The 72089-nt window shown below is 32.1% G+C and overlaps 7 protein-coding genes across 9 annotated transcripts; 2 read left to right on the forward strand and 5 right to left on the reverse strand.

Annotated features, from left to right (window-relative positions):
- The first annotated feature begins 14561 nt into the window (after positions 1-14561).
- On the forward strand, positions 14562-20814 carry LOC137811116 (protein NUCLEAR FUSION DEFECTIVE 4-like). Its single transcript, XM_068612715.1, has 3 exons — positions 14562-15229; positions 18540-19480; positions 19935-20814. The coding sequence occupies exons 1-3, from the start codon at positions 14915-14917 to the stop codon at positions 20416-20418; spliced, it is 1740 nt and encodes a 579-aa protein (XP_068468816.1). The 5' UTR covers positions 14562-14914; the 3' UTR covers positions 20419-20814.
- A 7-nt stretch (positions 20815-20821) lies between these two features.
- Positions 20822-22680, reverse strand: LOC137811118 (uncharacterized). Its single transcript, XM_068612716.1, has one exon. The coding sequence runs from the start codon at positions 22371-22373 to the stop codon at positions 20910-20912; it is 1464 nt and encodes a 487-aa protein (XP_068468817.1). The 5' UTR covers positions 22374-22680; the 3' UTR covers positions 20822-20909.
- A 798-nt stretch (positions 22681-23478) lies between these two features.
- LOC137811119 (probable serine/threonine-protein kinase PBL15) lies at positions 23479-27635 on the reverse strand. Its single transcript, XM_068612717.1, has 5 exons — positions 27095-27635; positions 25269-25404; positions 24751-24884; positions 24516-24639; positions 23479-24087 (listed from the first exon to the last, which is right to left on the reverse strand). The coding sequence occupies exons 1-5, from the start codon at positions 27509-27511 to the stop codon at positions 23639-23641; spliced, it is 1260 nt and encodes a 419-aa protein (XP_068468818.1). The 5' UTR covers positions 27512-27635; the 3' UTR covers positions 23479-23638.
- A 16438-nt stretch (positions 27636-44073) lies between these two features.
- LOC137809669 (uncharacterized) lies at positions 44074-44741 on the reverse strand. Its single transcript, XM_068610769.1, has one exon. The coding sequence runs from the start codon at positions 44602-44604 to the stop codon at positions 44302-44304; it is 303 nt and encodes a 100-aa protein (XP_068466870.1). The 5' UTR covers positions 44605-44741; the 3' UTR covers positions 44074-44301.
- Positions 44742-49654: 4913 nt separating this feature from the next.
- On the forward strand, positions 49655-50737 carry LOC137811122 (uncharacterized). Its single transcript, XM_068612722.1, has one exon. The coding sequence runs from the start codon at positions 49769-49771 to the stop codon at positions 50468-50470; it is 702 nt and encodes a 233-aa protein (XP_068468823.1). The 5' UTR covers positions 49655-49768; the 3' UTR covers positions 50471-50737.
- Positions 50738-51488: 751 nt separating this feature from the next.
- On the reverse strand, positions 51489-56421 carry LOC137811121 (SH3 domain-containing protein 1-like). 3 transcript variants are annotated; one of them, XM_068612719.1, is made up of 11 exons: positions 56180-56421; positions 55986-56074; positions 55530-55643; positions 55369-55438; positions 55139-55287; positions 54570-54671; positions 54291-54491; positions 53580-53642; positions 53273-53416; positions 52673-52747; positions 51489-52013 (listed from the first exon to the last, which is right to left on the reverse strand). In XM_068612719.1, the coding sequence occupies exons 2-11, from the start codon at positions 56043-56045 to the stop codon at positions 51903-51905; spliced, it is 1089 nt and encodes a 362-aa protein (XP_068468820.1). In that variant the 5' UTR covers positions 56046-56074; positions 56180-56421; the 3' UTR covers positions 51489-51902. The 3 variants fall into 3 exon arrangements, with proteins under 3 accessions (XP_068468820.1, XP_068468821.1, XP_068468822.1); XM_068612720.1 differs by having other exon boundaries at positions 55986-56077; positions 56180-56395; XM_068612721.1 differs by having other exon boundaries at positions 55986-56053; positions 56180-56348.
- A 1809-nt stretch (positions 56422-58230) lies between these two features.
- LOC137811120 (LRR receptor-like serine/threonine-protein kinase FEI 1) lies at positions 58231-67732 on the reverse strand. Its single transcript, XM_068612718.1, has 14 exons — positions 67365-67732; positions 66549-66764; positions 65965-66100; positions 65281-65352; positions 65111-65182; positions 64602-64673; positions 64276-64347; positions 64097-64168; positions 63103-63197; positions 62198-62365; positions 61759-62091; positions 60276-60521; positions 59507-59640; positions 58231-58918 (listed from the first exon to the last, which is right to left on the reverse strand). The coding sequence occupies exons 2-14, from the start codon at positions 66643-66645 to the stop codon at positions 58700-58702; spliced, it is 1788 nt and encodes a 595-aa protein (XP_068468819.1). The 5' UTR covers positions 66646-66764; positions 67365-67732; the 3' UTR covers positions 58231-58699.
- Positions 67733-72089: the final 4357 nt, after the last annotated feature.

The raw sequence follows: 72089 nt of genomic DNA on the forward strand, positions 1-72089 counted from the left end.
TTAAAAATTAAATAAAATAAATAAATTCAAAATTACTGTATCTTTATTCAGAATTACAATGATATATTTATATAATAAATTATATTTAAATTATTTGAAAATATTAAAACTTAAATTCAAAACTACTGTATTTTTATTATCTACAGTGCTGATTAAAATATTGATTAATCTTAATAAATATAATTATATATAAATTATTTGAAAATATTAAAAATTCAATAAAAAAATTAAATTCAAATTAATATTGTATTGTATGTAAATTATATGAAAGACCTTTATCTCTAACAATAAGTAGTAGGTATGCATTTTAATGGCAAAGAAAAAAATTTAAGAATTTTAACATTGGAATATGAAGGGATTTATTGAATGGACAATTGGGCAGTGTGAAAATTAAAACTAAGGATAGTCACTTACCTCTCTTCACCAGGTTGTCTTTTTTCTTCCTTTTCTTTCTTTCTTCTTCCTTTCTTCTTCTCCAATGTTCACCACTTTACGCCTTCCACTTGAGTTCACCAATGCTCTGTTACTGGTTCTAACTCATATTTATAAAGTTTATTTTTTAAATTATAATTTTTTTAAGAAAAAAATATATTATTTATTCTTAATTTTCTTTTTTAGTTAAGATTTTCTGTGAAATAAGGGTTTTATTTGATATTTTAGTTAAGATTTTATGTGAAATAAAGGTTTTATTTGAAATTTTAGTTAAAATTTTCTGTGAAATAAGGATTTTATTTGAGATTTTAGTTAAGATTTTATGTGAAAAAAGGGTTTTATTTGAGATTTTAGCTAAGATTTTCTGTGAAATAAAGATTTTATTTGAGATTTTAGTTAAGATTTTCTGTGAAATTAGGGTTTAAAGAGTGCAAGTGTCCGTCCGTCGTCCGTCCGTCCGTCCGTCGTGTCTCAGGAGTGGACCGCACGCCATCCGCCGTGTCGAAGGAGTGGGCCGCGTCTCCTCCGACGTGTCCGGGAAGAGGGCCGTATCCGGCCCAGGCAGGTGCGTCTGACACCGCGTCGTGCACGCACCCGTCGCGCACCCGTGTCGGCGACGTGTCGGAAGCGGTAACGGCGTGATTTTTGCCGTATCCGAGCTTCACAGACCCTCACACTCTTAGGTATTTCATATTAGATTGATAACCTTTCCACAACTCATAAGGTGCTTTGCCAGTTTTTCTATGTGGTATCCTATTTTGCAAAAGACACGCGGTAACCAGAGATTTGCCTAAAATGATAAATCAAATTCAAACAGTGTGCAATTCTTGCACGAAAAAAAACGGTGAAGTAGCATCAGATTTGGAAAATTTATCATAATTGATTGATGCACTCTTTTAGCATGATTCCAGTGCCAAAAGTTAGTTAAGATCTCAAGTTGTCTGTGGTTTAAAATTCAAATTCAAATTTGAAAGATTCAGTTCAGCATAATTTTTTTAAGTCACACATTTGATACGTCAAAATTCCAGTAGTATTGTTTTGGTTTTATTAATCCAATTCTAGTGTCATTCATTAGGTTCAATTTGTGTGTTATCCTTTTGTTGTGTACCTTATTTTGTTTGCTTGTCATTTTTTGTTCATTTACTTTTTCAAGTTGTCATATATCAACTCCCTTTGTTGTATGCCAATTTCAAAATTGATTTTTGGTTGCTTTAACTTTTGTTGACCTCATTTCTTGGTGGATAAGTAATTCAAAGGTGCATTGTTAAGTTTGGGGCTAATATCTTTGGTGAGAGCTTTATCACTTAGTAGGTGCTGATTTGATTTTTTAAAGTTGAATATCCTTGAGAGGTTGAGCAAGAGGACAACAACAAGTGAGCTAGCTTAAACACTTACACAAAGAATGAGTGCCAAAAAGAAAAGAAGGGTTGCATAGAATAGGAATTTTTAAATTTTATCAATTCAATTTTCTTTGTATTTTCTGAGTTGTAATTTGCAAAACCTTTGAATAATTAGTGGATTAATTGCGCATTAGACGGTGAGTGTGTCTTCAATGGTTCTAAGTACCTAGAAGCCTCACCTTAGGATACGTCTAGTTTAAAGCTTTCTAGATAGTAATTTTTCAATTGTGTATTTTCTTGTTTAGCATTGTTTAATTGCTTTGCATTTTGTTTTTCTTGCATAAAATTGTGTTTTCATTCTTGATTGTGCTCTAAGTGAATTACTTAGAGAAAGGTTTTGTGAAAGTTTTGAAGGATAGAATCTGGCTTGGTACTTAAGTAATCCAAGTGATTCACCTCCCTTTTCTGGGAATCTACCTACACTACTTCACTTATCTTTCTTTTGGTAAATTGCTTTTAACACATAACTTTAACGATGTCTTCTTATTCTCATCATTCTAGTGAAAGTGATAGAGAGTCTATTAAATCTCTTTTGAAACAACTAGCACCAGACTTTCAATCATTTTCATATAGACAATTGCAATATGAGACCCAAATCAAAGAGAGGGTTGAACATTTTGCTTTGATGAAAGAAGAGTTGATAGTGGTTAAAGAAAGGGATGAATACAACAAATTGAAAAAATTTCTCATTCATCTAGCTCTGGAGGAGATGATTCTTTTGGGGAACAAAATCTTAGAATTAATGACTATTATCAACCACCCCCTAGGAGAGCTAGAAGAGTAAGACAAGAAAGCACTAAGGAGGTTAGGGTAGATCTACCTTATTTCCATGGGAAAGAAAATGTAGAAGCTTATCTATATTGGGAAATGAAGGTAGAACAATTGTTTTCTTGTCATAGAGTAAGTGAGGAATGAAAGGTACCTTTAGCCCCCCTAAGCTTTCAAGGTAATGTTATGTATTGGTGGACTGCCCTTGAGCAAGATAGGCGCCTTCATAAGGACCCTCCCATAGAGTATTGGAATGATCTTAGAGGAGCCTTAAGACGCTGTCATATTCCCTCATATTATAATAGGGAGTTAATGGACAAGCTCCAAAGACTTCAACAAAACATTATGAGCGTAGAGGAATATAGGCAGAAAATGGAATTATATTTGATGAGAGCCTCAATTAGGGAGTCTGAGTCCACTACCATAGCAAGGTTTTTAAGAGGACTCAATCTTGAGATTAGAGATAGAGTTGAACTTTTACCTTATAGAGACATGAATGATTTAATTCAACTTTGTATCAAAGTTGAACAACAAAATTTAAGGAAAACTTCAAGTCGTAGGGAAGGTTCATATTCTAACTCTTATCCCAAAAGAGAGTATAAAAGGGAGGAAACCACAAAGGAAAAATCTAAGGAAACTCCCAAAAATATAGATAAAGATATGATAACCCCACAACCTCGTAGCCGAGATACCAAATGTTTTAAATGCTTTGGAAGAGGTCATATAGCTGCCCAATGCCCAAATAGGAGAACCATACTCTTAAGAGGGAAGGATGAATATAGTAGCCAAAGTGATGAAGCTAGTGGGGAGAAGAAAAAGAAAATAGTGAAGGGGAATATCCATGTGAGGGTGAGTTAATGATGATCCGTAGAACCCTCAACAATCAACCTAGTATGAATCAAGAGTCACAAAGTGATATGATTCCAATAGCAAAATATAGATGATTCTTTGACATTTTATGGAATCAACTTGAGTTGGAGAATGAAGAGGCACTTTTATAGAAATGGATCAATGTTCTATGTTTCAAGAACTCACCAAAACTTGCGCCAAACACCAAAACTCACATGGAAGTCCCATTTCTTGTCAATTGAATCGATTAAAAGATGCAAGAGTGCAAATGAACCGATTAAATTCCATAACAATTGAAATGCACCGAACAAATTAATAGAAAATGAAGAAGAACCGATTAAATCCAGCAAGGAAGAAGATGAACCGAACAAAACATGATTTAAAGCTAAAGTACCGAAAAGAATTGCAAGAAAGGAACCTAAGACATGTTTAGAAGTTCATATGTTCACGGAAATGGAAGGAATAGATGGAGAAGAAAGATGACTTATGTAGTTGTAGTTCTTGGTTGATGAACACGCCACTTGAAGTGTGAAAGCTCCAAGATAAGTGTGAATTGCCGCCACTTGAGGGAACCAAGGCTCTCAAGATGAGACTAGGAAGAGGAGAAGGCAAGTTCTCACTACACTCAATCACCAATTTGGGAGAGTTTTGATACTACAAATTCCAATTCTGAATTTCAAAGGACCCAAGCCCTCCTTTTATAGGAGCAAGGGCCGGTCATGAGCTTAACAAAGCTTGTACTACAAGCTACCCAAGAGTCTCCTAAGCTAACGCCTATAGTGACTTATGAAGAGTCACCTTCTAGAAAATTCTAAACTAAAGCCTAAAGATGCTTTACAAAAGAGGTATCTAATGTTTCCCTCTAAGCACCTTTCTAAAAACCATGTATTAAACATTCTACTTTTTATACAAAAGACACTATAAAAAGAGAAAACAATCTACCACTACTTCCTAATTCCTTAAACTTGCTCCTTGTAAGCCTTTGAGGTAAGCTAGTGTCTCCTTGAGCTTCTTCAACTTCGGCCTCTACCTCCTCTTGTCCTTGATCTTCGGCCTCTATTTCTTCTTGATCTTGATCTCCATCACAAAGGGGGAACATTTTACACACAAGGTGTAAAGTTTTTGAAAATGTGTGTTCTCTCATTGTGGATAGTGGTTCTTGTTGCAACTGTTGTAACGCTAGGATGGTTGAGAAGTTGAATCTACAATTAATACCTCATCCTAAACCTTATAAACTTCAGTGGATCAATGAAGATGGGGAATTAACTGTAGATCAACAAGTGAAAGTCGAGTTTTCTGTGGGAAACTATAAAGATAAAGTTTTATGTGATGTAGTTCCCATGGAAGCTTGTCATATTTTGTTGGGTAGACCTTGGCAATTTGAGAAGAAAACTAAGCACAATGGTCTTACCAATGAGATTACTTTCACTCACAAAGAAAAGAAGTTTGTACTTTATCCCTTATCATCTTCACAAGTGATAAATGACCAAGTGCAAATGAGAAAAAAAAAAGGAAGAGAAAAAAAAAGTTAGAAAACCAAGAAAAAGCCCTTAGGGAAAAAGAGGCGTGGGAGAAGAGTGTTCCTTCCCACAAGGTTATTCCGAAAGAAGAAGAAACATTTGAAAACCAATTAAAAAATAATTATTTCTGAACAACCTTCAAGCCTCCTGTTGTGTAAAGGAATACTTACATGCACTGCCACACTTACTGCAACTTGTGTTGTACCTCCTCAAGTAAAAGAACTTTTAAATGAATTTGATGGCATATTCTCTAGGGAAGGCCCTAGTGGACTTCCTCCTTTTAGAGGAATTGAACATTAAATAGATTTAGTTCCGAGAGCTAGTCTACCCAATAGACCAGCTTATAGAACTAATCCTGAGGAAACTAAGGAGATAGAATCACAAGTACATGATTTGTTGGATAAGTGTTTGGTTCAAAAGAGCCCGAGTCCTTGTGTTGTACCTGTCTTGTTGGTGTCCAAAAAAGATGGCAAATGGAGAATGTGTTGTGATTGTAGAGTCATCAATAACATCACCATCAAGTATAGACATCAAATTCCAAGACTAGATAACATGCTTGATGAATTGCATGGGTCCACCATATTTTCTAAAATTGATCTTAAAAGTGGATAACACCAAATTAGAATTAAAGAAGGTGATGAGTGGAAAATCGCTTTTAAAACCAAATTTGGACTATATGAGTGGTTAGTAATGCCTTTTGGACTTACTAATGCACCTAACACTTTCATGAGGCTAATGAATCATGTTTTAAGGGATTGTATAGGAAAATATGTAGTATTTTATTTTGATGATATATTAGTATATAGCCAAAGCCTAGAATCTCACCTTAAGTCACCTTAAAAAAGTTCTCCTAGTGCTTAGGAATAATAGTTTGTTTGCTAATAGAGATAAATGTACTTTTTGTGTTGATAGTGTAGTATTTTTAGGATTTATAGTTAACAAAAATGGGGTACATGTTGACCCTGGAAAAATCAAAGCCATCCAAGAATAGCCAATTCCACAAAGTGTGGGACAGGTTAGGAGCTTTCATGGATTAGCAAGCTTTTATAGGAGATTTATGCCTAACTTCTCAAGTCTAGCTTCACCACTCAATGAGTTAGTGAAGAAAGACACTCCATTTTGTTGGACCAAGAAGCAAGATCAAGCCGTCAAAAGGCTAAAAGCTCAACTCACTAATGCACCCATTCTAGCTTTACCAAATTTTGCAAAAACTTTTGAGCTAGAGTGTGATGCATCGGGAGTAGTTATAGGAGGAGTTTTGTTGCAAGGTGGACACCCAATTGCTTATTTTAGTGAAAAACTTCATGGTGCCACCCTCAACTACCCAACCTATGATAAAGAGCTCTATGCACTTTTGAGGGCCTTAAAGACGTCGGAGCACTATCTAGTTTCTAAAAAATTTGTCATTCATAATGATCACGAGTCTTTAATGTATTTGAAAGGTCAACATAAGTTGAATAAACATCATGAAAAATGGATGGAATTTCTTGAACAATTCCTTTATGTTATCAAATACAAGAAGGGCAGTACAAACATTGTGGTTGATGCTCTCTTAAGGTGACATGCCCTATTTTCAAAACTTGGAGTCCAAATTCTTAGATTTGAAAACATAATTGAACTTTACAAAGAACATCATGATTTTGCATCCATCTTTGCTAAATTTGAACATAGAGCACAAGAAGGGTTTTGATGTGTCTGAGGGGTATCTTTTTAAAGTAGGAAAACTATGCTACCCTAAGGAACACATAGAAAACTTCTTGTAAAAGAATCTCATGAAGGAGGTCTCATGGGCCATTTTGGAGTTGACAAAACTCTAGAGTTTTTAAAAGGAAAATTCTTTTAGCCACATATGAGAAAAGACGTTCAGAGACATTGTTTTAGATGTATATCATGTTTAAAAGCTAAATCTAAAACAATGCCTCATGGACTATATACTCCTTTACCTTTTGCAAGTGCTCCGTGAGAAGACATTAGCATGCATTTTATTCTAGGACTTCCTAGGACGACAAGAGGTTTTGATTTCATTTTTGTGGTTGTGGATCGGTTTAGCAAAATGAAACATTTTATTCCATGCCACAAAGTGGATGATGCAAATAATATCTCTAGACTCTTCTTTAGAGATGTGGTAAGACTTCATGGTCTACCTAGAAGCATAGTGTCTGATAGAGATCCAAAATTTATAAGTCATTTTTGGAAAACCCTTTGGGCAAGACTTGGAACCAAATTGAATTTTTCAACTTCTTGTCATCCTCAAACGGATGAAACCGAAGTTGTAAATTGATCTCTTGGTACTATGCTTAGGGCAGTCATGAAAGACAACCAAAGATCTTGGGATGAGTATCTTCCCCATATTGAGTTTGCATACTATAAAGTAGTCCATAAAACTACTAATATTTCTCCATTTGAGGCTGTTTATGGATTTAATCCTCTTACTCCTTTAGACTTGTTGCCACTTCCTAATCCACAAGAATTTGTGCATAAGGAAGGAGTAACAAAAGCTGAATTTGTTAAGAAAATGCATGAGAGAATTAAAGAACAAATACAACAGCAAACAGAGAAATATATAAAACATAACAATAAGGGGAAGAGAGAGATAGTCTTTGAAGAAGGAGATTTAGTTTGGCTCATCTTAGGAAAGATAGATTTCCAACTAAGAGGAAGTCCAAACTTACACTACAAGAAAATCATGAAATAGAAACCAATTTTTAGAGACCAAAATAATTAGTTGTAATAGTAATTAAATTAGAGACCATTTTAGAAACTAAAAAAATGGTTTCCAAATTAGTTTCTATTACTGGTAAATAGTTTCTAAATTGGTATCTAATTAGCAACCAAGGTTTTAACTACCAAAAATTGGTAGTTAAAACCTTGGTTGCTAATTAGATACCAATTTAGAAACTATTTAACAATAATAGAAACTAATTTAGAAACCGATTTTTTTTAGTTTAAAAAATGATCTCTAATTTAGTTACTATTACAACTAATTACTTTGGTCTCTAAAAATTGGTTTCTATTTCATGATTTTCTTGTAGTGTTAGTCTCTGAGATGATGGACCCTTCCAAGTCCTAAAAACAATCAACAACAATGCAGACATTCTTGATTTACCTAAAGAATATGGAGTTCATAATACTTTTAATGTTTTGGACCTAATGCCTTTTGCAGGAAGTAATGAAGAAGAAAAAGTAGAAGCATGAGATTTGAGGACAAATCCTTTTCAAGAGGGAGGGGATGATGGAAGAGGCCCAATGGCAAGCCCAAGTGAGCCCAACAAAGAGAAGATTCGGGCCTACCACTAGAGCCATGACCAAGAAGAATCAAGAAGATTGGAATACTACTACTGATGGCAGGGAAACCTTCTTGTACATGTTTAAAATGTCATAACTATAGTGTATAGTAGAATTTATTTTCGTGTTAAAATTAGATTAGGAATTTTACTTGTAATTTTCTAAGAGATAATTTTGGCACCTAATTATGAGACGGCCCATGGAGGAGGGAATAAGAAACGCTAATCACACCTCCCATGTGCTCATTTGAATGTAGCTTTCATTTCATTTGTATTTGGCTCTTCAAATTCTAAGTCTTTCATTGCTATAAAAGGAGGTGCTTGGCTCATGAAATAGCAAGATTATTCTAGAGCAAATTGCTGCCAAAATTGTGCCAATTTTGCTCATTGTCTCCTACCTCTCTAGGATAGACATTTTAATCTTCATTCTTCACCATTGCCAAGTGAGATGGCCTCACCACTCACTCTCCACGCCTAACATGCACCTTCAAGGAGTCCACAACTCTACGTGAGTTCCTTGTTCATTATCATCCATTGAAGCTTCTGCCACTCCTCCAAGAAATTACAATTCGGATGAAGGCACTCTTCCATCAGATAGAGGTATCTTTTGTAGTAAATCAGGCTTTAAAACACAAACATTTTTTTCCCAAGGTGTGAGTGATCACTGTTTGTAAGGACTTATCCACGGTGTATTGCACTAGTCCCCCCAGGATACAACACAAACATCACTTTAGCTAAATACCCTCACACTCTTAGGTATTTCATATTAGGTTGATAACCTTTCCACAACTCATAGGGTGTTTTACCAGTTTTCCTATGTGGTATCCTATTTTGCAAAAGACACGCAGTAACTAGAGATTCACCCCATAGATTATCAGGAGCATTAGAACTAATAAGCATGACATTCATTATTTCTTTAAGTGTCCTATTTTTCCTTTCAACTACTCCATTAGATTTAGGTGAATGCGGTGGGGTTACTTCATGAATAATACCTTCTTTAACACAATAATCATTAAATTAAACATATTCACCACCTTTATCTGACCTAATTATTTTAATTTTCTTATTTAATTGATTTTCTACTTCCGCTTTATAAGTTAAGAACATGTCAAAAGCTTCATCCTTATGTTTAATTAAATACACTTTGGTGTATCTAGAAAAATCATAAATTATTATTATATTTCTTTTTGTGATCATATTTTTTCTCGTACCTTTTTGGAGCTGGTTTGTCTTCTACCACGTTTGCTTTAGCAGACAAAGTTTTGGCCTTTGCAGCAGCGCACTCCTTCCTGTTTGTGTCTTCAATGATGATGTGGGTGATCAGATCCGATAGTGACATATGTTTGTGCTTCAGTTGTTATTTGTAATCCGTCCAAGATTGTGGAAGCTTTTCGATCAAGAGTTCTGACATGAATTCATCCGGCAAGGCTATGCTTTCAGCTTTGATATCTTTAAGCAGCTTGTGATGTTTATCTGGATTTTGATGTCTTTGCCTTCGATAATCTCCCAACGGTAGTAGTTTCCAATCACGAACCTTTGTCTAACGATGTCTTCGACAGTGTATTTGAGGATAAGAGAATCCCAAATATCTTTTTCTTCCTTGTAAGAAGCATAGACATCGAACAGGTCGTTGGATAACACACTGAGTAAGGTGTGACGACATACCTTGTTTGCATGGATCCAATCATCAACTTGTTTCGCAGTTGTGCTTGAGTCGGGTTTAGAAGTTGTAAGTGCAAAAGCAACTCCGTACATGTCTAATAGGGTGGACACGCGTTCTTGCCAACGTCAGAAATTCTGACCGGTGAAGACTTCAATTTGTTAGACGTTCGGAAATGGTTTCTCAAAAATGGTTTCCATTGCAAAAACAAAATTTGATGTTTCTGGAGCAACGTTGTTGTTGTTGTCCATATTTTCAGCCATAAGTCCTTACGATTGTAGTAAATCAGACTTTAAAACACAAACCTTTTTGCTTTTCCGAGACATGAGTCATCACTGTCCGCAAGGACTTATCTGCGGTGTATTGCGCAAGTCCCTTAGAATACAACAGGAACTTCTCGAAGATTTTCGATGATCAGAACTAGCAAGTTACTCTTAATAGAGTAAGAACCCAATGAACCCAAAAAAATAATTATAATAAAATAAAATAATGAATGAAAAGAGAGAAAGAGGAAAAGGTGAAAATGGAGAAGAAAGGTGCACGGTGGTGGGTTGAGGAAGATGAAGAAGGTAAGTGAGAGACGTATCTTCTAAAGCAAATGGATCTGGTATTTATAGATGGAGAAGCCACAACTACCGCAGTTTCAAGCCCTAGTTGAGCGGCACCATTCCATGGTCATGGCCGCCGAAAACGAAGCAACCGCCGATGATGGAGGAAGACCCGCGTGAATGGAGGAGCCAACCACCCAAAACTCTTGCAACGTTCTCTGAACCGCTCGAGAAAGAAGGGAAGTTGAGCGTAAATCTCTTCCATTTCTCTTTCATTTTCGCGGATGTGGTTTTAAGGTTTGTTCTCGTCGGCTCGAAGTCGGTCGGATTATGGATGAGCTCTTCTCGGATTCCCTTCTGGTGCTCGGTCAGCCAACTGGATGAGGTGTTAGTAATTGCCTCCAGGCTTTAGCAAACTGATCTTCTGGGGACGAGGGGGGTTCCACTTGCGATTACACTCCGACGCCCAAGTCAGTGAGAGCCCAAAATATAGTGTATATGGTAAAATATATTGCAAAGATGCAAGTTTAGATACTCCCCTATGGATGGTTGTCTATTTATAAGCCTTCATGGGCTTGGATTTTTGACTCGGGTTCCTCTAGACATCAATGTGTCATATTATGATAACTTTACATGAAATTTGAATATCAGTTAATATAATCGAAGCATTTATGTAATATAATAAAAGATATTAGACAAATAAATTAGGACATTTATGTGATATAATTAGAGAATATTTATAGCGTAATCATAGATATTGTGTTAACATTTATAATGTAATCAGGAATACTGCGTTTAGCATTTATACCGTGATTTGAACGAACTCTAATGAGCCTCTCGATTGATATGGAGACCCGAGTAACTTGTCTTAATTCCTAATTCCTAGCCATTTATAGGACGGTTAAGGATTCACAGCCCTTTTGCAATATCTTTATAGGAACGTTTGAGGTTTGATTTACAACACCATATCTCCCAGGTCAAGATCAGAAACTTTAATTTTGATGTCGTACGTAGTACCTCAAATATTTGACATTCCAACTAACTTTTCCATGATCTGGAAATCGTCCTTCTTGAGGTGACCAAATAAATGCTCAATAAATTCTTAAACAGTTTGATGAATTTAGTTTTCTTACGGGAGCTTGATCAAATAAAGATTGTGCTAATGAATATGAAAATCTTGTCAAATTTCTCAAATTCATAATTATTCTCTACAGAGGAATCTTTAAAGTAAAGTTGTCATCCCTAATATTTTTTTATCGTTAAATAAAATAGCTCAAATGAATCTCTAAAAAAATTAAACGAGTTTATCCTAACTTTTAACGAACTCCTCTTTGTGATCCTTATTCTCTGTCTGTCTCTTTTTTTACTCACATAAAATCTCATGTAAATATATAATTTTTCTCTCTGATTTTTCACCTCTCCAAATGTAGTTTCTCATTTTGAGTGTTCATCAAACATTATCTAAACGATAAACAAGGCACCCAAATTTTAAGCTTCACTCTAAACACATTCATAATTCAAACATTTCAGTTTCATCTTTTGCTGTGGTTTGTGTTCCACATGTGCTGTAATTAGTCTTACGCAAATCTTTCTTTCTCATTTTGGATGGTGGGATCGGCACGTTCCATCTCATACATTTTTTGTTAAATTTCTCTTTATATTAGTTTTTTCGATCTCATGCCTCCCTCTCTTCAGAAAGCTACACTGCTGAAAAATCCAAACAAATTCATGACTCGTCTCATAGTTAAAAACGTTTATATATATTTTCCTCTCATAACTCAGATAAACTCCAAAATAGATAATATTTCATACAATATCTAATTTAATCAATATAAATATTAATTATTTTTTATTTTTTAAAATTCATTTTTATTTAATAATTTCATCATAGTAATGATAAAACATCCAAAATATAAGTCATTTTAATGTACTTCACTTAATGAAAATGATTAGCTCAATTACGATTACAATATGAAAATTATAGAAAGGAAAAAAGGAAAAAAAAATAAGTTTATATTTTTCAAAAAGTTAAAATAAGCTTTTTTTTCATTTGTAAATTTATACATTGTTTTTAATTTAATATTTTGCAAAAGTTAAAATATTATATAATTTAGTCAATATAGCAACTAATTATTTTTTGTCTTTAAAATTAATTTTTATTTAATATTTTTTTTATAGTGTAAGAATGCATATGACATGTAACATGACGGGATAATATGATAAACCAAAAATTATATGATTCTAAATAAATTGCATCGATTAAAATGAAGGAAAAATTCAAGAACAAACAAAAAGAGGCATGAAACAATAAAACAATAAGAATCTTAAGTTGAAATTTTTTGTGTGTGGAAGGAAATTTAGTGAATTTGCACCAATAAAAATGTAAAAATACAACAAACAATTGGTGGAAAAACTTCAAGCCATGAAAATAAACTGCGAAACAACATGGAGTTGGATAGACAAAATTTTAAAGAATTTTTCACTTAATGGCAAGAATCGTGCTTTGATCCATTTGATTAAGTGTTGTTTAGCTCTTATCAATTCTGTGAATATGGAAGGTATGGTTACTCAAATCATTAAAGTCTGAATTTTACAAAGAAAGAATCATATTATAGGGTTAGAAACTATAACTTGCATGACAAGTTATGGTTAGAATGTTGTTTGTCATCCTAGCTTGTTTTAAGTCCTACCTTGCATTCCAATTGGTTAGGGTTTTATTTGGTCCTAATACAATATCTAAAATGTATTTTATTATAGTTTGTATAAATATTTACAAGATTCAAAAAGAGAAAATTCATAGATTGATATTGATGTCCTCTTGTGTGATGTTCTAAGTCTAGTTTTGTGACGGTTTGAATAACCTCCATCAACTCATCTTAAATTCAATCATGTAAAGAGACCCTTTTGATGCTTATCAAATTGGGTCAATGATGAAATAACTTTTTGGAACATAGAGTTTTCAGAGTCATGGGATGATGTCAAAAAATTCATTTTAAAATTACTGAAAATATTGAAACAAATCTATTACCTTTGCAATTTTTGTGTACCTTTGTGGTAATCCTGTGCCTCAATCCAACCACCTGTAAACCTTAACAGCATCGATTGATGAGAAGACAGAAGAGAATCCGACAGTCAGACACAACCAAGAGTCAAACACCTTCATCCATATAGCTAGCTGGTAGTTAAACTTTCTAAAACGAACAACTGAATGTCTAATATTTGTTGTTATCCAGAAAAGGAAATCTTATAAACAGAATATTATTCAATATGATTTCTTTCTGGTTAAGATAACTTCAATGGAGTCAATTGACGCATAATTGTCTCATACTGAAAGAGTTAATTGTTATATATTTCTAACATTTATGTTTTAATGGAAAAATAATTAATATAGGTTTTTTTTCTTTTAAGTTTTAAAAAAATTGTATATATGCGTGTAAAAGAAGGTTGAAACTAATATTTTTTCTTGGAATAACTATAAAAATACATGTAGTGTATACAGTGTAATAAATGTCATTATTCTTATTTTGAACTAAACCTGCTCCAAACCTTTGTGACTATTGTTTTGCGGATGTAAATTAACTCACCCGTCGGTCAGCCGACAAATTATGTTTGGCGGGAAATGAAATAAATTATTCTTTAGCAGTTGATAAAAACTAGATTAATTATACTTTTTAATTCATGTTATAAAATTATTAAATAAAAATTATTTTTAAAAATAAAAGAATAATTAATTATTATTTTAGTATGTCTAATAAATCTCATATTACTAAGTAAGATTAAGGACAATTTATATATATTTTTCATTCATAATTTAATTAATATAAATACTAATTATTTTTTAATCTTTAAAATTAATTTTTATTTACTAATTTCATTAATTTAAAACATCAAAAATATAAGCCATTTTATCGTACTTCACTTAATGAAAATGATTAGCACAATTACTATTACAATATGAAAATTATAGAAAAGAAAAAAGGGAAAAAATAAGTTTATATTTTTCAAAAAGTTAAAATAAGCTTTTTGGTTTTTTTTTTCATTTGTAAATTTATACAATTCTTCTGAATTTTAATGTTTAGCTTGTGTACACACTATTTTTTTTCATTTTTTTTTCCTAGAACTAGTTATGTAAAAACTTATTTAAATATATTTTTAATCTATGCAAATGTTAGTGAGAGATGAAAATTGAAATTTGAAAAAAAGTAAAATCCAACGACTATTATACATAAAACACAAAAACTATAAGTGAAGCTAAAAAATAAAAAGGACGTGGAGCAATAAGAATGACATGAGAAAGTGAATTTTATAAAATTAGTTATTCTTTGTAGTAATTATAAGTATTTGAATGAAGCGGAGCGGAGGAGGGAGAGAGTTGATTTGTTTGGAAAGAGATTGGTAATTGTGTGGCTGAGCGGTTGCTATAAAAGAAGGGAGAAATTGTACGCAAGGTGTGATGAGAATGGCGGGGCAATCTGGGAAGTGGATGGTTCTGGTGGCGACTATCTGGATTCAGGCCTTCACCGGAACCAACTTCGACTTCTCCGACTACTCCTCTTCCCTCAAGTCCCTTCTCAACATCTCTCAGATCAAACTCAACTACCTGGCCACCGCCAACGACATGGGCAAGGTCTTCGGCTGGTCCTCCGGTCTCGCCCTCAGTCGTCTCCCGCTCTCCCTCGTCATCTTCATCGCCGCCTCCATGGGACTCCTCGGCTACGGCCTCCAGTGGCTCGCCCTCAAAAACTTCATCACCTTGCCTTATTACCTGGTTCCCTTCTTCCCTCTTTACTTTTCATCAACATTAATTTAATTTCACCTAATCCCATTCAAGCTTAACTAGGGTTACATATTTAGAGAGCAGTTTTTTTCCCACTTATTAAACAAAATTCACTTTTACACCATATTATTCAAAAACAGAGTTCAGTTTTTAAGTAATCAAACTTTCGTTTCTAACTTAATTTTCTATTTCTTTAAACTAAAGTTGCGAGAAATCTAAGTTATTTATTTAATAATTTTTATATAAACTATTAAACTAAATTAACTAATATTAATTTAGTAGTTAATATTTTTATTATCCTTAATGAATTTATTTATCTGCTTTGTATTTGTTATTTACAGTTTTTTTTTTTAATTTGAATTGACGCTTATTATTTTAAATTTAAGTTGTTTCAATTTTGCGAAAATAATGGTTAATATATTAAAAAATAATAATACAATATTAAATTAAATCATTTATTTAAATTATAACTTAAATTTTCAATTTTTATTGTCAAATATTTTTTGTAATTAAAATATTATTTATCTTAAATTATAAAGTTTATTGCATTAAAAAAATATTTTTCAACAGTTCTATAGAGCTTAAAAGTAATAATTGTAACATGTCATCTTATTAGAAACACATCACAGCTTAATTTAATATAAAATTGCATAATTAAATTAATAATATTTAAATCATTATAATATTTTGTAAAATGTTAATAATTTTAGTTGATATTACAGAAATAAATTCAAATATTATTAATATTTTAAAATATTAACTATTTTAATTTCTATAATTTTAGCATTTAAAATTTCTCAAACATAATTTTTTTTTAAAAAGTGAAGAATTCGGGTTTTAAGAATCAAATTTTTACCTCATTTTTAATGACGGATGTATTAAAACGGAGAATTTGGTTATACATATGATGAGTTATTCTATCTAGAATCTTATGTCAAAGGTGGTACATTAGAAAAAAAATAAATTAAAAAGCACTAATTTGAAAATATATTTTTAGCAGTGAAGAAGTAAGTAGCAAAGTTTGAATCCTTGGAATGGGTAGAGTCATGGCCTTGACTGACAAGTAGCACTTTGATATGGATGATATGCTTGTGGTGTAGACCTTCCTTACGTTACATACTCTTCATTAGTTCATCTGGGTCGTTACATTTTTTTCTCCATCTCCATATTTTCATGCAACTTATATTTAATGCACATTTATAGATGCACAAACTTCCATAGTATAATTCAAAAGTTAATATTTTGAACAATTTGTTTTTTATTTAAAAAAGACTTTTCAATTGTAGAGAATCCTTAAGTCATTTTTTTTAAAGTTTCAAGGTTTCAAAAGTTGGAAGCTTTTGAATTACACAATTTAAAATTTATTTTTTACTTCTTAATTATATAATTTGAATTGTAATATTCGGAAATTTTTTAAAGAAATACTCGTAGATTGTTGTGGAGTATAGAAGTCTTCTTTTAAGTAAAACATGATTTTTAGATGGTATAATCCAAAAAATGTTTTTTAAATTGTATGATTCCAATTTTTTTTTTAAATTATGTAAATAATAAAATATTTTTAATTTTTGGATTGCAAATTCTCAAGAGGGGTAAAATGAGAATTTTCAATTTTATGGAGTGCTGGACCAAAAATTGGGAGGTGTGAGGTGGAGGAAGAAATGCCCCTCATACCAAGCTTTCGCTTTTCTAGCTTCTATCCATTTTTTCTCTTTTTTACAAATCACAGTAATTTGTGTTAAACTCCAATGTCACCTTTTACTAATTAGTGCTAACTTATTATCATTTAACAGATTTTAGTGAAGTAATAACTTACATTAAAAATTAAGGAATCTTGTTGAAGGGTATCAGGAATCTGCTGGGGCGATTTTTATCACTACAGTACAGAACACTCACTCCATTCCCAAGGACGGCTGGTCTAATAGAGATTGTAGTTTTGGCAAGTTTGAAAAGTTCGTTATAGTTTTGAATGGCCTTCAAAAAGAGTTTTGAACAGACCACGTATTTCTGAAAAGGATAGAAAGTTATCATATTTGCCTCCATGAATCTTTTATATTATCGTTGTTATGTGTAGCTGTGTTTTGTTTGTGGTCGTGTTTTCCAGACATGTCCTTTCGTTTCCCAACTTCTCAACTGTAGTTCCGTTTATTCAGCTGGTCCCAATCACAAAAACTCCAAAATCATAGCCTTTTGACGTGGTTCTTTTCTATACGCCACTACGTCTGCATGTAACACAAACCAGAAAAGATTACAAAATTTATACTTATACAATCTCTTTCTCCTATACAATGATAACTATTTTATAATTTAACAATAATAAAACTATATCTATATTATTATATTGTTAAAATAAGATTATTAAAATAAGATTATCAAATACTTTTGTAAAAGATAAAGGATGTGAAAATATGGAGTTTTTATCATGGGGTTATTTTTTTGCTTTTTACTAAAATAGGGTCCGTTTAAAAAAAATTACAAATTTAGACAAGTCGTGCCAATTCGGCACGACTTCATATTGTACAAATTGTCCCAATTAGACACGACTTCTGTCCTGTCATACTGAAATCGTACTAACTTGGCACGACTTCTGTCACGTCATAATTTTTTTTTTCTATGTATTTATTCATTCATAACACTCTTTAGAACATTCATTTTCTTGATCTATGTATTTATTCATTCATAACACTCTTAGAACATTCATTTTCTTTATCTATGTATTTATTCATTCAATTCAAACATGATCCAATTATCCAATTTTTTGTTCCTTAAAACTAACACTCTTAGAAAATTATGTATCAAATTAATTTTTAACATTACATAACTTACTACCCAATATATAAACAATAAAATTAAAAAAAAACAAAATTATGACGTGGCTGACACGACTTCCGTGTGACAAGGCAGAAGTCGTGCCAAGTTGGCACGACTTCAGTATGACATGACAGAGTCGTGTCTAATTGGGACAATTTGGGCATATGAAGTCGTGCCGAATTGGAACGACTTGCCTAAATTTGTAATTTTTTTTAAACGCACTCCATTTTGGTAGAAAAAAAAATAAACTCATAATGGTAAAAACCCGAAAATATGATTGGAGAACAAATATATACCTGCACAATAAATTATTCACACAAACGATAAATGAACAGCTTTGGAAAATTTCTCTGACCAAACTATGGTCGATCAATTACAAAGGAATATTAAACCTCACAAAATTGTAAAGGTGTGATGTATTAATATATTTACAGAAAGTTGGTTATATTAATTTTTAGTCAGGTTAATTAGCTCTTTACTTTGTATGTGGCAGTTCTTTCTTCTGAGTTTGTTGAGTGGCTGTAGCATCTGTTGGTTCAACACAGTGTGCTTTGTTCTCTGCATTAGGAATTTTCCAGTGAACAGACCCCTTGCATTGTCACTCACAGTGAGTTTCAATGGTGTGAGTGCTGCACTCTACACACTTGCCGCCAATTCAATAGACCCTTCATCTGATTCACTGTACCTTCTCTTGAACGCCCTTGTGCCCCTTCTCACTTCCCTTGCAGCACTAGTCCCAATTCTTCTCCAACCTCCTTTAGACTCTCTCTCTAGATCTCCAGATGCCGCTCGCAAAAACTCGGTGATATTTCTTGTACTCAACTTTCTCGCCATTTTCACCGGTATTTACCTCCTCCTCTTTGCCTCATCAACTTCTGATGAAGCCACCTCGAGGCTCTACTTTGGTGGGGCCATTTTTCTCCTTATATCCCCACTATTCATCCCTGGTACCATCTATGCTCGAGGTTGGTTTCACACCATCCATTCCAGCTTTAATATGAAAGGCTCTGGTTTCATTCTTGTTCATCTTGATGATCTCGAGCTTCATAAGGAACTCCTCCTCAACGGTCAGGACAGTACTCTCAATCTCAGCAATGGAGATGATCACGGCCTGTTGGGTGAGAATGGATCCGTGCATGGAAGTCAGAGGGAAAAAACCAGTGATGTGGGCTGTGACAAGGTGCTTGGTCAGGATCTGTTGGCAATGCTAGGAGAAGAGCACACCGCTGCTGAGGTAGTCCAGAGGTTGGATTTCTGGCTGTATTATGTTGCATACTTCTGTGGTGGCACAATTGGTCTTGTCTACAGCAACAATCTGGGACAGATAGCTCAATCTTTAGGCCTGAGTTCAAGTATATCTACCCTTGTCACACTATACTCAGCATTTTCTTTCTTTGGTCGCTTGCTTTCAGCTGTACCTGACTACATTCGAAAGTAAGTGTTTTCTCACCATTATCAATCGTGTCTATCATGTTTTTGGGTGAATTCTTTCTCTGAATAAATAATTCATTAAACAATAAATTATTTGTAGACTCTGATATCAGAAACATCTATATATAATACTAAATTTATTGACCTATATAATTATCTTCAAATAAAAATGATTTCGGATTGATTCCTCGTGTAAAATATTTTGTATAGAAAGTACATACATGTTAAACTCTTTTGTTAAAATCATACCAAAGATGATTTCTGATCAATTGATTATACAGAAACTTTAATACAGACAATGCATCTATTGTAAACTTTTGTTATTGTTAATACTGCACTAAATATCATTTATTCAAAGAGTGAGTGCATACTTTTTTAACATTCGCTTTATTCCGGAATCTTGTAATATAATATAAGTTTGTAGCAGTTATGATGATAATATTTTTCCAAAATGCAGCAAGTTCTACTTTGCAAGAACCGGATGGCTAGCCATTGGGCTTGTTCCAACCCCAATTGCATTTATATTGCTTGCTGCATCTGACAGTGCCGAGACACTTAAAGTTAGCACTGCACTGATTGGTCTGAGCTCCGGTTTCATCTTCGCAGCAGCAGTGGCAGTTACATCAGAACTATTTGGACCCAACAGTGTGAGTGTCAATCACAACATTCTCATAACAAACATCCCAATTGGGTCTCTTCTGTATGGTTTTCTGGCCGCATCGATCTACGATGCCAATGCTTCCCCAGTCACAGGTGGCTATATGGGTGACACACTGGTGTGCATGGGAAGGAAGTGCTACTTCTGGACCTTTGTGTGGTGGGGAGGAATGTCTGTCCTAGGACTAGCTTCTAGTGTGCTGTTGTTCTTGAGAACAAAACACGCGTATGATCATTTTGAGAGAAACCGTTCGAGGATTTCGGCGCATTCACTTGTGTCTTAGCTTGTGACACCGCAGAAAGGTGGAAATCATAGAATTGTTGATGGAAAATCCTTTGGTGCACTCTGTGATTAAGACCAACAGATTTGTGGCACGCGTCACTGTAAGTAATTTGATTTAGCTGACTCAGCCTCGTGTGTTCTTGCGTAGTTCCTCTGATACGCCAACTGTTAATAATTGAAGGCTTGAAACAAAGACTCTTGAAGGCTTCTTAGCAGACAAGTACCTGCGACTTTTCCTTCCGACTTGATTATCAGAAAGTATATATAACTGCTTTTTAAGCATACTGTAATATGCATACAGGTAAAAAGGGTACTGTAACGTTGTCATCATGTATAGAATATGGTATTCCAAACCACAACTCGGATAAAGTGAAACAGGAAATTATAATCACCAAAACAATATCTTGAATTGACAAAACTTAAATTTTTTTTATACTGATATCTGAATAACGGAAGCAGATAAGGCAGTGATCAAAAGAAAAAGATTACACCTCAATAATAGTTACAAAATTTATCTTCTTTTATGCATAGGAATAGTCTCTCATATGCCAACGCCATCTTTGTTGCTGTAAACATAGAAATTGCATATTCACGGCATGCCTTTCCCCTCCTTGCAAGCCCTACCTTTCCTTCCTTCACCACTGCTTCAAGAGCCTCCATGAGAGATTCCACGTTGGGAGAGAACATAAAGCCAAATTCATCATCCACCACAACACTACCTTTGATGCTTGGAAACCTTGATGCCAAAAGGGGTTTCCCACTCATCATGGCTTCCATCAGAGTAAGGTCAAGCCCTTGTGGTCTAAGGGTCGGATTGACAAAAATGTCAATGGCATTATAGAATGCTCGTAGCATGGAAGGACTCATGGATCCAAGAACAAGAACTTGGTTTCCTAAATCCCTATATCGATTCTCCCATGGTCCTGAGCCAGCTACAATCAAATACACATTGGGGTGTTTTGTTATTAGCCTAGAGTATGCTTCATGAAGGAGAGGGTGGCCTTTGTCCTTCACTAATCTTCCAGCGACACCAAGCACTAAACTAGCATTGCTTGGAATGCCAATTTTGGTTCTAAATTCCCTTCCTAATTCCACGTCTTCTCTGAAGTCACCCTCATCAACTCCATTGAGAATCACATGCACTCTTCTGCTGGGGATTTGGTACACATCTCTTAACATCTCACCGCAACTATCACTGATAGCAACATGGTGTGCATAGTTTCTGAAGAACCTTATCTCATTTAAAATCTTAGGGAGAACCCCTTGTAAACCTTTGTCAAAATCCGGGGATCTAGGTTCATCAGTTCTACGCGCTAAGTCTTGGAAAAGGCTAGATTGCAAACTCTCAAGGGCTATGCCATGCCATGAAACTGCAAGGTTTGGAAGGTCGCGAGCGAGCCAGTGAGGAAGTGCTACACTTTCTGAGTGAACAACATCGAAGGGTTCTTTCTGGTTTTGTTCCAGAAACTGTTCCCATGCTTTGTTGTAGCGCCACTTGCCTGGCTCCCCTTCATGGCAATGGATGAAGGGTGAAGAGGGTGCATTAACATCTGCTTGGTGATTGGTTGTGTCTGAAGAGAAGGTTGAAGTGGTTTCTTCTTCTGGAGGAGAGGTGAATATATGAACCTTGTGGCCCCGCTGAGCTAGAGCTGTGTGAAGTGTGTATGCATGGCGCTCCATGCCACCAGGAGTAGTTCCAATAGGCCATTTTCTAGAGAAGACAGCGATTTTGAGAGGTAAGGGTGAAGGGTTGTGTTCCAGAAATGGGAGTTTGTTCCATGCAAATTTGGCTAAAAGAAGATCACCTGACCAGGTTTTGGAGAGGGTGGTGCATGTGGTGGGTGTGTGGAGGAGGAAAAATGCTGGTATGGTGAAGAGGACAAGGAAGAAAAGGGTGACACAGAAAGTAAAATTAGAAGGGGAACTGGACTTCTTTGATTTGTTGTTGAAGGCCATTTGTTAAAGGAATTCTGGAAATTTGGACATAGATTTTGTTTTTGTGTTTTGAATTCTGCGGTCTATGAGGTGGAAGCTGGGAATTATCTATGTGGAGTAGCTAGGTTGGCTTGCAATGAACCGTTTAGTTAGATTTTACTTTAATTGCATTTCTCACGCCCCTTTTGAGGGAAAAAGGTGGATTCATGTGGCCGAGGTTTCGTAGGTTTCTGAATCAGAAACTTTATTTAACATACACACTCATGCCAGAATGGACTTGAGAGAAAGTTAAGAGTCATTATTAACATACTGAATTCCTGGTTAAGTTTTGTCTTATGTAGAAAAAAGGAAACCACAACTATGGTTAATTACAAATTTACAACGTGTTCTTCTTGTAATTTTGAATTTTGAATGTTTTGATGCCCCACAAGCTGAAGCAGAGTAGTTAGCTTAAGAAATTCGCACAGTAAACTTTCTACATCACTTGAATATCAGATCCTAGAAAAAAATGGGGTGGATCCTGTTACAAAGAATTTATTACACTCACAAAATTATTATGCAAAATAGCATTTTATTTGGTCATTTTAACTTTCTATCATTATCACTCTGTAAAGAAGCCTGTTTTTATAATACATTTGTCGCATGTGCTTCCTGGAGAACCGCTGAGCATGATGGGGTTATTGTAATTTGCGTACATAATTTGGTCCCTTCTCTTCTCCATTTCTGGAATATATTAATGCTAGTCAAATGATGTGACGTAATTGTAGGATTTTTCCAGTCCTAAAGCAGTTGAAAATTTACTCGTCTTCTCCTGGCTTGGTGGTTTTCCTTCTCAAGCATTGCATATAACTTTGCGTACATAACATCTACATGTTATTGGAATCTCCTTTGATCTGTAAATCACATGGAAAGGCTTTAACTTGAAGAAATAAGTTATGTTCTCACTTTTCTTGTTAAACCAGACACGTACTTTAGTGGCCATTTTTTTATCAGAAGATGTCTTAACGATATTAAGATTTAAGATTATTTTTCTTTGTATTCGTAAGATTTGCTTCAGTTGACAACTATAGCTAGCAAGCATGTTGTCAGTTGATTTAAAAATCTAGCTGATTTTCATTTTGATGGATTGAGAAGAAATCTAAATTGGATTAAGGAAGATTTTAATGTACACTCTATATATTGAAAATATGTTTTATACATTTAATTACACATATATAGGGTGGCTTGAGAATTACTCTTATACCACATGATACTTCATTAAAAACCAATCTTCTTAAAGGTAGCAATCAAGTTTTTTTGCTCAGAACTGGTGATGGTTGCTTGTGGTTTGCACCGGCTCTAGTGTTCACATTCATCTTATTGTTGGAGACTTTACTTCTAGTAGATTTTTGTGACACTGGCCAGTGTCCACTGGTAACAGCCATGTCCTTGTACTGTTGCAAGCCTTCAAGAGTTTCAACAATCATCGGCATTCTTGGTCTGTCTTTAGGATTCAAACTTATGCATTGCAATGCCAAACGAGAAATTTCCTTTGCACCCTTCACAGAATATTGGCCTGCAAGCCTTGGATCCATAATATACCTCAATCTCCTACTGCTACTCAAGTAAGGTTTTGACCAATCCACAAGGTTTTGCTCAGTCTTTGGTCTTGTTTTGTCCGTTGCTCTCCTTCCCGTCAGCAGTTCTAGCAGGACTACCCCAAAGCTGTAGACATCGCTTTTGGTGGTTAAATGCCCTGTAAACAATCATATGTTGCATTAAAATCTGCAAACTATACCAAATTTGATGACAAACTATTACATGGTTGGTTCCACATGGTTTGACCAATCTCCATATGACACATAGTTGTTTTGTTTATAAAGAGTTGATAACATTTTTCTCATTACCAAAAAGTACCCGTCAAATACTGTAACTAATCTTCTTGGAAGTAGTGAACATATAATATGGCCAATTCATCCCACTAATTTTTATGTGACACAATCATATTTTCAATTACCAAAAAGAACTATCAACGTGTCATATGGAGATTGATCATGACTATAGATCATATAATAATATTTCCCCAATTGGCACCAGTTATTAGTTGAATTCCACTTTGTTCTCCTTATGGAAGTAATAAACATATGCCAGAAAAAAGGTACATATTATATTTATTAATCTTACCTGTTGAGATGTATTCTGGGGCTGCATATCCATAAGTGCCCATGACTCTGGTTGAAACATGTGTGTTTGATCCCTCTGGCCCCATTTTTGCAAGTCCAAAATCTGACAATTTAGCTGTGAACTCCTATTTTAAACAGAAGCACATGATGCATAAAAACTCATTGGATTTAGCTTCTTGTGTTATTTTACAGTTTTAATGAATAACAAAGAGAATGATTGGTAGTTGATCACGTACTGAATCAAGCAAAACATTGGAAGTCTTGAAGTCTCTATAAATGACTGGTTTCTCAGCTCCATGCAAGAAGGAAAGTCCTTTAGCAGCACCTATTGCAATTTTTAATCTTGTTCCCCATGGAAGTGATGTTAGCCCTGCAATCACATGCAGTGCGTAAATGAGTAAGGTATTGTTTGTTTAATGTTTTCATAAACAATTTTCTACTTTCTAAAATTTGTTTGTTACCTCAACACAATTGCAAGTATTTGTCCTATGAAAACATTTCTGTTTTCTAAAAAATTGTCTCTTCAGCATAAGAAAACTCCTCCCAGTTATTTCTGTATTTTTGTTTTTGAAATACTTGTTTTGAAAACAACTTTCAACACATTTGGATGATAAATTGATTGCTAAGTAAATTGTTTTAGAAAACATAAAATAGTAAGAAGTGAATCAAACAAGTTAAAAAAGACAGATCTGCAAAGTGAGGCTTTGGAGCATATGTTTCCCAAATAAAAATGTACAAGGATTTTGATGCATACTTCTGAAGAGATGATTCTCCAAACTTCCTCGTGGCATGAATTCATAGACAAGTAATCGTTCTTCATCTTCACAACAATACCCAATCAATTTAACCAAATTGGGGTGTCTTAACTGCCCAAGAAAAATCACTTCTGCCTGCAATCCAATGCAATTATTCAACTCACTCAGCCAAAAAAAGCCTAGTTCTAATTAACAGGGGTTAAAATTTAATTTCTATATATATAAGAACCAAAATTTACAATTTTTTATAAGGATTAAAACCTAAAATATAGATAATTATAAATATGAACTGAATAGTTAAACTTTTCTATGTGAGGTTGCAAAAACAACTCAGAGGATGGTGGTATAAAACTTAGAAGTGCTCTTAAAAACAATGGTTAGAAACGCAATTGCTTCCTGCACCCAATAAATTTACCCTTTTTAGTTTTTTGATAGGGTGGGCTGCAGGTCAAAATGTATTCTGGAATATATTTTCAGATTTGGGTCTCTAGAGGTTAGGTTTTTTAAACAACTTTTTTGGAATAGATTTTTAGAATATGTTTTTGGATTTTTTTTTTCTGGAATATGTTTCTAAATTTTGTTTTTCAAAATGTACTATTTGTATTTTAGATTTTTCTTTTATAAGTAGATTTTAGTTTTTCATTTCTATTATAAAATTTCATTTTCAGAATGTAAAAAAATCTATTTCACATTTCCTTTTTCAGAATGTATTTTTCAATTCCAGATCAATGGACGATTATGAAATTTTAGAAATTCATTGGATGCAAAATAATTGGATACAGGAAGGAATTGCCAAATTACAAGTGCATTTGTTTGCAAAACAAAAAAACTTTTGCGCTGGCCTCATTGGGTTTCAAAAATCTCAGTCCCATCGTTATAAAATGGGCTTCGGTTTTCGGTCTTAAAAGGGAATATTAATTTTGTATTTATAAACATAAACTAACTATCTTGGACGTACCTTTTGACTTTCTGAATTCACATTACAACTCGATATATTATTGTTTTATTATTATACAATATTTTATTAAAATAATCGGTTGTCAAAGGAAACTTTTCCAACTATCTTAGGGAGGCTGGTTTACCTTTTATTTATTAATTGATATATTCCTATTAATAATTCTAAAGATATTGTAATTTTTTATTTATAAGTCGTTTGTTCATAAAAATTCAACATAAAAATAAATACAAAATAGTTTAATTATTTTCACCATTGATGAAATTTGATAAATTAAAATTAAAAACAAAGAACTTAATAAAATTTCCCCACATATTTTCCCATGCATTTATGACATCTAATAGGACAATCCTTGTTTCTTTAATATTATAAAGAATGGTCTTTACAAATTATTACATTACAGTATGCTGTTTTATTTAACTTTTCTTGTACTATAAGAGATTGACTTTCATCCATCCTCCGAAGAATCAAAATAATAAAATATGAATACAAAAAATGATATAATAATAATAGTGCATGCCAATATTAAAGTCTTAGTACAAAATTTCCTAACTTTTATCTTGGATACCCAATCATATGAGTTGATGAAGGATTTAGTCCACTAATTGCATCACACTCATTCCTAAAAATGAAAGATTCTGATTCCAACAACTACGCCAAAATTAAACGACCCTGATAATGACTTGTAAATATAATTACATGAATATATAAAAGGTTTTGTTTTTCCTTAAGCAAGTTATTCAAATTGAAGTTGGTGATAGAAAAAAGTGTAGTTAGAAGAAGAAACAGCATTAAAAATGAAAGTTGTGATTGAAGAGTTATGTTTAAGATGATTTGTAACAGTGAATGAAGAAGAAATGTGATACTCACAAGCCATTCACGGTGTCCTTGCAAGCCTTCGATGTCAAGAAGCTTGACAGCAACAGGTTGTGCTTTCAATCCGAGTCTGAGATGATCATCTAAGTAGCCCTTATGCACAGTTCCAAACCCTCCTTCTCCCAGCAAGAAGTTGCTGCTGAAATTCTGCGTTATGGCACGCAACTCACTCAGCTGAAAATCAAACAAGTCCGACCCAAAAGACTGTGCAAGATCCTCATTGATTCGCACAGATGAAGAACGGCTGAGATCGGAGAAGGAGAGCCTCCTGAACGATGGCAAAGGAGCAATGTTCTTTGACAACTCAGAGCGTGAAGGCTTGCACCTGCTGAAGTTCTTGAAAATAGTTTGGTCCTCTGTGGAGCAGCAATTTGCAGTGATGGGTCTCCATGGCTTTGATGGTTCCTTCATTTTCTAAGTAAAGGTCTTGTGGGAAACAATTGTGATGTTCTGCAAAATTTAAGTACCAAGAATATATGGTCAAGTTTTCCAACATTTGATGGAGACTCAGAAAAAAGATATTCTTTCTTCAACTGCTCTAACCACTCTAGTAATTTTTGGAGACATTATTATATGTTTTCATATGTTTGTTTACTTATATATACGTTGTTTTCTTCTCTAATTTGGCATCTATGTTGTGTCTTCATGCACAATACACCAATGTCTTTTTGTACGTAGTATTACTATAGGTCCACGCCAGACACCTTCCTTTTCCTTTCCTTAATTGTTTGTAGGCAGTAGTAATGTAACAAGTACAATATATATATATATATATATATATATATATATATATATATAAGTATGTATGTATGAATGTAGAGAGAGATTAAACCAGATAATTCATGAGTGACATGAACACTGATATTCATGCTGTTTGCCAGTATGAAAAGTTGTATAGATATTTTGTATCTTAAATGATTGTAGTAAAATTATATTTAGTGAAATACTAATTTTAAACTGAAGTTGTTATTCTAATTATGGCCAGGTGGCGTGAGGATACATTTAATTATACTGTATAATAATTCAGATTGGATAGAATAGCCTTATCTGTTCCATGAAGGAGAATATTATGGATGATGCTATTCTAACTTTCATTCATAATTTATGTTAACAGGTATAATTAAGAAAACTTAATCAATATCACCCTTCAAATTGAATAGTGCTAATGATTTGGTAACCTAAGTAACGTATAAATGGCAACAACAACAACGGTGACGAAGGGAATGATAGCATCAATTTGTGTCTTCATTGAGAAATAGAAGTACTGAGAGTTAATGTGAAGAGGAGCAGTTGCATGTTGAAGTGCTGGATAAGGTATTCCACAAGATAGTCCAAAAAGTCATTATTATAATAAAAGAGAGAAAAAAGTAGGTAGTGAATGAGGTATACACATAAGTATGTATGTTACGTACTCATAACCACCAATTTCAACAACCAGATAAAAAGTAAACCATTCATCAGTCCAATGTTAATTTTGTCAAACTTTGAAAACTTGGTCATGTCATGGCAATTTCATTTGAATCACTTTCAACCTAAAATCATTTTCAATGTTGCTTCATATGTTCTAGAGTGTGTATTCAATTTATAATTCCAAAATGGGTTTAAGACTAGAGTTGTAGGAGATCAAATATGATAATTTTGTATGCAGTCAAATGTATTATGTATGTTTCTATATATAATTAAGGAAGTGGGTTTGTTAGTGCTGTTTATATAATTTAACAAGTGGATTTGTTTATAAATTTTTATTAAAATATTAGTGTGCATCTTTACTTTTGTTAATTATGAAAACTTGAGTTGCACAATAAAACAGAGAAATATTAGATAACAAACGGTTTCTTTTATTTTATTTGTTGTATACATTAAGTCTAAAGGTATCACTCGTACAGAAAGACAAAACGAATGCAGCTATTTTATATTTATAAGGGCAGCTATAGAGTCGTATTTAATGAACACGCATTTTTAAATTGAAGAGATAAGAAGGCAGCTATATAGCCACATTTGTAAATCATATTTATAAGGACGACTATTTTTGGTAACCGCACTTGTATATACTTTTGAATGAGGGTTTAGAATTTAAGGGTAATGCATTTACAAGTGCAACTATGGTAATAGCCGAACTTGCGTTGGATTTACAAATGCGACTATAGTAAATAGCCGCCCCTGTAAATGGTGTTTTTTTTAGTGCAATCTGTTTAGTGTTAATTCCCATATAAATTATCCTGTTCAATTATACCCAGCTGGACAAATATATAAATTTAGATAAATTCAGAGAATCAAATTATATATATTGATCAAAATGTATTACAAACACTAATCAAATTATATAATTACTGCACTATTGATCAACTATCCTAGAGTTATAAAAATTTATGAAATATGTGGACCAAGAATGTCTCACATATGTTATGGCTTCCGAAGACATTGGTGCTTCATCCGTGAAGAACAACATTTCAAAATATGGTTGACATAAATTATTTTCAAGATACATATATGTTCAAGAATTATAAAAATAATTTAACATATCATGTTACCTCTTTCCAATCACTTTTAAGGCCTACTCTTACAATGGTGATCATCCATTGTATAACGTAATAGCCACACTCATAACTTCCTGGTTGTTTATTACACTATAATTCAATAAAAAGTAAAAGTTAGTATATTGATAAACAATGAAAAGAGAGAAAAACTTACAAACCTTTAGTCTTATCCAGTTCAAATTTTGAAAATTTGAATTGGATTGACCTTTTACGATGTTATATCCACGCCATGAACTGGTTAATACAAAAAGCCTCGTTAGTAGATGGTTAATTAGTAACATACAAAGTTAAGTTTATAGTGTACTTACGTATTAATGATATTATTCTTAAGACTTGGGAATATCTTTTTGTGTAGGGAACAAAACCACACAGTAGTCTTATCAACCATTGATAAGACAATTAACTGTCAATGACCCTTATATCATCCATGAAAAGAGTTAGTAAATATTTAAAACATGAAATAGTAATAATTGACGACATATAATTAAACTTACTCATTAATATAAGGGCATAAATAAATTTGTTTTCCCTCTTTTTCCAGGGTGTTAGTGATGTATGATTGGATCTCATTTGCCTTTGCTCCAGTTGGATTAGTATATGCAAGATCTAAGAATCCATACACATTTTCCTTCTCCTCAGTGAGACAGACTCCATGCAAAAACCTACAAGTTATTAGTTAAAGCATAATCAATAATAATTTAACATAAAGTAAATTGAAATATAGGTAAATATACTTATATCATAAAAAGTTAAATTATATTTATATTGAGCTCCTGATCTTCAGCTACAAATTCTAATAAATTTGTCATGTATATGTATAGTGGCAGTTCAGTGTTTATTTCAAAAAATGTATCATCCCTGGGAACTTCAAAAGGTTCTCGACCAATCTGTGTAGCACCTACAGCTAAGAAAGCTATATGATCGTCAACCGGAACCTCATGCTTCTTTCTCGGACTTGGTTTCCGACGAGGTTTCTACAAAATAAAGAACATTTGTATTAAATTAGATGTAATATATAAATATAAATTAATATAATATAATGAAATGAAACTATTACCGGAGGTTCTGCAATAATTCAAATAAGGTGTTTGGGTCAGGCAACGAATGTCTGAAATGCATCGACTACAGTGGTTACCTCATCTGAAAGTAGTGGAACACGAGCATCAGGTACTCGTACTATTTCAACTGTTAACTTCGCCACATCAGGGGAGAGAGGAACGTTATGTAAGGTGGTTGATGAGAATCAAATAAAGGAGACTTTTATTAATGAAGGAAGAGGACATTCGCCTTCACATTTGAAGTTCTTCCTTCTAGTCTTCTCAAAATTAAAAGAAGACATAAAATGAAGATGAGGCCCAAAGCCCAAAGCCCAAGCCCAAGCCCAAGAAGGCCAAAGCCCAAAAAGCCCAAGTCCATCCCATGAGGGGCAAGGCCAAGCATTAAATAAAAGAGCATCATTTGATTTACTCTTGTAGGAGGTGTGGATATTAAATAAGTAGGTGTAAATGTTTTAGAGAGAGTCACATTGTCCATGTGACTTAGTGGGAGGGTGTAGGCGTAATAGGGAGGTGCCAATCTAAGAAAGGAAGTCACACCTTCCTCATGCTCTAAGTTGGCGCCACTTTTATGTCATTTAGGGGGTAATTTGAGTTTAATTAGCTTTTCATTTCAGCACCTCTTAGGCTATAAATAAAGGTGCTTGCCTTTGTAAAAATCAAATTGGAAATTGGTAATAGAGAAACTCTACTCAATTTGAGAGAGAATTGTGAGAACTTGTCTTCTCCTTCACTTTGTCTTATCTTGAGTGCATTTGGTTCTCTCAAGTGGCGGCACTAGCTCACTCATCTTGGAGCCTTCACCATCCAAGTGGCGTGATCATCAAACCAAGTCCTCCATCTCCATAAGTTCTTCTTTCTTTCATCTCCTAGCTCATTTGAATCTAAAACATGTCTTAGTTTACTTTTCTAGCAATTTCATTCGGTAATCTAGCTTGTTTCTGAATTTGCTTCGGTTCATTTGCTTCTTGGTTGTTTCTAGTTGTTTCTTCTTCATTTCTTGCATTTTGTTTGGTCCAATTTCAGTATTGTAGCTTTCTATTCGGTCCTTTTGCTTTTATACACAATTTAATCGGTTCAATTGGCAATAGATGGATCTTCCATATGAGTTTGTTGTTTGGTGCAAGTTTTGGTGAGTTCTTGAAACATAGAACATTGATCCAATTCTATTAAAAGTGCCTAAGCTATCTCCAACTCAAGTTGATTCCATAGAATGTCAAAGAATCATCTCTATCTTGCTATTGATTTCATATCAGTGGTGGTCTCTTCACAGACTTTTCAAATGGCCACCACCCGAGGAAGCATGTCACCCGCTACCAGTAGCTCACATTGCCTTGTTTGGCCAATGATATCCTCCCCTGATGTTGTAGGAGCTACATAACTCCCCTTTATGCTCTTGGGAGCGGGACTAACAAGGGGTTGAATCGGCTCAGCACAAACTTGTTGCGATAGAAACTCTTATCGCAACTCTAGCCGCATCCGATCAGTCTCCTTTTTCATCTCCTCCATTAATTCTTCACATATCTTAGTCATTATTTCTGCTTTGGTCTCTTGGGGGGAGGAGGATGAGTGTCGTTGTAAAACTCCAAAATATAGTTTAATTCCAACCCCTTGTCCAGCTGCACGAACACGACCACAGTGCTCAGGTCGTCCAATTGCTTAAACCAGGATATCGTGACGACCTTCAAGAACAAAATTACCTTGGGATTCCAAGGAATCCTGCTAGAGACAAAAATCATATCAGTTTTTAATATAATTAATGCTTTAAAATAAATGAAAAAATGCTAAAAATAACTACAATTTTTTTTATGATAACCCCTAATTGCTCAGAACTTGGTGCACTCGACTTTTTAATTCAGTCTCTCTTCCATTTTACATGGCGAAAAAGTGGTGATGGAGGAGAAGTGACCCCTGTTACCACATTCTCAGACACAGTCCTTGTCTAGATTGCTTCTTTTCCATCATCAGTGATTGGTCAAGCTTTCGATACCCCGAACGAGACAATACGTGCGGGGTAACATTCTTTAAAGCTATCTCTTGAGATTTCTTCCGACGATCTTGTCATAATTGAAATAAACAAATTGAATTAAATAATATTAACTTATTAATGTTATATAAATAAAAATAGTTAAGTAACTTCACTTACCATCCAAAATTCATTTTCACGGCTTTGTTTAAAAAGACGTCATGTCTCTTCATCAATATTTTGTACTTTAAACAGGGACTTTTGCATTTAAGATCACCAAAATATATTTTGTCGTCAGTCGTGACTTAAAGTGACGAAATTTAAGTCCGATATTGGATAGTATCTTTGATCGAAGCGATTCCACATTAGGAATTTCAAAATTTGCCTGCAAAATAACATCACCAAATTAAAATTAATCAATGAATATTAAAAAACATTATATGATAACAATAATAATGTAAAGCTTACCCCACTACAAAAAAAAAATCACTTTTAGCAACCACCAAATTTGGTTGCTAACCGTATCTGCGACCGAAACAGTCACCAAATAAAAATGGAAGCGAAAACCCTAGTCGCAAAGCCTTTAGCGATCGAATTATAAAGTGATCGCTAATTTGCAACCGATATTTCGGTGGCGAAATCGGTCGCAGAATATTTGGTCACTAAAGTTTAGAAACCAAATTAGCAATCAAAATTTCAGTGGCTAAATCGGTCGTAGAAAATTTGGTCACCAAAATTCAGAAACCAAATTAACAATCAAACTTTTATAAAAAAATTGGTGGCTAAATCGGTGGCTGAAACAGAGGTGATAGTGACCACATTCGGTCGCTAATGGATTAAAATAATTAATTAAAAAAACTTTTGGTGGCTAATTCGGTGACTAAATATTTTTCTTAATTACAGTACCGATTCTATTTCGGCCGCTAAATTTTTATTTGTAAATATAGCCACCAAATCGATTTCGGTGACCATTTTTATATATATTGTTCATACCTATTTAAAATGGTATTTTAACCATTTTATAAAGAAATTCAAACCTGCTTATAGATACTCAAAATTCAATCAAGCTAAATATGAATGAACTTTAAATACATAGTTTAAGAAGGAGTTGTACTCAAATTAAAAGTAAATCGTATTACACAACGAAAAGTATTAAAAACTAGTTTAAAAAGTCAAATCTATTATATAATTCAGCATCCAACTAATCTTCTTCTGAACTATCATCTCTAATGTTGTCTCCTTTATGATGTCCACTGGTAATAGGATTTGAAGAACCTGATATGGGATTATTTATTTGAATGTGTTGCATGATTTGTTGCATCTGCTCATTTTGTTTGCGCATCAGCTCATCTTGTTTGCGCAAGCGTTCACTTTGCTCTTCATGAGTTTTCATCAATAGCTCCATCTTTTCTTCAAGAGTCCGCTCCTTGACATGTTTTGTCATAAGTTCATCATTTAACTTTTGAATAATCTCACGCATTTCTTCTATTTGATGGACAACTAGAGCTTGGCTTGTAGTCGAGTGAGCACTTGTTGAACTATTAAACCTTTTGCTCAATACACCAAGACCATAGACATTCCCTTTCTTATTTCCACCTCCAACAACATAAATGTATATTTCATTGTCATCAATAGAGGCAACATGAGAGTTTTGCGAAGATTCGTTTTCAAGCATTTGTTGTTGTTGGGCTTCTTCTCGACGTTTCTTATATTTCTCCTGAAAATGAAATCAAATTGATTATTACAAAGAAAACATATAGTAAAAATTAAATTATAACTTAAATTTTAAACATACTGCAAGGTCGCAAGTCTTGTCATTGACCCATTGTCCAGTCTTCAATTTCTTCGTTCTCTCTACAACCTCCGAAGCAGTTGGTTGTCGTTCAAGCTCCTTAGTCTACATAATTTTAATAAAAAGATATAATAGATTATATTTAAATAAAATATAGAAAGAGAAAAAAATATAATAATATTACCATTTTCTCAAAGTGAGCCGCAGTAGATATGGAACCACCATAGTAGGCTGAGGCTCCCTTCTCAACAGCCCGATTCGCCTTGGCAATAACACTCTTGTTTTGGAAATTTGTAGAACTCCAATGCTGGTCCAAGGTTGCTCGAACAAGTGGTGGAATCCAGGTCCCCTTATCTTGACCATGTCTAACTTTACTCATAGCATTTTTAAAGATACGGGAGGCTTTTGTATCAAAAATGGATCTAATGAGTTGGTCTTGTTCCAGATCCCACCTATACTCTTTATGCATGAAAAATAAATTAGAAAACAAACATTGTAGAAAATAGAATAACATTTTAAATGTAATCATAACTCAAATTACCTTAAACTCTCCAAACCATCTATCTCTGAGCTCAAGACAAACCTTCTTCCATGTGGGACTGGGTTCATCATATTTTTGCTTGATGATTTGTGAGATTACATTGGAAGGTCCATTTGCTGGTGAAAATATGTATTCAAAACATATTGTCAAAATGATATATGAAAATCAAAACATATTGATGAATTACAATTAGATTAAAATATACTTACTCTCCTCTTTCTGCATGAAGCCAGGGTCTTTGATCAACTACATTGTCGGACTCATTGTCAGGTGTAAGAGAGTCTTGTATTGGTGAAGGTTGATTCATAGTTGGCTCTGTAGAAAAGGAAATAGGATTTGATTCTCCTACATGATGTTCAGTATCTTGTTCGTGAAGTGTAGGAAGTGGGGGTCCTTCATAGATAAGATGTGTAGACTCCATAGTTGTTGGAAGAACAAATGAAGGGCAAATGTTGGAGTTGGGTAAAGATATATCATCAACACGAACACCTTGACCACCACGATTAGGTGGTCTACGACCACCACCTCTACGACCACCACCACCACCAAGTAAAAAATATTACATATATAAGATGTAATTAATACAATAATCAAAGTGGACCAATCAATTTTGAATAATCAAATAAAGTAATCATGATCAAAAGACTCAAACTTGATTGTGTTTTCTACAACCAAATATGCCAGTTATCTTCCCTGTTATTCACTACAATTATGGGAAACCACAATAAAATTAATGTTAAACATAATTTTGACAAGGTATACAATCAATTTTAATGCATGAATTACCGAAGAGGTATCTGTTTCACTGAAATCACTCTCAATGTTATCCTCACTTGAAATGTATTCCTCCTCGTATTGTTCATCTATGTTTGTTTCATTTAGTAATTGTAGATCTACTTCTTCTCCCCCCCCCCCCCAATCAACATCAGCAAGAGAATCGTGAATGAATTCTGGATCAACATGTAGCATTACTTCAAGTTAATATGAATCACCAACAAGTTGACCAATTAAACCCAACAAGTTAATATGAATCATATATGGATAATGTCCAATCAGAAACACGCAAAAAACATATTAACTAATTGATTCTCGTCGTACACGGTACATTGCTTCATACACATTCATAATATAATAGTTCATAAGAAATTGCATTGGAACATTAACTTGAGTAAAATATACTAGAAAATACTTGCATACCTCCATTTGCGCCTCTTTTCACGCCTTTGCTCGCACCTCCGCTCGCCTCTATTTGCGCCTTCGTTCGCACATCTGTTTGTCTCCGTTTGCGGCGACGCCCTCCATGCGCAGCTTCCTCCTCCTTCTCTTGCACCTTCGTTCGCACCACAACCACCAGCTGCAGTTTCTTCCTCCTTCTCCAATGGTTCTTTGTTTTATGAAAATTTACCCACTTCAATACCCTAAAAGTTAACACCAACTCTTTGAAGCTTGAAAAAGAACACAGTGAGAGAACTTTCTTAAAATAATAATAATAATATTCAAGAATTTATGACCACAAATTTTTCAATAGATTAAATAAAATTGATTTTAAATCAACATCCCAATGTTTTATTTAATTACATTATTTATTTTTTCAATACATAAAATAAAATTGATTTTGAATCAACATCTCAATGTTTTATCTAATTATATTATTTATTATTAGAAATGAATAAAACTATGTAGCCATACACATTCAAAAATAAATATTAAATAAGTATTTAAATACCCATGATAATAAATATGAATATTTTAATCACTTAATTATTTTTCATACTAATACAAATTTGACATATACTTATTATCTCTATTAATAATTTTTATTTAAACAGCCTTTTTTATAGAAACAAGTAATAAAAGTGCTATTAATAAAAAATATTAATAATTAAAAAATTATTTACAATTTAATTCTGAAAATTTATTTATTTTTATAAAATTAAAGTTGTTTTTAAAAGATAGTTTTATTTAAATTTAATTATGTGGCGTAATTTATTTTTTTATAAAGAATTAATTTTATTAATAATAATTTTTTATTATGTAATTTTATTTATAATTTTTATTTGAGCTGATATTTTAAAAATAATATTTAATTAATTTTATTTAAATTTAAGAAATTACAAACTCATGACCACTCATGAATGTATAGAATGTGATCCTTGTATAGTTTTTATAATAAAAATAAAAGTAGTAGTAAAATAAACAATTATATTTAGCCACCAAAACAAATTCGGTGGCTGATTTGGTGAAAAAAATAAACACTTATATTTAGCGACCACAAACAAACCGGTGGCTAAAAAATAAACAAATTTGGTGGCTGATTCGGTGGCAAAACTAAACAATTATATTTAGCAACCAAAGAAAAATTGGTGGCTAAACAACAAAACATATTCGGTGACTAATTTGGTGGCAGAAAATAAGCAATAATAATTAGCGACCGAATTAAAATCGGTGGCTAATTCGGTCGCAGATGTATTTTCCCAAATTTATTCAAAACAGTCACCACTTTAGCGATCGGTGATTTTTTCACTCATGTTCGGTCGCTGATGCGGTCGCAAAACTAACTAAAATCATTAATAATTCAGTTGGTCGTTATTTTGGTCGCAGATTTGACACTATAGGTATTCGGTGGCTAATTCGGTTGCAAATTGCGACCACTTATTTTCGGTCACTGAATTCGGTGACTAAAGTGTTATTTTCTTGTAGTGCCCAAACATCCTCCCAGTGCATGTTTCGATTGACCTCTGACACGTCATCCCATGAATTAATCAAAATGGAGAGCCTCTCACGAGAAACAACTCCAAGATATCTATTAAACTCATCTGCATTAGGACCAAAAGTCACTCCAGTGTTGACGTCAATGTCAACACGTGTCGTCTCACCAGCAGCACGTTTCAATGCGAGATGCTTCAATCTAGTAGGTCCTTTTCCGGCCTCGTCCGGATTGGGATCTAATTGGAGTTTGATTGTCATCCATATATGTGTTAAAAAAATTAGGTAACAAACATTAGTTAATCTGCATCGAATTAAAATCATATAAAACAAATACATAAAATTCTAAATGCGTATTATAAAAAATATTTCTAAATTTACTACCATAGTGGGTTGAATATTCATATGTAAATTCCTTCACTGTGGTCTTTACGGGTTGCATGTACATCATCAAGTACATCGTCATCTTTATTAATTATCATTGGTGTGAATGAACGGGGGTCACCATTTTCAATATCATCTATGGCCTCCCCTTGTTTTTTCCCGTGTAAAACGACATACCAATGTTCTGATGTAAGATCTTTCACATAGAAAATCTGAAATGCTTGTTGAACCATTATAAATTGCTCATCTCGATACCCTATCTTTCAAAAGTTCATTAGTGTGAATCCTAATTCATCAATTTTAACCCCACTTTTATTGTCAACCCATTTACACTTGAAAACTGGAACGAAAAACTTAGTGTAGTCAACCTCCCATATCTCTTCTCTAAACCCATAGTATGTCATTGATCCAAGTACTGGATTTGTATCTTTCGAAGTCGAAAACTACATTGACACGGCTTCAAGAGTAACACCAGAATTTTGAATGATACTTTTTTCATTCATAGACTTCGTGTAAAATATACAATTATTCACTTCGTACACTTTACAAGAAATGACATCAAACTTCAATCCAGCAGCCAATCAGGTCAAGGTCTCCGATGTCGTTGAATCCTTTTTTTTTATCAGCATCGTTGAATCCTTTAACACCTCGTCTTTAAACCAAGGCATGAAAGTTTCCATCAATACCCATTTCTCTGCTTGTCTTGGGTTATTTGCCCTCACAATGGTTTTATGAGCTTTTATGTAAGGTATAACTTCATCTTCAATATATACAAATGTGCTTGCAAGACTTCTGATCGAGGTTTGCTTACAATATTCACACAACGTAAACATTTACGTGTAGAACGCTTGTGGTGCCATGAATTAGCTAGAAGACCTATTGGATTTGCTTTTGACATGTATTATGAACAAAATTCAATACTTTCTTCAGCTTTGTACCTTTCAATCATTGAAGCTTCTGGACGATAATGATTTTTCACATAACCTTTCAAAATTTTCATATACCGCTCAACAGAATACATCCATCTTAAGTACACTGGTCCACACAATCTAACCTCTCTTACCAAATGCACAACTAGATGAACCATGATGTCAAAAAAAGATAGAGGAAAAAACATCTCCAATTCACACAAGATAAAAACAATTTCATCTTGAAGTTCATCTAGTTTTGATGGATCAATGACTTTACAACATATGGAAGAGAAAAATGAGCACAAACGGGTTATGGTATGTCTAATATTTTTTGGTAAGATCCAACGAATAGCTACTGGCAGCAATTGTTGCATCAAGATGTGGAAATCATGAGACTTCAACCCAATTAACTTCAAATCTTGCATTGACACTAGGCTTTTCACATTTGAGGAATGTCCTTGTGGCACTTCCTTTAGACATTAACAAAAACTATTTTTTTCTTCTTTTGACATGGTGTAACAGGCTGGGGGCAAATATGTACACTTACCCATTTCTATGGGTGCCAACTCGCCTCGTATGTTCATCTCAGTCAAATCTAAACGAGCATTTAGACCATCCTTCGTCTTCCCGTTAATGTTAAGAAGTGTACCAATTAAGCTATCACACACATTCTTCTCAACATGCATTACATTTATATAATGTTTGACTTCTAACCTCCATCAGTACGAAAGATCAAAGAAGATTGATTTTTTCTTCCAAATGTTTGTCACAGATGACTTTTTTTTTTACTTACCGAAGGTGTGGTCTATGTTATTTACCTTTTTGTAAACCTCAACACCAGTTAATGGAGTTGGTGGACCACTAGTCTCTTGGTGTCCATTAAAGGCTTTTTTCAACCTCCGGTAAGGATGATGGCTTATAAGAAACCTCTGATGCCGAAGATATACTATATTCCTTCCATGTTTCAATTATTGAGAAGCATTGTCTTCTTCGCATATTGGACATGCTTTATGACCCTTAACACTATAACCTAATAAGTTACCATATGCTGGAAAGTCATTGATGGTGCAAAATAACATGGAATGAAGCTTGAAAGTTTCATTAGAAAATCCGTCAAATACTTCAACACCATGGTCCCACGTTAACTTCAAATCTTCAATTAGGGGACTTAGATAAACATATATGTCATTCCCTGACTGTTTCGGACCGGATATCATCATAGACAACATCATGTATTTTCGCTTCATGCACAATCCAGGAGGTAAGTTGTAAATAACTAGTAAAACAGGCCATGAACTGTGATTTGTACTCATATTACCAAATGGATTCATTATGTGTGTAGCTAAATCAAGTCAGATATTTCTTGATTCTTTACCAAACTCTGGAAACTCATCATCAAATTTCTTCCACTGAATAGAATCAGTTGGATGTCGGTACATGGCATCACATTTCCTCTCATCTGCATGCCATCTAAGATTCTTAGCATCGTTTGGGTTTGCAAACAAACGCTTCATCCTTGGAATGATGGGAAGATACCACATAACCTTCATTGGGGATCCATGTTTTTCTATATCTTCAATAGTATCATCATCTTTTTGTTTCAACTTATAACGTGATAACCCACACCTCGGACAACTTTTCCATAATTCAAAATCTTTCTAGTATAATATACAATCATTAGTACATGCATGTATTTTTTTATACTCCATACCCATTAGACAAAGAATCTTTTTGGCCACATAATTACGATTAGGTAGAGTATTTTCCTCTGAAAGCATATTCTTCAACAATTGAAGCAATTTCGTGAAGCTTTTATCAGTCCATCCATTTATTGCCTTCAAATTCATCAATCTTAACACCGCTGACAACTGTGTGAAGTTAGTTGCTCCAGGATATAATGGAGTCTCTGCATCACTTGACATACTTCCATATCCATGTGCTTCTGCAAAAGGCTGAGCTCCTACATCACGAACCATGTCCTTCAATCGATCATCATCTACATCATTATGTATTGTATCATCCATGGTGGACCCCACATATTCTTCAGTTACGGAAACACATGGTAAATTTAACAATTCATCATGTCATGTCCAAGTTTATAAGATCGAAGAAACTCATCACATAGCAGGTGCTCCCTCATTATCTTAACATCCAGTATCCTTCCATTTAAACAGTTAACGCACGGACACCTAGTCTTTGCTCCATCATGACCATTATTAATCGTGTTACGTTGTGCAGATTGTATAAATTCTTCTACTTCTCTTTCGTACTCATCACTTATGTGAAGAGAATTAATCCAATTTCAATCCATTATATTCTGAAATAGTCATTCAGGTGTTTTCTAATCAATGTTCTATCTCACGCGTTTGTCGATGGTCGAACACTCCCGGACTCAATACTAGCATGTATCAATTATCGAGGGTGGAACACCCTCGGACTCAATACAAACACGATAATTTTATTCGAAACTAACAACTAACATAATATAAATACAAATTATAATAAACACGAAATAATATAAATTTTAAAAAATACAAATTATAATACATAAAAAAACAAATTCATAACATTAAAAAAAATTCAAAAAATAGAAAACATCACCAACCTTGAGTGTGAAGGCAACATTGGCCAAGAGTGGCACGACGGTGGCAGCAGACGCGGCGGTGGAAGCAGAAGCAGCGACGGAGCACACCAAAAACCAAAGAAGAACCCACGAAGGCAATGCAATAGTACTTCAAGTGCAACAAACCAAACAAAGTAAGATAAAGGAAACAAAAATTATATACATTGGTGAAGAATAAAGAGAGCTCGAAGAAACTTACAGAGGCACGAAAGCAAAATCAATGAAGCTGCAAGAAGAGATGAACAGTAAGCGCAAATGCGAGCAGGAGTGTGCAAACGCGAAATGCAAAGAGGAGAAAGAAAATAAGAAAGAGTAAGTTGCGCGCTTCATAAATTAGGGTAAAAATGATTTAAGAATGCGGTTATTACAAATAATCGCATTTGTAAATTAACTTAATTTCAAAAATGTCACCGCGTTTTTAAAGACTACGTCTGTTTGTAAAGTCGCACTTAATAAACAGTAGTCATTTCTACATTTTTCTAGTGTATGGAGATACCCATTTCACATAAAAAAAACACGTCCTTTTCAAATTCTTTTATAATTAAATATTCGATTATATATATATATATATATATATATTCTATTTATTTGATTTCGATAAATATCAAATATAATTTTTTAATTCAAATTTAAAAGTTTAAATCTTAATAATATTTAAAAAAATGGATTTTTCATTTTGTTAAAATAAATAGAATAATAGATTTAATTTTTAAAAATTTTCTATTTGACATGTTTTTGTTTTCCACTCCAAGAAAATCATTAAATAGAAAGATAAAAAATAATTAGTTACAACATTAACTAAATTATATATTATTTTATAGACTAAAAAATTATTAGTATCTAAAGTGATTTCTATTATTAATAAAAATTTATAAAATGATTTCTAAATTAGTATCTAAATTAGCTATCAAATTTTAGTTATTTATTATTTTGTATTCTAAATTAGTCTCTAGTAACTAAAATATTAGTAGCGGATAGTTAGATATTAATTAAAAAAAATATTTTATAAATTTTTATTAAATATAAACTATTTTAAATATTAATATTTTTTTAATTTATAAAATAGTTTTTAATTTAATATTTTTTGTTAGTTACATGAATGAGAATATTTGTCTTCATTAATATACAAATATATTGGTCTTACAAAGTAAGGTATAATTAAGGAAATTTATACACTTAAAAAAACTTAAATCAACTTTTTAATCTTATTGTTTTATGATGGTGTAACTCTATCTCTACAAAAGTTTCAACGTTTTAAAAATATTGGAATTTTATTTCTTTAGTGTTTTAAAAAAAAATATTTATGTTGCATCTAATCTAATGTATGACATGAGATTTAGTGACAAATGATATGTTAGAATGATAAATAGTTATGATGTCACTCGCAATGTATTAACATACGTGGCAATAAGAACTAAAATTACATCATCGTGATTTTAAAGATTAAATTTGCACAGCTGCCACTTTAAAGATCAAAATCAAAATTACACACTTAATTTTGTGTCAGTTTTTCTTATCCATTTTCTATAATCAAAATACATTTCAAAAATAAAATAAAGCTCACAAATAGATAAAGAAAAAAAAAGGGTAAACAAAAAAACACATGAAGGGGAAGGAGTGAAGCACAACTTATTATATAAATCAAAATATTAAAAGATAAAATTTATTATGGGAAGTTAGTACTAGTTTATCTTTTGTTTTTCACTTTTTTTTGTATTTATTTGTAATCATTATCCAAACAAAATTAGACGTAGATTCGTCACGGAAAATGTGTTGAATTTTTTCCATGACGTGTAATATGGTCAATTTGTGTGCATGCTATACACAGGGAGAAGTTTACATATTCATAATAACCTATGGTTCTTTGTTTTGCATTTTTTTTAAGTTTTTCTAAAAAAATTGAGTCTTAATAAAATATAATATCTCTCCTTTCTGTTTTTTTTTCCTTATTTTTATTTAAATTGTAAAAGTTTCATTTCAATAATTATAAAGAAATTAATAAAAGTAAACAAAAAGCTAAATTAAAAATAAACAAAATTCAGTGTATACTTTTGATATTAAAATACAATAAATATATACTTTTTAAGCATTAATATCATGAATATATGTACAATCATAAGACTAATTAGAAGAAATATAAATTTAAACAAAATTGCAAATTTAAAATAGAGATGTTAAGATATTTCTTAGTCTCACCAATAATTGTTTATAAAAATGTAACTTTTTATTCTTTATACTTGATATGTTAACAACTCTAACTATATTATAATTAAAGAATGATATTTTTTATTAAAATGAACTAATTTTAAAATTATATTGACTAAATTAATTTAGTAAATTAATGACTTATATAAAGTTAGCAAATAATAATTTTCAACTAAATACATTTACGCAATTAGACATTTCTCTTGAAAAAGTCCAATAGAACTCCTTTGTGGACAAGTTCCACACACGAATCTTCTTCAATAGTTCCTTTTACGTACCAATCTGATCCATAACTTCAAGCTAAAGAAACCAGAATCCATATTCAATTGAAAAAAAAAAAACATTGACAAATCTCAACTATGTATGACAGAAAAATTGATCTAAAAGGAAGCCTAAGAAACCATAATAGTATGAAACATACAATAATGTCTGAAGATGAATCCAGCCAAAAGCAATGAAGAAAGAAAGTCACAAGTATTTTTTACATAAGATTTGATTGTTTTTGGGGGTGAGTGAGAACTGATTTGAGTGCAGAAACATCAATTCTTGCTGATTCCTGCTTCACCCATTGGACAACCCTTTCTGCTTCCTTGCTAACCTTTTCTTCCTCTTCCAATGCTTTCTTCAGCCTCTTTTCTTGTTCCTTCACTGAAAACGTGCTCCTGTCAGATAGCATCTCATCATCCTTTCCCCTCTCAACGTCTTCTGAACTCAACTCTCCACTGCTTCTGCCATTCCTTGCAACACTCTTCTTGCTGGAGGAGAAGCAAAACCAACACTCCATGATCAAACTTTGGGATAACAAAACCAACCCTTCTATTTGTTCAATAATTAATTAAAGTTGAGTAACTGAATTTGATGATTGAAGAATGTGATAATGTGGAGTTGTTGAGATGAGGTGTTATTTGAAGAAATGGAAAGAGAGATGATGTGAATGTGTTGGTTAATTCATATTTGGCAGTGGGTGAGCTGGTGGGACCCACTTGTATGTATGAGGTGGTGATGTGTGTTTATTATATGCCATGTGGGGAGACTCATTTCATCTTTCTTTTTTCTTTCTAAAGCTAATAGGAGATGGAGACCTAAACAAATTGCATTCCTCTTGAGCCAACAAGAGTTAGTACACTTTTTATTTTAACTAGATCAAAATTCACTATTAATTGAATTGATTCACTTTTAACATTTTAACTACTTCTTATGGGATTATATTTTTTAAGATAAGATGATGATTGATAATAATTCAAACCCTTCATATTGTTTGTAGTTCAATTTAAGGGTTTTCTGAAATCATATTGAAGTTCACTTTACATTATTATATTATTCATTCTTTCATGTAACTTTTAAAATTTAACTTAATTTTACAATAGTTTCAATGAATACATTTTATCGACCCTAATAATAACATCACTAATAAAGAATTTTAATTAAAATATTAAAATTAATATATGAATTTTCAAAGAAATTTTAGTATAACATAATAAAAAATTTGAATTTAATTTAATATGTAAGATCTTAAGTATAAGGAGTTAGAAGATAGTTTTAGAGTAAAAGTGATATAATTAGAATGATACCTTGATATTTATTTTATTATTAAAGTGAAAATTTCATATAAATAAAAAAATTAATTATTCATATCTCATTTTAAAATAATTATCATCTTTTTAAGAATCTTTCTTTTCTGACTTCCTTCTCTCTTCAATTTGACTCTATCCTTAATCAGATTTAACGAAAAGAGACATTTTTCGAGTTCTGACAGTGAATAGAGTAAAACTTCCTGATCATATTTTTTATTAGAGATATTTAATTTTGCTTCTTTTTTTTAGTCATTTTTTAGTTTTCCTATTTACCTAGGTAACCTTGTTTTGCATGTGGTGTTTGTAACTCCAAGATTAGTCTTTGTTAGTTCAGGATTCTAGTGATGTTTGTATATCCTAGATAAATACTTTATGATGCATATTAGATTATCTTTGTGTCTTTTGGGAGTCGAAACTCCTTTTTGGTACTTAGTTGTCTAATTAGGTAAGGAAAGTTAAACTTGAGTCTCTATAATACTTAGGCTATAATATCTTACTGTGAAAGTGACTTGATCACTTTGTTGGAATTTCTTGTAGGTTTTGAACCTTTGAGTGAAATATATGTATTTTGAACTTATAGGTGATATGAAATGGTGGATGTTTGATGTCAATGGAGTATTTTTAGTATTTTTTTCTAAGTTTGTTGAAAATGAATTAGATAAATTGAAAAATTGTAGTATTATTGATATGTGTATGAGTACCTGAGTATTATTGATATTAGTATTGATATTATTATGATCTTTGACTATTTGATGTGAAAGTTGGAAGGTTTAAATTGTTTGATTGTGTGTATGAGTACCTGAGTTGTGGTAAAACACTTTAGATAGGATCAAGTGACTCAAGTTGAAAATGATAGTTTGGAAACAAGTAAGAAAATTATATGAAAAACCTTCTCGAGTCACTTGGACCAGTTTCAGAATTCTACAGTACGCAGACTCGCTGGACAAAATTCATAAATTTAAGCATTGGTCATTGGACGAGTCACTATCGCTAAGTGATTTAGTCCTAGTAGTTTGGATGTTGCATGAGTAATGTTCTCGCTCAGCGAAATTTGGGGAATTAAAACCTCAAGAGCATTCACTTTCATTGCGTGAAATTGGTTTTGGTCACTAGACAAGTCTAACATTCACTGGGCAAATTTGGTCACAGGGCTTGGTTGTTGGGTGAGCCTGAGCTGAGACTCACTGGGCGAGAACATGTGTTTTGCACATGTGAATTGTGATTGTGAGATGTTTTAGTTTGTTTTAAAAATTAAATTTCTATATAAGTGTATGGTATATTAAGGTGTTAAATGAAATATGAATTATGTAGAAGTTTGATTGAGATATAGTATTTCCAAGAAAAAAAAATATCGTGTTGAGATTATTTAGAACATGCATTGAATTATATATTCATCTACAATGAGATACTCTGACTCTACTAGTATATTAGAATCGCATAGATGAAAATGACTAAGACTACAATTTGAAAGATAGTTGGTATGGTAGGTAGGTCATATGCATTTATCATGTCATATGAGAGGACTTGCTTACTATGTTCATGTAGTTGTGTGGAAAAATAACACAGTAAATATGGTATGACAGATGCAGGTCTCTAAGCCAAATTCAACGTATTTGTATTCCAGAAGTAAAGTCAAGTGTTTATATATGTATATCAATGGATTTCTAACATGAGTAATATTAAATATGAGTTATTTGTAAAACACTTGATTATTGAGTACACTATAGGTGATGAAGTATGAAAGTTTGAGATGTTTGTAACTTATTTGAATGGTAATTTATTTTAATGTTATATTTTTGTTAAATCTTTAACTTATCCTATCTCTTTTTATGTTCGTTTAAAATTTATGATGATAGTGTGTTATATATGATATTGCATGAAAAAAAACTCCAAAGTGAACAAATACAATTTCATTTGTTTTCTTTTGATATTTTATTTTGACATGTGTATATTGAAAAATCTTTATAGAAAGGAATATTTTTTTGTAAAGTTATTTGATGATGATATAAATAATATATATATATATATATATATGAAATCCCTATATAATTTTTATTAGAATTCGTCAAAGAAAGAAAAGTGTAAGAGAGTTTTCTTAATAATATGAAAGAATGACACCTACTTTAATTAAAATAAAACCTACTTAAATAAAAGAAATATGAATATTTATTTTATTTAAAAAATAAAGAATTAATTTAGTAATTAAAATTATATCTTATTATCATATTTTAGTATAATAAAATAAACAATATAAAAAGAAAGTGTGACAATGTAATGATCAATAATTTTAAAATCTTAAATTAAGTTTCAAGTGATTAGTTTAATATTTTATTTATTAATTTTTAGTTTTGATGTTTGGAATGAATGTGAATTTTTTAGTTACAAAAATTTAATAATTAATATATATTTAAAAAATAATTAATTAATTAATTAAAAAATATATATTTTTAAGAGAAAGAACAAAGCTGAGAAGTAGATAACTTCACTGTAATAATATTAATTAAAAAGAATTTAAGGGTTTGGAGAATAATTACAATAAAATTACATTTTCGTTATTACAAAAGGGGTTGGAAAAGATAAATGGAAATGCGTAATTATGTGAGATAAAAAAAATACTTAAATGTTGAGAGAGAAAATTAAAGAATTATGTTTAGAAAATAATAAAAATCATGAAAAATAGTAGATTTTGATGAAGAAGAAAATTAGTGAAAATGATAGTTCAAATCCTAAAAATAAAGGTTACGAAAATATTTTCTCTAATTTATCATTTTTAACAGATAGTATTATTAAAATTAGAGAAAAAAAATTAAAAATTTAAGGGAAAAAGGTATTTTTAATCATGTTTTATATTTTAATATTAAATAGGAAAATAAGATAAATATTAAGTTAACCGAAAAGAAATCTTTTTTGTCAATATTATTTCGAATTTTGTTTAAAAAATTTCTAGTATCTAAAAAAAATCCAATTTAAAATATTATAAGAAAAGATTTAGAATACACAGTGAATAATAAACTGATAAAGAAAATGCACTTTTTTTTAATTTTTGGTCATCAAGATTGATATTTAATTAATAGTAATATTTTTAAATTTTTTTAAATAATTTTTTAAATTTTATGATATAGATATTTGTAAATGGAGTAAAGTGTGATATACTATGCTTTATTTATTTTTTAATAAGGATGCATTTGATTTTAAGAATAATTAATTTTATCCTGTGTTTGATTATGATGTATTCTAGTTAAAATAAATTGGTATACCGTTTAAAAAATGTATTTTGAATTATTTTATTTATATTTCCGCTAATATTTTTATATTTTGATATAACAAAAATATATGAAATTTATATATTAAATCAGTTTATACGAAAAATTTTGAAATAAAAATTGAGTTACGAAAGAAACTTTTAAATACAATAAGCAGCTAGATGTTAAAGGTGATATATATATATATATATATATACATATATATATACATATATATATATATGTATATATACATATATATATATGTATATATATATGTATATATATATATATATATTCCTTTCATCAATTTAATAAAATATACAAAACAATTTCGGAATTTTAAGTTTTTTTCATAATTTTATTATCCATTACCATTTCTATTTTTTTATAACTTTAGTTTACACTCATTCTAATTCGATATTCCTTTTTACTTGTGTAATTCTTATTATATTTATTATTTTATCTATTTCTTTATTTTACCAAAGTGTTAAAATTACATTTTTTTAAACAAAATTACATTGTTTTGACCATGAGAAATACTAAATTACACTTTTGTCTAAAAAAATATACACACTAAAGACTAATATATTTCACACTTTAATTTACTAATATAGATGTCTTAACGACTCTATTGAACTTCTATTATTTAAATTTAAAAATTTAGGAAATGGAACAAATTTTTTGAGTGAAGTAGTAAAACTGTACAATAATTTCATTAAATATACAAATGTAAGTTTTGTTAATCAAATAATAAATCATCAATTTAACCACATTAATTCTTAAATTTAATTACTCATTATAACTGTACTTTTTAAAAGTTTAATTAGCACAAATAATAGAGTTACTCTTTTGTTGAAGATAAAAGTTATGTACAAAAATCTGCCACGTGTCCGTATCTATGAGCATTATGTGAAGTAGTGGGTCCCTAAGAATGCACACGTGGACCCCACACTCCGAAACGGCCCAATTAGCCGTTGGCTCGTTGTGCAACAGAAACCCCCCCACGCTCTTGTTGCTGTCCCTCTTCTTCCTCATTTTCTTTTCCTTTTCACACACACACACTTTCACAACAAAACTCACTCACCTTAAACAACACAAACAAACCACACTCCATTCCAACAAAACAACAATGGTGGGTTTCTACGACTTCTCCGACACCGACAATGAGTCCGCCATAGAAGAAATCATCTCACAGGCTCAAGACGCATGCGTTTTGGACCAACTCTCCGCCATCAACTGCTCCGGAATCACCAACTCCGTCCTCCCTTCCCACCTCGAAACCCGTTTCCGCAACCTCAAGTCTTTCCCACAAACCAAAGCTCGCACCATTCCCACCCCCACTTCAAGAAACGACGCAAGTTTCAATTTTTCGCCCTCCAAACAAGACCCGGATTCTGGGTACACTTCTTCGCATGACAAAAAGGGAGTGGGAGAAAAACCAAAAGATGGGTCAGTTTCTTCGCCCCCGTTTACCCCTTCCTCTGAGGAAAGTTCCATGTCTTCCATTTTCAAACCGGTGGAAAAGGAAGGACCCAAACAGGACTCTCCTCTGAGGCCTTCGAGGTCTCCTTCTCCTTCGCCTCCTCGGAGGTGGGGTTGTTTGTGGTGCTCTCCCAAGAAGGAGCAGAAGAAGAAAAGTAAGGAGAATTGGGGTGACGAGTTTTTGTCTTCATTGGGAAGCTTCTCGATGAAGGAGCAGCAGAAGATACTGAAGAAGGCAATGAAGGAAGAAGAGAAGGTTAGCCGCGAGGCTGAGAAGATCGTCCAGTGGGCCAAGCAAGCATCTGCAAGAATGACAGCTTCCGACATTGATGATGAACTCAGTGATTGAAGCACTGAATGTTGGGTCTCTATATCACTTTACTCTTCTGACGTTCAGAGAGAAAGAAAAGAAAAATTGAATTTGTTGTCTTGATTTGTTGGGGACAGTGGGACACTGTCAATTTCATTTTTCGTATTGTCCCAATATTGCGTTTGTTTTACTTTGCATCTATACAAATATTTTACATAGTTTGGGAATTGCCTCATTTGGCTGTATTGAGTTTATACAACTGATAATAGAAATACTTTTTTCCAATTTTATTTCGATTTGATTATCTCCATTGTGTTTTTTGTGTATTATAGATGTTAAATACTCTATTCGTGGGCTTACAATAGTTTGCAAAATCGTAATTGGTCGCGGATTGTTTGTTCCAATTTGATGTTTGTTTTGGACTTCAATCTGATGTGTCAAGGTTATATGATTAATCATAAGCATAATTTAGTTTTCTTAGTCGCTATGAACTTTAAATATACATTGCACTAATTTTCAATCAGTTTGTGTGGGTTTGACTTCAATTATGCACAATTGTTTTTAATACTGTCATTAAAATATACATTAAAAATATTTGTCACGATAGAAATACAAGTATAATATTATGCTCCTTTCATGACACTATTTTACTTATTTCATATTCGATTTCATCTTTGTGCATGCGACTGCAAGTCATGTCTCTAGTGTCATATGCCATATTTCGAAGGTGCTGTTAATAAGGTAATTATCTAAGCATTCTTGATTGTTTAACTTGGGATTTCCTCTTGAAAGTTAAATTGATGAAAAAGGAAACCATTAATGGATGTGTCAGACTTTCTGCTCTCTCTTTTTCTGTGCAAATGGACCTGTTTGGCTAGAAGGCTTTTGGAATATGAAGACTTAGGAATTATGGAATGTAATTGGAATGTGTGTTCAAATCAATTTCAAGTTTATTTGAATCTATGATTCTAGTCTTGTTTAAACCTTCATTTAGTTTTCAGATAATCCATTAACACCATTTAAATTTCTGGGTCCCTGTAACATAGGCCATAGTTGATTTCTGAAACTAAAAAATAAACTACTTTTTCCATATAGATAAATCGGAAGATTTCTTAATACAGTGATTCTAGCCATGTCTTACATTAGAATTACAAACAATCCTATAGAATATGGACAGCATAAAAGTAACATTTAGCCACCTCACTAAGCTTTTCATCTCCAAAACTAAGTTCCTTAGAATGACACAAGGGTCTAAGAAAATGCATATAATATATGAATCTACATATTCAAACTGCTATTTCCTATTACAATTATGCTCACATCACATGTACAACATACTACACAGATGACAGAACCACCCAAAAATAATAGCAAGCATATGCTATGGCTTTTCAAATGCAGCTATTCCGTGAGTATAATATACAATTTTCACCTCACCTATTCAAAAGACCAATGTTGGTATTGAGTGACGCTATTCCGTTACCTTGCTCACAGGTATCAAGTCTTGTCTCTGTACATAAGCAGTGGGAAACCATCCAGCATTGCCTTTGCATTCTCCTTCAGACCATCCATTAGGACCAACCTGGAAATGTAGCAATCCAAAGGACAATACAAATGCAGCTCAAATCAGTCAGTCTGATACTGGCAATATAGATTATAACTTAATGTCTGAAAAAATAAAATCAAAACATGTTCTGTAAATACTGAATCAATTGTGGCACTAGAAGGTCTCAGTTAAACTTGGAGTCTAACTCCATCAAACCAACTAGTAAAGTAAGAACTGCCCAAGCTTTTTAGCTACATTAGTTATATTTCTAATCGATGTGAAATCTCCAGAAAAAAAAAGTGAGAAAAAGCACACCATACACTTCAGCACAATAATATATTAAGGAGTAAAAGTGATGCATATATTTGCACGCTGCCAACATACAGTGGTGAAATGTTTCAATACTTAAAGTAATCTATTTCTTAAGTAACAGATAATGGGAATTAGAGCAGTTGAAGAAGGTATGAAAATCAAATAAATAAATTAACTTCAAAAGATTATTCCTTTTTTGGTCATTTAATTTGAATTATATCTCTACTTTGCCCATCTGCTTCTGCATCACAAGTCCAACCAATGGCCAAAAAGGTCCATCTTAGCTCTTTATACAAGCTAAAAATTAACCTTAGAAAGAATCTGTTTATCTGGAGTACAAGTGAAGTGGACCACAAATAGCTGAACAGTTCTTAAAGAAATACCTGACGAACTACAACAAAATCATCAATTGAAAGGCTTAACTCCCCCTCAGCTTGAGCATCAAATGGATGTACGACCTACAGGACAGATAATGAGGAACATGAATCAGTCTAGAAGATTAACGTAGATTGCATAGGCACTGAATCCTAACAAATTTTGGATCATATCATAGGCGAGACATAAACTTTTATTTTGCTTGTCCTAGGCCTCAGGTAATCTTCATAGGAGCCAATTATGCTAGAATCGGGTAAGATAAGAACACTACTATTAGCGGAAAAGCTCTACCCAAGTACTTTGCACAAAGATTTGCTAATGTTTTGTGTATGAACGTGAATAAAGAAGCCAAATACTTTATGCCTTAAAATGATTGCATAAATATAATATACCAAATATCCATAAATTAAAATATGCTGATACAGGAAAAATCAGTATTAGCCAGTAATAGTAATAAGAAGATCTGCACGAGATATTGGTAGCATTAAAAGCAAAAATAAATATCTGTATGGGCTTTCATCTTGAGCAACAGTAAACTGAAAGAATATAGTTGTACATTATAAGAATTTGTAGAGACAGATTTATTCATCTGTTCACACATGACTTACCTTTGCAAAAAAGTATGTGCCTGTTTGACTGTTTTGTTTATAATCAATGCCATTTGAAGCAGCATTCTCATCTGCAGGTTGATTATGTCCATCTCTTGGCAGTGGAAATGATGTAGCCTCTTTTGGTTGTCTCTCCTCAATTATCTAACTCCATACAACATACAATATAAGATACATGTTATTAATTTGATCGGCATCCCTAAATAATGGTTAGAATTTACTCCAGAATTTAACATGTAGAATGGACACAGGAACTAGTATTTATTTTTCTGATTTGAAGGAAGAGTAAGGCTATATGATGACTGACCTCAGCATATACTTTCTCTAGAACAATAAGAACATGCTGATGATAGGCTCTCTCAGCATCCACCTGCCAAAAGGGAGAACAGATTAAAAAAGAAAGAAAAGGTTTGGCGGAGGAAGATTTCCTCAAGGCTCAATACAATACAAAACTTAACTATACTCAGTTAAGCAAACATCAGTTAGTTACTATAATGAATTTAGGTTCTCGTTAGGGTTTTGATCACCATCATGCCAAGAAATCTACTTAGCTCTTAATTCCATTTACTTCAAATAACCAACCAAACCATAAGTATATTGTAAAGATATTTTCTTTTCTTTTTTTAATTTTCATATAGGAAGCAACTTGGTCAATGGCACAGTACAAAAGAGTACAAGACTCCCACCTAGTGCAATCTGTGGTGGGTAATAGATGTACAGTCTTAACCCCACAACCACAAGTAGAGAGACAGTGCCAGGATTTAAACCCATGACCTCTAGGTCACAAGGGTTGCACTAAGGCTCACCCTCTCATCAATGGCAACAACTTTTGTAAATGTAACGGCATCTCTTGTATGAACAACAAATATTGATGTTAGTATCAATTAGATTGATTCTATATTTATGTTATTATATATAATAATAATGTAATGTAATACTAAGCTTTGCCACCAGTCAGACACATTAAAGTCTCAGTCACATTGTCAAGAGAGTACTGCCACAAGGAATTTAGCAATACCATTGTACGAAGGCTCTGAAGAGTCATCTGTTGCTGTTGTTCTTCAACAGACAACATAGCAGCAGTAGCTTCTTTACCAAGTGCCGCCAAGGCAGATTTAAGTTCTTTCAACCTTGTTTCTGCATTTTGAAGCCTCACAGAACTCTCTGCAGAAATAGAAGAATTCCTCAACTTCGATCGACGCCTCAAAACTTCAGCAGCCTGATGAGAAGATATCTATGATAAATATCATGCATAGCATACCACCATATGCATGCCATTGTAGCAGTAAATTATTACCTGAGCTTCTACTTCTTGATGAAGTTTATCATACCGGTGAGTGAGATGGCGTGCATCCTCCAAAGGAGCTCCTGTTATCTGTGCCCGCAGTGGCTCAGAGATCTATACAAAACCTGAAGCAGAGTTAGAAGCAAGAAAATTTGGGGATGGGACATGATTGCTAGTCACCATGTTTATTTTTCATTTTTGGATAGGGTAGAATACTTAAAAAATTGTTCCTAAGACCTAGGCTTCCCTTAAAAAAACAGAAAGTAAACAGTCTTCTTAGGTTGACTTGGTGAATAGGTCGGACAAACTAGGGCTTCTTATTTCCTATCAGACAAAAATAAACTAATATCCTAATATGAATATGGAGAAGTTGAATTCCAGAACCCATGTGCAATGTATTAATCTTGGTAAAAAAATCAATGCAGCAAGGCAACCACCAGTAAATCAGGTAGTTATAATGTTACACTAAAGAATATTAATTCAAAAATAATATACCATATGGTCCACTGAAAGGCTATTTCACAAAATGACATCTTCAACACTATACTTGAGAGTACAAAAGAAATACCCCAAAAGATTACCTGATCACCTAAAATCCCGAGCAAAGTCTCCCTCTCATTTTCCATCATATCATAAGAGTTACCAAATTGAAGAGAAGCCCTTGCAAGGGGGAAACTACTACCAAGATTCTCAGTTCCATACCTACAGCAATCCCTAGCCAACTTCCTCGCTGAATTACAGAGAACAAAATATTAACTGAGGCATAAACCAAAGTAACACAGAGGTGCAAAAGGCCAAAAGCAAAAGTTACCTATCGCCATCTGCTTGGAGCTAACAGAGATGAACCCTTCAATAGCACGAACAATATGCCGCTGAAAATGCTGTGAAAAGACAACGGTTAAAAACATATAAAAGAAAAAAAGTTTCCTGAACCCATTAAAGAAGATACATGGAGTGAAAATATAAAAGCACCTTAGCTGTCTTTGTAGAAGTGTATAACTTTTGAAGCTGCTGGTGACATTCAATTTCAGATTCGTCAGTCATGAGCGGTTCATTGCTAATTTGGCCCAACTGTCTAAGTATGGCCTGCAAAAACAACAATATCATGATAGAAGACCAAAGTCAAAACAAATAAAATCACTAGATTGACCCAAAAAAAAAAAAACAAACCCAAATACAACCAATAGAAACACAGAATCAATACTTTTTGTTTAAGGTTCCCACCCCCATCAGTTCAAATCAGACCAAAAGTAAAAATGAGCCTTTTCCTATAAAATCCCACTAATTCAAGGTGAAATTAAAAAAAATGATATTATGATCCCATGCTACAGAAGCACTTATAACCTAAAGAGTAAATAGTTACTCAATTGGGAAGCACCCCACAAAAAAATTTCAGTTTCATCTAAAAAGAAGAGTAGGAATGATGACCTGTTGTTGCCTGGCAACTTGCTCCCTTAATTTGCTTGCTTGCTTCCTTATAGCATCCATTCTTCACCCTTTATTTACAATAAAAACAGCTACTTTGTTGCAGTCCAAACAGAAAATCATTACAAAAAATATAGTCTTGTGTTGGGTTTTCAATTTATTCATGAAAGGGTGGAAAGAAGAGGATTCATAATTACCTGTAAAACTACCTTGCTGGCTGGGTCTTTCTAGAGATATAGAGAGAGAGTAAAAAAGAGAAAGGTTCCCACTTTGGAATAGTTATGAGAAGAGAACAGAAGAAAACAGAGAAATTATGATAATAATTGAATGAATGAGTTATGAAAATGAAAGTGAAAACTGAATCATGTTGTGAGAGAGAATCTTGGGGGAAAAAGCGTTCTTTTTAGACTTTCACAGCACCGCACACGGACACGCGCTTGACTTTTCTACAAAAAAAAACTCGTTAAAAATGTTTCTTGTTTCTTTTTTTTAATTACAGAAATGGAACATAAAAACAAATAAGACATGTTTTTATTTATTACTAAATTTTAAAATATTTTTCACATTTAGTAAAATGTCGATATATAAAGACCTTTTCTCTGTACTATACGCACAAAATTAAATGATTGGACATTAAAATTAGTTTCTTTATATTATATATATAATAAAAATATGTTTTTTATTTATAACTGAAAAAACACTAGTTAACTCCCGTTTTTCTTCACTTTCACTTTATAACTTCATTTAATAATAAAATATTATATTTAACTAATAATAATAAATATAAACAAAATTTTAAAATAAAATAATAATATATTTAGTTTTCAAATGAAAGTGGAAAAAATATTAATGTATAAGTATCATTTCTATTTATAGACATTTTATTTCTATTTTCTTTTTATGATTTTTCCATTATTATTTTTTTTATTCTCTCTTTTATATTCTTTTATTAATTTAGACAGTTCTTCTTCTTCTTCATTTTTCTAACAATGTTTTTATTTTTAAGATATTCAATGTATCAATTTAAGTTTAAAAGGTTGTCTTCTTCAGTTTTGGAAAATGACTAACCTTTGAGTTATTATCTTTGTTTTATTTTCTGTTATATATTTTTCTAATAATGATTTTATTTACACACTGTTTTTTTTTTCTTTAGCTCTATAATAACATTTGCAGAGAAAAAAATAATATAAAGTTGACTTATACCTAACAAAAAGAAAGATTTTAGTATAATGTACTATCTAATGAGCTCTTACATGGTATTATCTAAAAAGTATTATCTTTTTATTTGCCATTATCTAATAATTATGTTTGGTAAAAGATTTCATTTTTCTCAAAATAAGGAACAAAATAATCTTTTGAAAAAGGAAGAAAAAACAATTCTAACTTTCAATTTTCAGTGTAATTACACTATTTCATTAATTTTATGAAGATAATGAATAATTTCAAATATGAAATAAATAATTTTATTTTTTTATTTGTTCACTAATTAGTTAAAACTAACTCATATATGTACTGTGATTCAACTTTTACTCTACTTCAGTTCAAATTTATTTCCTTTCACTTTTGTCATGTTTAATTTAATACTATGTTCAAAAATGAAATGAACAAAACGCTTATAAAAGTTTATATAGCGTTATATAGATAACATCGAACGAACAATAATTTGGCATATTCTTGAAAATTACCGTAAAAATTAATGGATCTTTAGTATAATTTCATTAAGAAATAGTTTTGCATATATTCTTTCACAGCGAAATTAAGATTAGCTTAAATAGCTTTACTGTAAATAAATAATTTGATCCTTTTGAACGTGTCTAGTGTAAATTTATTGCTTAAAAATTTTTTAAAAAAAAATCCATTGAAGTTCGTAGATGTATAAAAAAAAGTATAATAATTACTTCGTATTATTAAGTTTTACAAAATTATTTTATTGTTAAAATATAATTTTAAAAACTAATTTAACAAAAAATAAAAATGTATACTATTTTGTTATTAAACTATTATATTTAGGAATCATTTTGTATCTTTTACATATTCAGATACTAAGATTTGTTATTATTTCTATAAATTAACAATGTACCCCAGGTTTAAGAATCAATTGAGTATTTACCCTTTGTTTTAATTAATAGAAAGTGAAATTTGGACCAAAGCAGTAAGTATAAGAGTAGACGACATTGATAAAGACAAACAGAAGTGGATAAAAAAATGTAAAACACTAGAGCAGCCTGAAAGGTGAGAAGCACACTAGTTAGATGAATTCTTTTATGGGACATATATTACAAAAATAAATTAACAAAAATCACTTGCAAGGGTAGGCGATCTGAACTTGTACACATTCATATACACTTAAATTGGAGTGAACAAATAGTAACAAAGATTACAATGCTAGCATAGCAAATAGAAAGGAAAAAGAAAAACACAAGGGGGTAAGACTGGAACGGCAACCGATCGATTAACACAAGCAACTCCATTCACAAAGACTTAGAAACGTTTGAACATGTCCAATGATGACATGTGACAGGGAACCACAACTTCTATCATGAAGTGGTGTAATGAAGAACCTCTTTCTTTAAATTCCAGTTAAGAATGAATGCAACTGAGACGAATAGTAACACTGCAGACTCCGAGCCTCTTTCATAGCTTCTGACTTTCAAGTAATTTGCAGTGACATGGATGCAAACACAACAACGTACTTTTAGTTTGTCTTTGCAAGCTTTCTAATCGGAGTTGGAGTCATAGAAGTCACTAGGGCATGGAGTTACGACCTCTGATTCAAACAGCTGCACCACTCGGTGCATAGTGGGTCGATCTTCTGGACTTGAGGAGACACACTGAATAGCCACAGAGAGCAAGGCATCAAGGCTCTCCACTTGCACCCCGTCACATAGTGGGTCAACAATTTCCCTCCGCCTGTTCTCTGTAATTAGAAAATTCAACTGCAAAGAAGCAAATGTGTTCAATTGGAGTGGTGATCCATTACATTGGAGTAGCAACTAAAGACATGATTAGCTTGCTTAATAATCACGTAACAACTACGCAGCTAGTGTATGTACCAAAATAGATATAGAATTTGGCTCCTCTAAAGTGCACTGCACTTTAAAGGGTATTGTTCTGATAACCATTGATTTGAAAACCATGCGTTGATATTGTGGTAAATTTTATGCATGTGCCGAAAAATTATGAAATTGTTAAAACCCTCAATTATTGATTTTCCAGTGAATTATTATCACTCCACACTTAACTTTCTAAGAGAGTGGGATCCCGTTTAAGAGAGCCAAACCCAACAAGATGATAATAAATTTCAATTATTAACCATGTAACATTCACTCAACCCACTCTATGTTGATTATATTGGCAGCCACAGGGAAGCCCATTGTACAACAGAAGGTGGTATACTCTCAAAGTTAAGAAAAGATGCCTTAATGGGTATATGAAAAAAATTAAAGTATTTAGTTACTCAGAAAACAAAAAACTAGAGTGATCAAAACTTGTACTAAAATCCAATATTTAGGTGAATGACATACCCAACCAACAATATTGAGACCCTTTTCAATGAATGCTGCATCTGTTGGCCGCTTTCCACTCAGCACTTCAAGTGTCAACACACCAAAACTATACACATCAGACTTCTCAGTTGCTCTGCCACTTTGCATATACTCTGGCATGAAATAACATATGCTTGGTTAGACAACCATGGAGTTAAAAGGAGTGAGAAACGAAAGAAAAATTGAAAATAACTTCTCCATAGATAAAAATGAGCTTATGCAAAACTAATTTCTAGAAGTTTTCTAGTGTAATTTTTCTAAATTTTTACTTTTAACTTGCACTATTAGCTTATAGAGCAGATCATGTTATTTTTTTATTTTTTTTCCCTACAAGTGCTTATGGAGCTTCTGTGGATTCAACCCTATGCACTACTTTATTCAAATTATATTCTAAATAGAGTAGGAACAAAATTAATTTGTTTGACCCTCATACTCACTCTAATGCCAGAAAGATTCTAACACTGTTGCATTTACTCATAAAAACCATTATGTAGAGTTTCGCATGCATGCACTACAGAAAAATATTTCATGTGAATTATTATGTCAGATGAACTGGTAACCTATCTTCATACAAATGGTATACATGACAAAAGAGATAACATAGTAAACGTCCATGCAGTCTAAGACCACCCAGTGACTAGTTATACACATACCCTCAACAATTACAACAAAAACTTCACCAATAGTTTGAATGCTAAATACCATCAACCATGCCCCCAGTGATGATTAGAACTTCTAAATAGCTTACCTGGAGCAAGATAACCAAATGTTCCGGCAACAATAGTGGTGATGTGAGATTCTTCATCCTCCAGCAGTTTGGCAAGTCCAAAATCAGATACTCGAGCATCCAAGTTTCCATCAAGCAAAATGTTACTAGATTTTATGTCTCGGTGTATAATCCTAGGGGAACAATCATGGTGCAAGTAAGCAAGCCCTTTTGCAGCTCCCATGATTATATTCAAGCGTGAATCCCAGTCTAGTTGCTCAGCCCTTTCTGTGTGATGCATCAGAAACATCATTATCCAACCAAAATGATTTATTTAGTCAAAGATACAATAAAGTGAAAATGTAAATTCAAAATGAAAAATCGTTTTCTTTAAAGATTATACTTGATATTGATACATAACATAACATCCACTTTAAACATATTAATATCTGTATGACGCCTTCAGCAATGAACAAAGCTTTAGGAATATATCCAATTGAACAAACTAAAAAAAGAATAGTGCATTGCATTGGCAACCAAGGAAAGCCACATTGAACAATATTTAATACCTTTAAGAAATACTCCTTTTAGACTCAAATATAAGTAAAAATACATAATTTCACACTAATTAAAGAAATTAGTTTCATATGATTTTCTTGATATCTTATCTTATAATAAAATAACTACATGTTCTAAACTACCCTTAATCAAATTTATTTTGAAGATGATGCTCACATTTGAATAATGACATTAAGTAGGGTTGAACTAGTTTAAAATTGCTTATATTTCAGTCCACCAAACCTTTTGCTTATATTTTTCAGTCCAAAGGGGTAATAATTACATAAAATGAAATTTCCTTTTTAGGACAGATCGTGCTTCCTGTAATTTAGCCCTTTTCCAGGAAACTAGTTATAAAGCATTTCCTATTTGGTACAAACATTACTATACAGAACATACCATTCACAAATAGTATTTTCAGATTATTGATGTCTACTATTATCTACTATTTAATATGATACTGTGCCCCTGGAACTAGAAGGATTGTCATCTAGGCTGAGCCACAATGCTTGCTGTACTAGCTTTCATGTTAAGTAAATTTGTACCAACTAGTGCAGCATAAATGAAAAGGCCTTATTTAACAACCAAAGCATGATATCCCAAGCAAATATAAGCTATAATAACCAAATATTGATTCATGAATCATGAAAATGTTCCATATAAAATAATTATCAGTTGAGTAGGTATTTCATATCCAAAAAGCATTGAAGATTCGTATGAGCTGCTTTGGTGAAATAGTGGTTGCTGTATTTGGTAATAATGAATGCTCACTCATAACAAATTACATGGACATTTATGTTTTTACCTATTTTCAGAGAGTTACTATGGGTTCTTAAGAGATCAGTTGGTTTATAAGGGAACTAAATGATAACTACCACATGAACCATTTGCTCTGTCATTACCACATGCCCACCTTAAAGTACCATACTTCTACCCAAAAATACAGATATCCAAACAGAGGTCTTACCATGAAGAGCTTCATCAAGACTACCACCTGGTAGGTAATCATATATTAACAACTTCGATGTTGGTGAATTACAATATCCTCGTAAGTTCACTAGATAACGATGCTTGATGCTACCAAGAATTTCAAGCTCCCTCTCAAAAAAACGATCAAACCCCTCATTCAATTTTACGATCCTTTTTAAAGCGAAGACATTCCCATCATCCATTGCAAGCTTGTAAACAGTTCCAAATCCCCCAATTCCTATTATGTGTTCTTCATTCAAAGTCTCTAATTTCTTAATGATGTCTTTGGAAGAATACGGAAGGTCTCCATGAAACATCACAATTGATGCACCTACAAGACATTTGGACATTATAATTTTAACGGATTTTTCAAAAGCATATAAAGTCAAAAAAAATATAACCAAGATGTCCAAGCTACAGAGAGATAAGGAGTAAACCTGCACCAACATCCATTGCCAGGCTTATTCTGTCATTTTTACCAAACTTCTTGTAAAGAAAACAACCCCAGAAGCACATAAGTGCTACCAAAAGTAGAGCTCCCACAGTTGCTGATGCACTGATGAGCAGCCGACCAGAATATTTCTTCTTTCCCATTTGATTTTGATCTATAAGTGTAAAATAATAAAAATCAAAATGGTATTTTTGACAATGTGATTAAATTGTCTGTACTATACACAAAAGAGTCAAAACCATTGTTGTGCAGACAAAATTGAGTTGGTAAATACATTCTGGGCTGTGACAACATATAAAAAATGAAACATAATAGGACCTGAGAATTATGGAGCGCCTAAGTCCCGCATCAAATAGTATAGGCTACTCAGTGAACTACTTAAACGCTTTGTTGTCTCCCTTACCAGCTAGCTTTCATATTTTACTTAATAGGTGTCATATGAGTATCCCCTAGTATGCAATTATTTTGAGCATGTTTTGATTAAAGTTCGTAAACTTAAATTTGAATAAAACTCAATTTGCAAACTGAGCTTGCAAAAGCAGCCTCAATATTGAAACCAGGTTTCAAGCCAAATAGGTATGCAATCAAATCATATCTCTAACACTACCATTCCCATTTCTTTTGTTATCCCTTTAAAGCTGGCCATTTGCCACCATAGAATATAGTTGGTCATATAAACAGTACAATAAAACCTTCCTTTGAGCTTGGTAGGCTTTGGAGTCACAAATAAATAACCCCCTGATGCCTTTCTATATTTTAACCACCCAGCTTGTGTCTACTTGAAAAAAATCATATTAAAAACACAATGCATCATTAAACGAAAGAAGGAACACTTGAGATGAGATCAAATAAAAGATAAATACTAGATTAAAAAAACACACACAGATTTACCTGAGGAAGTAGATTGAGAATTGTTCCCCGGTGAACCATCATCTTTACATGTAGAATTTATTCTCACTCCGCACAGACCACGATTGCCAACAAAGCTGCAAGAAGGCATAATATTCTTGTCTCAATATTGTAAAATGGATTTAATTCCTTTGAAATTGACTGTTATATTAGGAGAGTTTAGTATCCTTGATAACAAAAGACAAAGTAAACATTAAAAACATAATTATTGAAAATATTAATGTCAAGACTTAATATATCTGCTAAAATACCAACTGGCATAACAATATAAAAATAAGATTATCATAAAACTAGACAAAGTTAATACAGTCATAAATAATACAAATTTATGCCTACAGACACCTGTGTACATGGTTAACAAGTAACAGTTAGTCATCAGATTGTTGAAACACAGGTGGATTTCAAATATCAAATGCCACGATTGCAATAAAAGGTCATAGTATAATTCCAGCTATTTCATGTTCCAAATCAAGAGAAATTATAATGAGCAATTTCTCAAAAATTTAAATGCGTAGCTACAAACTAGGAAGCAAACCAGGAAAATAAGATAAATTTAAATATTATAAATCCCAAAAATCATAATTTGAACACACAAAGAACTAATATTGTGGAGTAACTATTATAGTGGAGTTTAACTCTGTATTTTGCTAATGTGTAATCACTGTACCTTTACAGCTGTCAGCTAGTTTCTGTCAGTTGTGTGACAGCTGTCTATGTAACTAACTCTTAACAACAGTTAGTAAGTCTTTGTCTTTACTTATACAGCTATACATATATAGCTGCTATATAATCTTTGTGTCTTGATTAAATCATTTTTCTCAGAAAACAAAATATCTCTTTTAAATTCTCTCTGAAATCTGATAAGTATAAATAGATTAGTATTATTAATATATTTAATTAAAATTCAACTTTAATAAAAGAAAAACATCAGCACTTAGCTTACGGAACATCTATAAACAGGAAAGGCCATACTTACGAGCTTCCAGTAAAGTTGCCAAGGACACCATCAGAAGGTATAGGTCCGACCAGAAAATTGGTTGATACATTGCTTCAAAAAACATGACCACAATGGTAAATGATTCATTTTGGTGTAAAATAACAACTTAATAAAATGTTCATAGAGAATATCACAGCAGAAAAGAAAAGCCTACATACAAATTTTTTAGATTATACAACTTCCCAAGTGATGCGGGAATATTCCCACTGAGGGAATTGCTTGATATGTCCCTGTAAAATAGGAAGATATATTATGAATATGATGCCTGCATGACTGTAACACCAAAACTAAAGAATTTGAATATGTTTAAAAAAGGAAGAACTAGAAAATTCACTAAATAACTAAAAAAAGATAATCATCTTAAATATTGGATTTTTGTTTCCCTTTTTTCTTTCATATGAAAACAGAATGAATGCACAATACAATTCGCCCAAATAATTTAAATACAAACAACAAAGAGAAGCATGAACTGGAAGAAACTCACAAATTTATGAGCTGTGAAAGGTTTCCTATTTCACTTGGAATGATTCCACTAAGGTAATTACCCTGTAAAAATCTGCACAACCAAAATCAGTAGTTGTTACCAAGTTAGTAATAGAACAATTGGGTTTACCAAATTTAAACATCAACATAAAGAATAAGATCTAGTGGTTATATAACTTCTATCAGAGAAATTTGTTTAAGAAAAGGAAGTATGTGAATCAGACAATAACTGCAAATGTCATACTAGAAGTTAAAATGAAAAATACAATAACTCTTGCACAAATGATATATAGATTGCAAACATACACACAGACATATATATACATATATGTAACAAGCAATCTGAATAAGTATGTGTATCATTCTAAAGTTAACAAAAGATAGATGAGTTTGTAAATTTGCACTATTTTAACATCAACAACTAAGATAAACACGGAAAATTTTCCAAGGTAAATGGAAAAAAAAGAGGATGGAAAAGAACTAGGCAAATCAACCGAACGTAATACTTACATTCCCTCCAATGCAGTGCAATTTCCCAATTCTGATGGAATTGTCCCATAGAAGTTGTTGTTATGCAGAGCACTACAACAGATACATAATCATTAAATAACCAAATACAAAAAAGTGCCAAATAAGTTAAAAGAAAAGATATCCGCAATCAAAATTTTAAAAATACGTACAGAATCCTTAGATTCTCGAGCTTCCCAAGGTCAGGTGATATAGACCCACTTAACTTATGGTGAGATAGACTCCTAGAATATTACCAAGGAGAGCATAGTTAGATAAAGAATTTCATACAAAACTGCCAGCAAGTCTCTTGTAATGTATCGATGAAGTACTTTTTTCTAAACTTAAGAAGTTCTGGAACCAAAATATCACACAGATGCAATCTTTCAATGAAATTTACACATAAAAACAGTGCATTCTATCCTGATTTAATGAAACCCTACCCCAATGCAAAACCCATAAAAGAAAGTGGTGATTAACTCACTAGGAGTAAGAATTTAAGTCTAGCATTGAGCTATGACAAGATCATAAACTAAAGCAATAAGAAACTGAAAATAGCCTAATGGTTCACGAGAAACATCCAATCAGCAGCACTAGCTGTAAGAATTAGGCAATAGATTTGTGTACAAAATCTATAGTCTAAATCAGATTATAAATGTTCCGGATGTGGTAAAAGAATTCAATTAAGTCTGGTTTTCTGTATTTATAAACACAAAACCAACATAATACAGTCTATTTACCATTTAAAATAATAGATGTGACAAATTACACTGGTCAATCAAACACTTTCATCTCTAGTAAAATGTCTTAGAGTAAGTCTAGACAAGAAATATGTCATGATCATTATAAAAACTCACAGATGTGTTACTCTTTTGGTTTTCGGATCACATTTCACTCCTTTCCATTTACATGGGTCAGGATCCTCTGGCCTCCACTGTAATAATATACCATCAGAATTAACAACTGCGGTCCTAAAGCTGAGAAGCACCTCACCTACAGATGTGAGAGAATATAACATGATATCAAAATGATTATGCATCAGCCAAATGAAACTAGTTAAATTCTAATTTTAATCAAGTCCCATAAGAGAACAAATGCAGGCAAGAAGGTGGTAAAGATAAATAGTGGACTTTGTAAAAATTGGTTTTAGTCCAATGAAAATATTATGGAATCAAAGTGAAAAACAGCAATAGTTTTGATCAAACTGGGGGACATAATAGATATATTGGATTACGAAAATTACAAAGTTTTATCTCACTAGATGAAGTCGACTACATAGATCACACAACGTAATTTGGCGTGATTAAGAACCAAATATATGTATGGTTGTGTCCAGATTGTGATATGCATGATATAAATGTGATCATATTAGAAGCAGGATTAACCATAGCCTCAAAAGCAATAAGTTAAATACAAGTGTAAGAAATAAATATGATCATACCATCGGGAGTGATTGCGTTGCTCTTAATGATTACAACATGTATCAGCACAATAAAAAGAAGCCACGGCCATTGCCATTTCAAAAGACAAATGCCCATAGCAACACTGCTCAGTAAGAATATAGCTAATAGAAGTCATATGAGAAAAATGTATCGCTCCACCATGTAGTTATCTAGTTGGCACAAACATCAACAACGCAGACAAACGTAGACACCGCCTGCAACAGCAAAAATAAATAAAAAGTTAACCGTAATGAAACTACTACAGACAGGAATCATCATTGTTATTTATTACAAACTTATCAACGGAAATTACAGTGGATAAGAAAAAAAATATTTCGGCAGTTATGAACATCAATGGCTTACACTTAAAAACACTTCACAGCCAGTATACATATAACCACATAACCGAATGAATAAATAAACTAAAAAAATAAAAATACTAAATAAATTTCTGATATTTGAATTTTTTATGCATATGTACAAAAGCAGTTATAAACACTTGAAGCAAGGAAAATGCAACCTGAGTTCAAAAATTTTCAACTGAAACGCACTTGACTAGAGAGCAAAAAAACGGAAAGTAGCACCGAAAGCACACTAGGTAAACAGCTAGAAAAAGCTTCGCAGTTCGGTTACAGTACTTGAGTGAAGAGAAATTCAATTCAGCATTTCAAATCAAAAGCACTGAATGTGCAACCATCGAATCGAAGCTAATTAATACGCCACGAACAGCGATTGCGAATTTGTCGCGTTTTTCACTTCTCAGAAAATCGAGGTAACTGAAGATAGAAAGAGAGAAAGAGATTGCAGGCAATGACCTGGATTTCGATCTGAGATGCGCGAGAGTGAGAGAGAAATGCAGGTTGAGCTGTAAAGGAATAACAAACAAAAACGTTAAAATAAAACCCTCTCTCTCTCTCTTTCTCTTTCTCTTGGTTCGTTGTGTTGTTGTGAGCCTGAGATTTCTGTGATTCCAAAGGGCGAGTGCGAGTGAGCGAGTGGAAGGTGTGTGCGCGCGTGTGAGTGAGAGTGTGAATAGATGCTGTTTGGTATGCTATGTTATACTCGCTCGGGAATTAAAGGGGAACCAATAGGAGCAAGGCTGTTCCGCACGTGACAACATCGACATGCCGCACGTGCGACCGACGCCTTCACTCTAGAACCCCGTCACAGCTCATATAACAACAAAATGACGCCTGTAAGATTTTCAACACTTATCCCTTATTTTTCTCAGACATTAATTTTTAAACGTCTTCCTTTTCTATTAATTAATAAATCACGAAAGTAACTTAATATGTACAATATTATTCTCACTTTAATTTTTTAAAACTAAAAACATGCCTTTTAACAAAGGAAAAAACGATTATTGAGTATCCAAATATTATAAATTTCTTTGCTGTTTTATCCTGCAAAGAGATCATGTAAAAGAAAAAAGAAATTACATTATCTTTTTCCACAACAAGATAGTCTAATCTGGATAACATGTATTAATGTTAAAATCTAAGATAGATAAGAAGGATTAAGGTAATATTTAATATTTAATTAATATCAGTATATAATGGGTTTTCCCATATAATATGACACAATATTGCTATTTAATTAAGATTTAAAATAATTATTTATTACACAATTTAAAAGGGACAAATTTAAATGTATATCTATATCTATATAACTTTCTATATGTTATAAATAATGTAGAATGAAAATGAAGTATTAGTGTAGCATTTATGCTCTATTTGGCTTATATGAAACTAAAGAGAAATGTAAATGGTTAACATATAAATAAGGAAGGAAACAAAAATGCAATGAATCTCATGTAAAAATTTATTTCTTTCCTGTTCAAAAAGAAAATAAGGGAAAAAATTAATTTAAATTTAAAATATAAAACTATTCTTGAAATATAAAATACTGTTAATCTTTTAAATTGGTAAAATAATTTTTAAATTTATTACTATCTTGGCTAGTTTTTCCTTTAACAATTGAGAGTGTAATTACATTTCATTTTTTACGGGTGTTAATGTTATTTTACAATATTCATTTTCTTTTTCCTCTTATTCTTTTTACTTTTTCTCCTATCAAAACAACTAAAAAAATTATCTTTCTTTTACTTTATTTTATTTTACTTTCTTCCGCTTTTATTTTACGCCAAAAGCATAACATTTATTTTATTAATATAATATGTGTATAAATATATAATTGTGCAATTTTGGTAGTATTAATACAACTAGTTAAATATGTATCTAAATACAAACTAAAGATCTATTTTCATATAGTGTCATACAGTTTTATCATTTCATTAAGATCTATAAAAGTTTATAAAATAAATTTTAGAAAACAAAATAATTTATATTTATATAATTATTTTATAAAAACAACATCTTAGACTCATGTTACGCATGTTATTAGAAAAAATTAGAGATGATAAAATGACTTGAACCCATTTTGATCCAATCTAGAGTTAGTCCACAAATTGAGACAAATCAACTCATTAACCCAGATAGTTAATTAATGTATTGAAATTCCTAATTTGCTTTAGTTTTTCTTTTATAATTTTATTATTTTACTATTTTTTTAAATTAAAAAACACGTTTAATTAATAAATATTTTTAAATCTTTAATTGATTAAGTAATATTTTAAATTAAAAAAATTATTATCTCTGTATATCAAGTTATTCCTTTATAACTTGTAATTGAAATTTAATTTGTTACCGAACATTATCAATTGATGTATCTTAAATAATATAATAAAAAAATTATATTTAAAAAAAAATTATATTATTTTTAATTTAAAAATATATTCATTCTATCTGTAACTTGCTGAGTTGACTGTCTAAGACAAAACAAGATAAAAATAAATACCAACCTGCTTTGTTAAAATTAATGGTGGACTGATGGACGACCAACTTTACTCCTCCTAAAAAAATTGAAAGAAAATTAATAAAATGAAAATTGATAAGATTTTATAATTAATTTATAAGATAGAAGAAAGTTAAAACTTATCTTTTCATTAATTCGACTACTGAAAAATGAAAAAAAAAATCCGTGTATACTAAATTATTTGATTAATTTTAATAATTAGATATTATTTTTTTATTTCAGTTTTTTTATTCTAGTTATTTTAACCAATAAGAGTTCCCTTATTAAAAGATTTATAAACAACACGCTTAAGGTTGAAACTGTTTAATTTCACCGACCATACCTTTCAATCCGTAGTTATTTACACACATTGTTTAATTCTTAATTTATTTTTAATAAGTATTTCTTAAGTTGTTGGTTTGACCAACAAATTTGTTTATTAATTTGTTTATGTGTAGATTGATAAGATGACAGATTTATTAGTTATTATAATAATTATCTTAAGTATCATATTTTTAATTGTTTGATAATATATTTTTTAAATCATATGACATAAAAGAAAAAAAAAACAAATATAGAAGAGGAGAGTAGACTAAACTCATAAAAAATATAAAGAAAACTCCTACCTAAATAAAATGATATATACAAAGTTTATAACTATAATAGAACAAATTTTAAAAATGTTAGATGATATATTGTTATACTAAGCATATTTAAGCATATTACTCAATCCTAAAGAAAAAATTTATGAGTTGTGTTGCACTCTTTTTCAAAATATGAGAAACTTTATACTCAATATTTAAGAAAAAAACAAATATTTAGTTCATCTATTGTAGATAGGTCATGTCTAAAAGAAAAAGCAAGACAAACTAAGGTAAAATCACTCTCCAACCACAAACACCTATAACCAGTCTTTTTAACATGCTTGACTGCAGTGATAGCTCGATAAAATCGGCAAAGAGATCATCAACAAACTTCCTCGCACTCCCTCTCAAGATACCAACATAAGCAACAAGTTCTTTGGTATCAATATTAGGAGAAATTTTAAAATCACCATCAGTGTTGTCTTTAATCCAGTCAACAATAGGAAAACTCCATAAAATATGGGTAGGCTTAGAGATTTTATCAAGCCTAGTATTGATGCCAAAGAACTTTAAGATAAAAAAAAAGTCAGATATGTCATTATACATAGATATATTAGAAGAGTTACATGATATTATAGTTCAACTCTTAATGAAAAATTGGATATTAATCTCCTTTTGAAACCTGAAATAGTTCCTCATTCGAATCATCCCAAACGAAAACGAGATAATAACAAGTCTAATAAGGTTAATTAATAAAAGGACTTCCGAGAGACTTAATAAAAGATACAAGGTTCGCAAAAGAAGAAAAAGTCATCTTAGAAAAAACTTGTCGAAGTCAAATCCAAATATACACAACATTAGAGTATTAAAAAAAGAGATGAAAAATATACTCCTCATAATATTTACATAAAAAAACACATGGAGCATAAAAAACAATCCTCTAAAAAAATGGAAGAAGACCAAACAATATTATCCCAATCACAAATATTTTAAGGATTGAGATTGATAATATATAAATTTCATATTTTTTTAAGAATATTTGTATTTAAAATTATTTTTATCCGTGACTATTTTAATACTTAATACTTGCATTTGCAAAGGAGTAGTTTTGCTTTTAAAATTAATTTCAAGCATCTAAATGACATTTAAAAATCATATTTATTTATTACAACACTTCAAAGCATCCAACTCTTAATTTTTAAGGAGAAAAAAAGTAAGTAACTTGTAGTGATAAAGACTAAGTTGTCCCAACCTAAACCAGCTTTGTTATGGAGCTTTGTTTTATTAAAAAAGTAATTTAGAAAATTACCTATCTCTACACAAAAGACGCTAAAAACGTAAAAGCATATGCAAAATAAATAGAACAGTACAATTTTATAACATGTACATATGTAGCTAAAAAAGGAAAAAAAAAACACCTATTACTCAATACAAATACCATGAAAAAAAACTAGGTACATTCTCATGTGAAAAGTTGGTGATACCATTTATTATTATGTTAAGTGTGTCCACATTCATATTTCTTAAGAATAAAAAAAATGTTCAATGAATATTTCTCAAGTTTCCTTTAAATGTTTTAAGAGAAGACAAGTTACAAGTGTACTTGAGGCGAACTTTTAGTGCAATCTGATAAGTTTTTATTTTCATTGCAATTGTTTTAAATATAATTAATTTTTTTTTCTTCTCATTGTAACACATTTTATATTTTTAATGCATTTAAGCCTTCTTTTTTCATAGAAAATTATTATTTTACATGTTTAAATAGCCGTGAACTTGTGAACAAAACCAATATTTATTTATATGCACACTCTTTTATATTTCTGCATTTTGTCGTATTCATTAGTTTTTATACACAAACAAAAAAAATATTTAAAATCGTAAGGGCAAAAATAGTAGGCACGACAATTCAACACGGTTTTTATTTTTTTCAATACCCACAAGTTGGTTTCTTTGTTTTATCTGTATTGAAAAGAAAAAGAAAATTTTGTTCAATCTCCTAACTTAATAATCATTTAATATTCTTTCAACTAATAACTTGGAAGTAACTTTATTGGTTAACTCTATAACTATATAACACATGACAGGAGTAATATCACTTAATAA

The sequence above is a fragment of the Phaseolus vulgaris genome, chromosome 2, assembly GCF_000499845.2.
Source record: "Phaseolus vulgaris cultivar G19833 chromosome 2, P. vulgaris v2.0, whole genome shotgun sequence".
Lineage (NCBI taxonomy): Eukaryota > Viridiplantae > Streptophyta > Magnoliopsida > Fabales > Fabaceae > Phaseolus > Phaseolus vulgaris.

Excerpts from the sequence above, each read along its gene's own strand:
- LOC137811116 (XM_068612715.1), top strand. The coding sequence starts at position 14,915 with ATGAGAATGGCGGGGCAATCTGGGAAGTGGATGGTTCTGGTGGCGACT. Across the intron at positions 15,230-18,539 it reads TCACCTTGCCTTATTACCTG|TTCTTTCTTCTGAGTTTGTT; the intron begins GTTCCCTTCTTC and ends TGTATGTGGCAG. Across the intron at positions 19,481-19,934 it reads GTACCTGACTACATTCGAAA|CAAGTTCTACTTTGCAAGAA; the intron begins GTAAGTGTTTTC and ends TCCAAAATGCAG.
- LOC137811118 (XM_068612716.1), bottom strand. The coding sequence starts at position 22,373 with ATGGCCTTCAACAACAAATCAAAGAAGTCCAGTTCCCCTTCTAATTTT.
- LOC137811119 (XM_068612717.1), bottom strand. The coding sequence starts at position 27,511 with ATGAAGGAACCATCAAAGCCATGGAGACCCATCACTGCAAATTGCTGC. Across the intron at positions 25,405-27,094 it reads AAGGACACCGTGAATGGCTT|GCAGAAGTGATTTTTCTTGG; the intron begins GTGAGTATCACA and ends ATTGGATTGCAG. Across the intron at positions 24,640-24,750 it reads CCAATGTTTTGCTTGATTCA|GAGTTCACAGCTAAATTGTC; the intron begins GTACGTGATCAA and ends TGTTTAAAATAG.
- LOC137809669 (XM_068610769.1), bottom strand. The coding sequence starts at position 44,604 with ATGGAGTGTTGGTTTTGCTTCTCCTCCAGCAAGAAGAGTGTTGCAAGG.
- LOC137811122 (XM_068612722.1), top strand. The coding sequence starts at position 49,769 with ATGGTGGGTTTCTACGACTTCTCCGACACCGACAATGAGTCCGCCATA.
- LOC137811121 (XM_068612719.1), bottom strand. The coding sequence starts at position 56,045 with ATGGATGCTATAAGGAAGCAAGCAAGCAAATTAAGGGAGCAAGTTGCC. Across the intron at positions 53,643-54,290 it reads TTCAGAGCCTTCGTACAATG|GTGGATGCTGAGAGAGCCTA; the intron begins GTATTGCTAAAT and ends CCCTTTTGGCAG. Across the intron at positions 53,417-53,579 it reads TAGAGAAAGTATATGCTGAG|ATAATTGAGGAGAGACAACC; the intron begins GTCAGTCATCAT and ends GTATGGAGTTAG.
- LOC137811120 (XM_068612718.1), bottom strand. The coding sequence starts at position 66,645 with ATGGGCATTTGTCTTTTGAAATGGCAATGGCCGTGGCTTCTTTTTATT. Across the intron at positions 63,198-64,096 it reads GGCAACTTTACTGGAAGCTC|CTTTGTTGGCAATCGTGGTC; the intron begins GTAAGTATGGCC and ends GCCTTCTTGCAG. Across the intron at positions 62,366-63,102 it reads TTCTCAATCTACTTCCTCAG|ATCAAAATCAAATGGGAAAG; the intron begins GTAAATCTGTGT and ends TTACACTTATAG.